Genomic DNA, 72,089 nt, shown 5'->3' on the forward strand with positions numbered 1-72,089 from the left:
CCTAAAACAGCAGAATACTCATTCTTCTCAAGTGCACATGGAACTTTCTCCAGAATAGACCACATACTGGGTCACAAATCAGGACTCAACCAATATCAAAATACTGAGATTATTCCCTGCACATTCTCAGATCACAATGCTTTGAAACTGGAGCTCAATCACAAGGAAAAGTTCCGAAGGAACTCAAACACCTGGAAGCTAAAGACCACCTTGCTTAAAAATGCTTGGATCAACCAGGAGATCAAAGAAGAACTGAAACAATTCCTGGAAACCAATGAGAATGAATATACTTTGGTCCAAAACCTATGGGATACAGCAAAGGCAATCCTAAGGGGGAAATACATAGCCATCCATGCCTCCTTCAAAAATATTGAAAAATCCAGAACACAGCAGCTCTCTCTACACCTTAAAGAACTGGAGAATCAACAACAAATCAAACCAACTCCACACATAAGAAGGGAAATAATCAAGATTAGAGCCGAGATTGATGAGGTAGAAACCAGAGATACAGTAGAACGTATCAATGAAACTAGAAGCTGGTTTTTTGAAAGAATCAATAGGATTGATAAACCATTGGTGACACTAATCCAAAAGAAAAGAGAGAAAGCTCAAATACATAAAATTATGAATTAAAGGGGAGAGATCACAATTAACACCAAGGAAGTAGAAACAATCATCAGAAGTTATTATCAACAGTTATATGCCAATAAGCTAAGCAACCTAGATGAAGTGGATGCATTCCTGGAAAACTATAAATTCCCAAAACTGAACCAGGAAGAAATTGACAACCTAAATAGACCAATATCTAGTAACGAGATTGAAGCGGTGATCAAAAACCTCCCAAAAAACAAGAGCCCAGGGCCTGATGGATTCCCTGGGGGAATTCTACCAAACTTTCAAAGAAGGAATAACACCTATTCTCCTGAAGCTGTTTCAAAAAATTGAAGCAGAAGGAAAACTTCCTGACTCTTTCTATGAAGCCAGCATTACCCTGATCCCCAAACCAGGCAAAGACCCTACCAAAAAGGGGAATTTCAGAACAATATCAATGAATATGGATGCTAAGATGCTAAGATTCTCAATAAGATCCTAGCAAACAGGATCCAATAGCATATTAAAAAGATTTCCACCATGACCAGGTGGGATTCATCCCTGGGCTACAAGGATGGTTCAACATTCACAAATCAATCAATGTGATAGAACAAATTAAAAAGAGAAGAGAGAAGAACCACATGGTCCTCTCAATTGATGCAGAAAAAGCATTTGACAAAATCCAGCATCCACTCCTGATTAAAATGCTTCAAAGTATAGGGATAGAGGAAAAATTCCTGAACTTCATCAAATCTATCTATGAAAGACCCACAGCAAATATCATCCTCAATGGGAAAAAGCTTGCATCCTTCTGGTTGAGATCAGGAACACGAGAGGATGCCCACTCTCACCACTCTTGTTCAACATAGTGTTAGAAGTCCTAGCAACAGCAATCAGACAACCAAGAGAAATAAAACGTATCCAAAATTGGTAATGAAGAGGTCAAACTCTCTCTCTTTGCAGATGACATGATTCTTTATATGGAAAACCCAAAAGACTCCACCCCCAAACTACTAGAACTCATACAACAATTCAGCAACGTGGCAGGATACAAAGTCAATGTACAGAAATCAGTGGCTTTCTTATACACTAATAATGACAATACAGGAAGGGAAATTAGAAAATTGATTCCATTTACTATAGCACCAAGAACCATAAGATACCTGGGAATAAACCTAACCAAAGAGGTAAAGGACCTGTACTCGAGGAACTACAAAACACTCATGAAAGAAATTGAAGAAGACACAAAAAGATGGAAGACCATTCCATGCTCTTGGATTGGAAGAATAAACATGGTTAAAATGTCTATACTGCCTAGAGCAATCTATACTTTTAATGCTATTCCGATCAAAACTCCACCGGTATTCTTCAAAGAGCTGGAGCAAATAATCCTAAAATTTGTATGGAATCAGAAGAGACCCCGAATCGCTAAGGAAATGTTGAAAAACAAAAATAAAACAGGGGGCATCACATTACCTGATTATAAGCTTTACTACAAAGCTGTGATCACCAAGACAGCATGGTACTGGCATAAAAACAGACACATAGACCAGTGGAACAGAGTAGAGAGCCCAGATATGGACCCTCAACTCTATGGTCAAATAATCTTCCACAAAACAGGAAAAAATATACAGTGGAAAAAAGACAGTCTCTTCAATAAATTGTGCTGGGAAAACTGGACAGCTATATGTAGAAGAATGAAACTCGACCATTCTCTTAGAGCGTATACAAAGATAAACTCAAAATGGATAAAAGACCTCAATGTGAGACAGAAATCCATCAGAAGCCTAGAGGAGAATATAGGCAGTAATCTCTTTGATATCAGCCACAGCAATTTCTTTCAAGATATGTCTTCAAAGGCAAAGGAAACAAAAGCCAAAATAAACTTCTGGGACTTCATCAAAATCGAAAGCTTCTGCACAGCAAAGGAAACAGTCAAGAAAACAAAGAGGCAACCCACAGAATGGGAGAAGATATTTGCAAATGACAGCACAGACAAAAGGTTGATATCCAGGATCTATAACGAACTCCTCAAACTCAACACACACAAAACAGACAATCATATCAAAAAATGGGCAGAAGATATGGACAGACACTTCTCCAATGAAGACATACAAATGGCTATCAGACACATGAAAAAATGTTCATCATCACTAGCCATCAGAGAGACTCAAATTAAAACTACATTGAGATATCACCTTACACCAGTTAGAATGGCCAAAATTAGCAAGACAGGAAACAACATGTGTTGGAGGGGATGTGGAGAAAGGGGAACCCTCTTCCACTGTTGGTGGGAATGCAAGTTGGTGCAGCCTCTTTGGAGAACAGTGTGGAGATTCCTCAAGAAATTAAAAATAGAACTTCCCTATGACTCTGCCATTGCACTACTGGGTATTTACCCCAAAGATACAGATGTCGTGAAAAGAAGGGCCATCTGAACCCCAATGTTTATAGCAGCAATGGCCACAGTCGCCAAACTATGGAAAGAACCAAGATGCCCTTCAACGGACGAATGGATAAGGAAGATGTGGTCCATATACACTATGGAGTATTATGCCTCCATCAGAAAGGACGAATACCCAACTTTTGTAGCAACATGGATGGGACTGGAAGAGATTATGCTGAGTGAAATAAGTCAAGCAGAGAGAGTCAATTATCATATGGTTTCACTTACTTATGGAGCATAACAAATAGCATGGAGGACATGGGGAGTTAGAGAGGAGAAGGGAGTTGGGGGAAATTGTAAGGGGAGGTGAACCATGAGAGACTATGGACTCTGAAAAACAATCTGAGGGTTTTGAAGGGGCAGGGGCGTGGGAGGTCGGGGTACCAGGTGGTGGGTATTATAGAGGGCACAGATTGCATGGAGCACTGGGTGTGGTACAAAAATAATGAATATTGTTATGCTGAAAACAAAAAATAAATTTAAAAAAGGAAAAGGAAAAGAAAAGAAACAATCTGATCTTCTACTTTTTATCAGATGCTATTTTCTTGTTCTGTTCATGAGTTCCCATAGATTGTATTTTTCCTACTATTCCCTGCCAGATTTTATGGATGCACCTGTCTTCCAGGTTCTCTGTTGTAACTCTCTCCATAGTATGATGCTTATTCTCTCGAGTATGGGGAAGAGGATTCATTAGAAATGATGAAGAAAATACTAGGACTTCTGGTTATTTATCAAAAACTGAAGAAGATACACTTTATTAATATTTGATAACTAGATTGGCAGAATATATATTTAATTTATGATTTTTATAAAGCTTAGTGGAGATGCAAGCTCAAAACATTTTGCTGATGTGGTCATGCAATCAAAAATGTTTGGAGACCACTGCTTTATACCACCACAGAAAATATTCAACATGTATTTCTTTCTTTCTTTCTTTTTTTTTAAGATATATATCTTATTCCTTTTAGTAATAAAGGGAAAACTGAAGGAAGAGGCAATGACAACAAATGTTTGACCTAAGATTCTTAATGGTAGAGATGTTGGGTTCAGAGACTATCCCACTCTTTAATGGCTAGGGAAATAGGGATATGGGGATCATTTTTAGGTGGCATTGTACCAGAATTATTATAAAAAATTAGGATCAAGTTTCTATGGTCAGTGATTCCTTATTTGATATCTTAGATATTCTAGGACAATCTGACATTGAGTCAAATAAACTCAGAGATTTTATGATTGTGAGAAAGAATTTAACTATGTTTTTCTATAAAATCTCTGATCATTTTATAATCAATTTAAAAAAAATGCTAGGTCTTTAAAATAATATGCTGGATATAAAATACTATGAAACCTTTTTGATAAGGTCCTGATTTGTATAGCTCTTTGATAAACACAAAGCAAAACTTTAATGTAAATAACATGCCTAAAGTCCAAAGATCCTTTTTTAGAAAAAACAGAAACTGCTGATCTTTAAAGTATTTGCTGTTTTATTACTTTTAAGACACAAAATAACTTATACTGGTTCTGATTGTGAGAATAGAAGTAGTTGGAAAAGTAGTAACAAAGTGTGTGTTATTTAATAATGCATATTATTTAAATAATTTTCTACTTGGTAAAAGATGAAACAATTAGCAAGTCATATTAGCATGATACCCTCTAGTTCCATCCAAGTCATCGCAAATGGCAAGGTTTCATTTCTTTTAATGGCTGCATAGTATTCCATTGTGTATATATACCACATCTTCTTGATCCATTCATCTGTTGATGGACATCTAGGTTCTTTCCATCGTTTGGCTATTGTGGACATTGCTGCTATAAATATTCGGGTGCACATGCCCCTTCAGATCACTATGTTTGTATCTTTAGGGTAAATACCCAGTAGTGCAATTGCTGGGTCATAGGGTAGTTCTATTTTCAACATTTTAAGGAACCTCCATGCTCTTTTCCAGAGTGGTTGCACCAGCCTGCATTCCCACTAAGAGTGTATGAGGGTTCCCCTTTCTCCACATCCTCGCCAGCATCTGTCATTTCCTGACTTGTTAATTTTAGCCATTCTGACTGGTGTGAGGTGATATCTCATTGTGGTTTTAATTTGTATTTCCCTGATGCCGAGGGATATGGAACACTTTTTCATGTTTCTGCTGGCCATCTGGATGTCTTCTTTGCAGAAATGTCTGTTCATGTCCTCTGCCCATTTCTTGATTGGATTATTTGTTCTTTGGGTGTTGAGTTTGGTAAGCTCTTTATAGATTTTGGACACTAGCCCTTTATCTGATATGTCGTTTGCAAATATCTTCTTCCATTCTGTCAGTTGTCTTTTGGTTTTGTTAACTGTTTCCTTTGCTGTGCAAAAGTATTTGATCTTGATAAAATCCCAATAGTTCATTTTTGCCCTTGCTTCCCTTGCCTTTGGCGATGTTCCTAGGAAGATGTTGCTGTGGCTGAGGTCGAAGAGGTTGCTGCCCATGTTCTCCTCAAGGATTTTGATGGATTCCTTTCTCACATTGAGGTCCTTCATCCATTTTGAATCTATTTTCATGTGTGGTGTAAGGAAATGGTCCAGTTTCATTTTACTGCATATGGCTGTCCAACTCTTCCAACACCATTTGTTGAAGAGGCTGTCTTTTTGCCATTGGACATTCTTTCCTGCTTTGTTGAAGATAGGTTGACCATAGAGTTGAGGGTCTATTTCTGAGCTCTCTATTCTGTTCCATGGATCTATGTGTTTGTTTTTGTGCCAGTACCATGCTGTCTTGATGATGGCCGCTTTGTAATAGAGCTTGAAGTCCAGAATTGTGATGCCACCAACTTTGGCTTTCTTTTTCAGTATTCCTTTGCTATTCGAGGTCTTTTCTGGTTCCATATAAATTTTAGGATTATTTGTTCCATTTCTTTGAAAAAGACGGATGGTACTTTGATAGGAATTGCATTAAATGTGTAGATTTCTTTAGGTAGCATAGACATTTTCACAATATTTATTCTTCCAAACCAGGAGCATGGAACATTTTTCCATTTCTTTGTTTATTCCTCAATTTCTTTCATGAGAACTTTATAGTTTTCTGAGTATAGATTCTTTGCCTCTTTGGTTAGGTTTATTCCTAGGTATCTTATGGTTTTGGGTGCAATTGTAAATGGGATTGACTCCTTAATTTCTTTTTCTTCTGTCTTGTTGTTCGTGTAGAGAAATGCAAATGATTTTTGTGCATTGATTTTATTTCCTGACACTTTACTGAATTCCTGTACAAGTTCTAGCAGTTTTGGAGTGGAGTCTTTTGGGTTTTCCACATATAGTATCATATCATCTGCGAAGAGTGATAGTATGACTTCTTCTTTGCTGATTTGGATGCCTTTAATTTCCTTTTGTTGTCTGATTGCTGAGGCTAGGACTTCTAGTACTATGTTGAATAGCAGTGGTGATAATGGACATCCCTGCCGTGTTCCTAACCTTAGCGGAAAAGCTTTCAGTTTTTCTCCATTGAGAATGATATTTGCGGTGGGTTTTTCATAGATGGCTTTGATGATATTGAGGTATGTGCCCTCTATCCCTACACTTTGAAGAGTTTTGATCAGGAAGGGATGCTGTACTTTGTCAAATGCTTTTTCAGCATCTATTGAGAGTATCATATGGTTCTTGTTCTTTCTTTTATTGATGTGTTGTATCACATTGATTGATTTGCAGATGTTGAACCAACCTTGCAGCCCTGGAATAAATCCCATTTGGTCGTGGTGAATAATCCTTTTAATGTACTGTTGAATCCTATTGGCTAGTATTTTGGTGAGTATTTTCGCATCTGTGTTCATCAAGGATATTGGTCTGTAGCTCTCTTTTTTGGTGGGATCCTTGTCTAGTTTTGGGATCAAGGTAATGCTGGCCTCATAAAATGAGTTTGGAACTTTTCCTCCCATTTCTATTTTTTGGAACAGTTTCAGGAGAATAGGAATTAGTTCTTCTTTAAATGTTTGGTAGAATTCCCCCGGGAAGCCATCTGGCCCTGCGCTTTTGTTTGTTTGGAGATTTTTGATGCCTGTTTCAATCTCCTTACTGGTTATGGGCCTGTTCAGGCTTTCTATTTCTTCCTGGTTCAGTTGTGGTAGTTTATATTCCTCTAGGAATGCATCCATTTCTTCCAGATTGTCAACTTTGTTGGTGTAGAGTTTCTCATAGTATGTTCTTATAATGGTCTGTATTTCTTTGGTGTTGGTTGTGATCTCTCCTCTTTCATTCATGATTTTATTTATTTGGGTCCTTTCTCTTTTCTTTTTGATAAGTCTGGCAAGGGGTTTATCAATCTTATTAATTCTTTCAAAAAACCAGCTCCTAGTTTCATTGATTTGTTCTATTTTTTTTTTTTGTTTCTATTTCATTGATTTCTGCTCTGATCTTTATGATTTCTCTTCTCCTGCTGGGTTTAGGGTTTCTTTTTTGTTCTTTCTCCAGCTCCTTTAAGTGTAGGGTTAGGTTGTGTACCTGAGACCTTTCTTTTTTCTTGAGAAAGGCTTGTACTGCTGTATATTTTCCTCTCAGGACTGCCTTTGTTGTGTCCCACAGATTTTGAACCGTTGTGTTTTCATTATCATTTGTTTCCATGAATTTTTTCTATTCTTGTTTAATTTCCTGGTTGACCCATTCATTCTTTACAAGGATGCTGTTTAGTCTCCATGTATTTGGGTTCTTTCCAAATTTCCTCCTGTGATTGATTTCTAGCTTCAGAGCCTTGTAGTTGAAAATATGCAGGGAATATACCCAATGTTTTGATACTGGTTGAGACCTGATTTAGGACCCAGGATGTGATCTATTCTGGAGAATGTTCCATGTGCACTAGAGAAGAATGTGTATTCTGTTGCTTTGGGATGAAATGTTCTGAATATATCTGTGATGTCCATCTGGTCCAGTGTGTCATTTAAGGCCTTTATTTCCTTATTGATATTTTGCTTGGATGATCTGTCCATTTCAGTGAGGGGAGTATTAAAGTCCCCTACTATTATTGTATTATTGTTGATGTGTTTCTTTGATTTTGTTATTAATTGGTTTATATAGTTGGCTGCTCCCATGTTGGGGGCATAGATATTTAAAATTGTTAGATCTTCTTGTTGGAAAGATCATTTGAGTATGATATAGTGTCATTCCTCATCTCTTATTATAGTCTTTGGCTTAAAATCTAATTGATCTGATATAAGGATTGCCACTCCTGCTTTCTTCTGATGTCCATTAGCATGGTAAATTCTTTTCCACTTCCTCACTTTAAATCTGGCGGTGTCTTTGGGTTTAAAATGAGTTTCTTGTAGGCAACATATAGATGGGTTTTGGTTTTTTTTTATCCATTCTGATACCCTGTGTCTTTTGACAGGGGCATTTAGCCCATTTACATTCAGGGTAACTATTGAAAGATATGAATTTAGTGCCATTGTATTGCCTGTAAGGTGACTGTTACTGTATATTGTCTCTGCTCCTTTTTGATCTACTACTTTTAGGCTCTCTCTTTGCTTAGAGTACCCCTTTCAATATTTCCTGTAGAGCTGGTTTGGAGTTTGCAAATTCTTTCAGTTTTTGTTTGTCCTGGAAGCTTTTACTCTATCCTTCTATTTTCAATGATACCCTAGCTGGATATAGTATTCTTGGCTGCATGTTTTTCTCGTTTAGTGCTCTGAATATATCATGCCAGTTCTTTCTGGCCTGCCAGGTCTCTGTGGATAAGTCTGCTGCCAATCTAATGTTTTTACCATTGTATGTTACAGACTTCTTTTCCCGGGCTGCTTTCAGGATCTTCTCTTTGTCACTAAGACTTGTAAATTTTACTATTAGGTGATGGGGTGTGGACCTATTCTTATTGATTTTGAGGGGGGTTCTCTGCACCTCCTGGATTTTGATGCTTGTTCCCTTTGCCATATTGGGGAAATTCTCCCCAATAATTCTCTCCAGTATACCTTCTGCTCCCCTCTCTCTTTCTTCTTCTTCTGGAATCCCAATTATTCTAATGTTTTTTTGTCTTATGGTGTCACGTATCTCTCAAACTCTCCCCTTGTGATCCAGTAGCTGTTTGTCCCTCTTTTGCTCAGCTTTTTATTCTCTGTCATTTGGTCTTCTATATTGCTAATTCTTTCTTCTGCCTCATTTATCCTAGCAGTGAGAGCCTCCATTTTTGATTGCACCTCATTAATAGCTTTTTTTTATTTCAACTTGGTTAGATTTTAGTTCTTTTATTTCTCCCAAAAGGCCTTTTATATCTCCCGAGAGGGTTTCTCTAATATCTTCCATGCCTTTTTTGAGCCTGGATAGAACCTTGAAAATCATCATTCTGAACTCTAGATCTGACATATTACCAATGTCTGTATTGATTAGGTCCCTAGCCTTCGGTACTCCCTCTTGTTCTTTTTTTTTGTGGTGAATGTTTCCGCCTTGTCATTTTGTCCAGATAAGAGTATATGAAAGAGCAAGTAAAATACTCAAAGGGTGGCAACAACCCCAGGAAAATATGCTTTAATCAAATCAGAAGAGATCCCAAATCATGAGGGGGGAGAAAGGGGATAAAAAGAGGTTCAGAAAGAAAGGAAAAACAAAAAAGCAAAGAACAGAAACAATTAAAAAAAGAAAACGAATAAAGAAAAAGTATAAAAAAGAAAATATATATATATATTAGATAAACTAGTTAAAAAATGTTAAAAAAGAAAAGCGTGAAAGTTAAAAAAAATTTAAGCAGAAGAAGAGGGAAAAAAATTGAAAAAGAAAAAAAGATTAAATTAATTGCAAGACTAAAGAATCATGGGGAGAAAGCCATGAGTTCCGTGCTTTGTTTTCTCCTCCTCTGGAATCCTGCTGCTCTCCTTGGTATTGAAACTGCACTCCTTGGTATGTGGACTTGGTCCTGACTTCATTTCTTGTTGATCTTCTTGGGGAGGGGCCTGTTGTATTGATTCTCAAGTGTCTTTGCCCCGGGTGGAATTGCACTGCTCTTACCAGGGGCCTGGCTGAGAATCCGCTTGGGTTTGCTTTAGGGAGCTTTTGTTCCCTGAGGGCTTTCTGTACAGTTCCGGAGGACGGGAATGAAATCTGCAGCCTCCTGGTCTCTGGCCTGGAGGAGCGGAGAGCCTGGGGCCCCACTCCTCAGTGCACCCTCAGAGAACAGCGCCCAATTACTCCCGTTTCCGTGGCCTCCAGCAGCGCTCCAAGCTCACCGAGCCTGCGACCTGTTTAAGGTAACCCTGTGCTGGGAGCTCACTCCTCAGCTCTGTCTCTGTAGCCGGCTTCCCTGTTCTAATACCTGTAAGCTCTGTGACACTCAGACACCCCCGTTCCTTCTGTGACCCTGCGGGACCTGAGGCCACGCTGACCCCGCATGGGCTTCACCCCAGTTATACTCTGGAGCGATGTCCCTCAGTGGAACAGACTTTTAAAAGTCCTGATTTTTGTGCTTTATTACTCCGCCGCTTGCTGGGAGCCAGCCCCTCCCCCTCCCCGCCCCCTCTTCCTGTTGCTTTGGATTTACTTCTCTGCCAGTCCTACCTTTCAAAAAGTGGTCGATTTTCTGTTCTAGAATTGCTGTTTTTCTTCTCTTCGATCTGCCGTTGGATTTGTAGGTGTTTGCAATCTTTAGATAAGCTATCTAGCTGATCTCCTGCTAGCCGAAGTTGTCTCAGCCTGCTACTTGTCCGCCATCTTGACTCCTCCCCAATATTTTATTTTTTAAAGATTTTATTTATTTATAGAGAGCAAGAGAGCACAAGTTGGGGGAATGGCAGGCAGAGGGAAAAGCAGGCTCCAGCTGAGCAGGGAGCCTGACATGGGACTTAATCCCAGGACCCTGGGAACATGACCTGAGCCTAAGGCAGATGCTTAACCCACTGAGCCACCCAGGTGCCCCTTAAAAATTTAATATTAAAAAATTGAAATCTCATAAGTATTATCTCATAATACTTATATTCTCATAAGTATTATTTGAAAAGTTACTTGTTAAAAGTTATAATTTTGTATGCTCCGTGCATCACATCAGATAGCTCAGATATCTTTCTACAGATTGTGGGTAGCTTTATCATGTGACTAAATTAGTATGTATCAAATTTCTCCACCATAAAGTTATTCTTTTCTTTTATAGTTAATCATCTCTAATGCAAAATACTTTGAGACTAGATAAATCTTGTTTCTCCTTAAACTTTTGTCACTAATTTTAGTATCTATTGGTGGAGTGCACCTGCAATAATGGCTGTGGTGTTTGATTAAAGTTGATTCTCTATTTCTCTCTTCTAATTCACTAGGTAGAATTTTATTTTTAAGCTATTCCTCCTCTATTTATGTATTTATTCAATTACTACTCAGTTACATGTATCACTACATACTCATGAATATTTAACTCATTCTATAAATCCAATACCATTATTGTTTACTTTTTTCCTCAATTTGATTCAGCTTCAGTCATTAGGACCATTTGGTCATTAGGTTATAAGTCTTGTTGGCTCTTCTGTTCTTTCAAACATTTGAGCATTTTCTTATTTTTCCTATAACAACATATAATTTAGGCTAACCGTATATTTTCCCTAACCCTGCCCTGGAATCAAGCACTTCCAGTGTCTCCGGAGAAATCTTTTTTGTGTCATTTGTGCCAGAAATGCATAATCCCATATTAATTATAAAAAATAGATAAATCTGTATTGAGGGAAATTTTATAAAATAATGAGTATTGCTCAAATGTCAAGGCCATAAAAGACAAGGAAAGACTGAGGAACTCGTTCAGACTAGAAGAGCAAGGTGTTATAACACAATGCATGTGGGATCCTAGATAGGATTATGGAACAGGAAAGACATTAGTGGAAAATTTGCTGAAATTAGAATAAGGTCTGTGGTTTAAGTGATAATCTTATAACAATGTTTATTTCCTGTTTTTGATAATTTTTCTAGAGTATATAAGATGTTAACATTATGGAAAGCATTGTAATAGATATAAGGAAATTTGTCATATTTTTATAACTTTTCTGTAAGGCTAAAATAAGTTTAGAATAAAAAATTAAAATATTAAATTAAAAAATATCTTGAAGTAGTCTGGAAACTCTCCCAAATGTAATCTAAGTCTCAGAAAGAAAAATTCAATTGTATATTATGTCAAAATATGTGTGTTTATAGATAGAATATGTTTGGAATGACACAAAGGAAGCTATCAATGTTTGTAGTCTCTGTAGGGATTTTGAGAGACAAAATGAAATAATTTCTATTATATATTATTTTTCTTTTTTCTTTTTTAATGTGCAGGTCTTCTCTACCAAAAAAAAAAAAAATTAAAAAAATCTAAAGGGCATTGTATTGCCAAAGTAAGTGTAATGATTTACAGGGTTAATATAAAAAATGAGTAGGTTATTATCAAACTTATAATTAAGTAAATAATGATATTTTAATCTTATTGATGAGGTTAATACATTTTAATATCAAAAGATCACAAAATTTATTTTTGTCTCTTTAATTTTTTAAGTAGTTGTCTTCAGAGGTTATAGTTCTTAGACTCTACTCAAGTAGGCTATAATTTAAAAAATGCTTGATCCCCACTGCTGTACAGGTCTTCTCTGTCTGAATAATTGATTCTTTTCCACATCTGTTCTCTTGCCTAGAATGGCTTTCTGACTTTTCCCTTAACTGGCTATCTCCTCTTTAAAACTCAAACCAGATTTAATCTTCTCCAGAAAACTTTTCTTGACCCCTAATCACCAAATTTGGGCTGACACAATCCTACATCCTTTCATTACATTGTGTCATAAACTCCATTTCATTAAAATTATTTGTTACTCTCCTTCTTAGATTACATGCAGTTTAAGGGAAGAGACTAAGTATTTCATCACTGTACTATTTATACTTTAGAGAGTGACAAACCTTTATCTAAAATAAGATATTTTTAAAAAGAATACAATTAAAATAAGTCTAAACTATGAATAAAGAAATCTCGTGCTTCCTGCAATGAACAGATCCACACAAGATTATATCATCTGTATGAAAACAGAGTGAACTCACAAAGTCTAAATTTTGAGGAAAAAACCCCATTTAATTTAAAGGAAATAATAGATAATAGCTTGAAGTAATCTTAGAGATCAACCATTAGAGTAACTGTTTTCATTCTATGCTTTTAAAAAAAATTGAGTTATAATTGACTTATGTCATTAGTTTCAGGGCTATGATATAATGATTCAATATATGTGTATATTATGAAATATTTGCCACAGTAAGTCTATTTAACAGCCATTACCATACATAGTTATAACTTTTCTTTTTCTCATGAGAACATTTAAGATCTTTTTTCTTAGCAACTTTCACACACACAATGCTGTATTACTAAGTATAGCAACCAGACTGTACATTATATTCTCAGAGCTTATTTATTTTACAACTGGGAGTTTGTACCTTTGAGCCCCTTTACCATTTCACTTACCTCCAACCCCCCACCTCTGGCAAACATCAATCTATTCCTTATCCATGGGTTTTGATTTTTTGTGTTTTTGTGTATAAGTGAGATCATATAGTATTTTTTTTTCTGTCTTATTTCACTTGGTTTAATACTCTCACGGTCCATCCATGTTGCTACAATGGCAGGACTTCCTTCTTTTTTATTGCTGTATAATATTGCAGTGTGTATGCATGTTTGACATTTTCTTTCTCCATTTATGTATTGATAAATACTTAAGTTGTTTCCATGTCTTGATACTTGATACTGCAGTGAACATTGAAGATACATATCTTTTAAAATTAGTGTTCTTGTTTTCTTCAGAGAAGTACCCAGATGTGGAATTGTGTGATCATATGGTAGTGCTGTTTTTAATTTTTTGAGGAAACTCTGTACTGTTTTCCATAGTGGCTGCAACAATTTAGATTCTCACCAACATTGCATGAGGGTTCTTTTTTCTCTACATCCTCATACTTGTTGTTTGTCGCTTGATACTAGCCACTCTAAGTATGAGATGATACTGTGAGAGCCCATTTTTTATTTACATGAGGAAAATATAGAGGAACTTGCTGTTTCAAAAAATAGATTCTTTTGATTTCAAAAAATAGATTTCAGTAGTAAAGGGGGACTTTATTCTAACAATTCGCTTGGTGTTACGGGTGGGGTCACAGTGTGAAAATTAGAAGACACTAGAGTGGATGTATGAATCCTACAAAGGTGTTGTTTTCTCCAGACCACCACAGGTCTGAATGTGGGTTGGGTGTCACCGGGGTCCTCTATCTTAAACCTGACACTTTCATAAAAGCACAACCTTTACAAACATTCACCATGTCCATAGACAAGAGAAATAAAACCTCACAGAAATCCCAGGAACCTTACATAGAACTGTCTACACACAGACACTATAGCCCTGGGATCACAGTAGAAGGAATTCCTGGGTATCCCTCCTACAGCTTTGCCATTAACATGACTCCTTAGCTCTCCCCATTTTGCTTTTTGTGTCTGTTTCTACTCCCTATTACCAGTAAGTTCCTTCTACTCTGTGTATATTCAAAACAAAACAAAACAGAACAAAAACTATGTGTTGTAGCTTCTAACCAAACTTTATGAATTATCATAGCTCTGGTCTTTAGAATCCCTTAGGGTCTCTTTCATGGCTTTTCTTACAAATATAAATATATAAATATTAATATATTAGCTTTGTTTTTCAGTACCTCATTCTCTTTTCATTTTCCAGTTTAGTTTCTGGAGACAGTCTGTGCTTATTCATTAAGTGTGTGTGTATGTTTCTGTGTGTGTGACTGGGCCACAGTTCTGTCTACTATGTGAAATAATGTTTAGATGGCTTAGGAGTCCACATATGGGCTCAGTTATGACTCAGGAGACTTGGAAGATGGGATGGGCTTCTTTTTCTCAAAATATAACCTCCTAGAAAGTAAACATAAATACTCTAAAAAAAAATCAAAATCAGAGAATATAATGGGCAAAATTAAGATTGTAGTTCCTCAGATATTAGTGGTCTATCAAACAAAATCAAAATATGGCTTGGAAATAAGACCAAAATAGACTTAAGTCGTCAATTTACATGAAGTTTACACACATACATAGTAAACTGCAAATTCTGGGGATCCAGAACTGCTTTGGATGTGTTAGTTTGATGCTTTATACACTATGGACATTCCATTAATATTAAAAAAGTGTGATAACAGCAAGACATATTTGACAAGATGCATTTTTTCCCCCTTTTCCTGTTGGTGTTCTCAAGCTTTGCTTAGAATAATGTTAGAATGAATGTTCCACATTAATTTCTAGAACTCTAAATTTAGTGTCTATGGAAACATCTTGATATTTAAACATCTGAGCTTCATTTCAAATATTTTGGATAGTTCATTAATTTTTTCTTTGTAATAAAGTGACTTGTTATTTTTAAAAGTTACTATTATTTAAAAAATCATATCTAGAGAATAGAAGAGAACCAAGATATTAGTGCTATTTTCTCTTAATAATATTAAGTTTTTTTTTTCCTATAATTACTTAAAGAATATGCTAAATAATTTATTTTCCAAGGTTTGGGACAGATTTTTTTTTTTTTTTTTAATGACAGATGTCACTGGTTCTTCTGTGAAGTCTCTGTCTCCCATTCTCATTTGTCATAGGAAGCATAGATAGTGTCTAGGTTGGGTTTACATTGATAACAGAGTTCACTTAGGGTATTTCAGAAAAAACATAAAAAACAAACATATATCTAGAGTTTATACCTGTGACTTAAAGAAATATTATTCTTTATATAAAGGTGATTAAAAGCCACAGGACCTTGATGTTGGATGTTGGGGAAAAAAGAGAGATATCTCAAAGAGTGCATTTGAAGGAAGTTGTTGTTAAATAATGATGCCGTTTTCTGACTGTATCTACCATATTCAATCCACTTGATAAAATGACTCTAGCTTCAGAAATCATTTATATGTCCTTGGTCCCCAGTCTCCATTTCCAATTCACTTTCCTAAACTCTAGACCCATATACTCACATGTTTACTGGATATTTCTATTTGGGTATACTATGGAAAGCTGAATCTAAAATGTACCAAAGTGTACTTCTTGTTTAGCTCTCCCATTTCCAAACCATATTTACCTGAGTTCCTATTGTGTTGAATGACACCGGCATCCACTTAGCTAATCAAGGCAGAAATACATAAAACTCTTTCTTTCCACCTCATATTGGATACCTTCCCAAGAACACTAAATCTGGTTTTTCTACCTATAAAGTATTTCTGTCCATTTTGCGTTTAGTCTCCCTGTTCAAGCCACCAATTTTTTTCACTTAAAATACTTCATTGTATATCTAGCTTTATTCTTTAGCTCTTTCTCTCCTTGGGAGCTCAAGTGATTTTACTAAAATGTGAAACTGGTCATTTCTCTTTCCTGATTGCTTCTTTAGCAGAATCTGTTTCTTTTCTGATCTTCACAATACATTCTAGACTGCCTGAATTTATTTTGGTTTGCTGACTACATATTCTTATTCTTTGCTTTAGTCCAACAAACTTGTGGCATGGTTGCCTGAGAAGTGCTTTCTTTGCCTGGCTAATTCTTGCCAATTGCTTTGGCTCTCTGTTTCAAAGTTGAATCCTTCAGGTAGATTTCCTCAGCTTTATAAGGTTAAGTCCCTCACTGATGAGCTTCTAGAGCACTCTGTATTTCCTCCATTCTAACACTCTGACTTAAAATACCTTATTCAATAAATATCTGCCTGGTAGGTTATAAACCTTGTAAGAATGGAAACCATGTCTAACCTCTTATTTGTCATATCTCCAACATCTATATAATTTACCTAGTAAGTATCAATGAATATTTGTTAGATAAAAGGTGACTGAAAGTTCTCTGATTTAACCTATTTAATAAGAGTATATTGGTCCTATTCCATGCTTAATTGATTATCAATTAACAACAAGGCTTCCCATAATTGATATGCAGAGAACACATTTTTTTCCACAGTCTAGATGATTCTTTTCATATGAAGGGTAATCCGCTTACACAATAACCGTGGCCTATATCCCTATCTTCACATGCTTCTTTCTGGAAGGAATGGGTGACTTTGTGACCTAAATTTTGGAAGAATAAATTCAATATGCTTGCCTAGTTATTTCTTTTTATCTTTCTCTTTGGATCCACACCTGTTCAGAGAAACTGTGCTTCTCTATGTGTTAAGATTTACAGATATAGTCTCCCATATGAGAAGGTCTCTGGTGTCTTAACCCTTCCTGTGCCTGGGTTTAGTGTTTGTTAAAGTCTGGGTTCATAGTTAGGAAACTTCCTTGCTACAGCTATAACCCCATTCTCTTTTATCAAATTGTTTGGCATTAAAGGAGATATTTGTAATAAGTCTTTTGTCCTAGTCTGCTCCAGCTGCTACAACATAATAACATAGACTGGATAACTTAAACAACATGCATTTATTTCTCATGGTTCTTTAGGCTGGGAAGTCCAAAATCAAAGTACCAGCAGAGTTGTTGGTGACTGGTGAGAGCTTCTTCCTCATTTGTAGATGCCACCTTCTTGTTGTATCTTCTCATGACAGTGGGAGAAAGGAAGGGAAAGAGGACTGACTCTGGTTTCTGGTCTCTTTCTCTTCCTAAAGGGCACTTATCCCACCATGGGGGCCCCACCCTCATAACATCATAACCTCATCTAAGTCTAATTATCTCTCAAAAGATCTACCTCCAAATATCATCTCACTGGGATTAGACCTTCAATATATGAATTTTGGGGAGACACAAACATTCAGATCAGAGCATCCTCCATTAGCTTTTCTATCTTGTTTTTAACTGGCTCAGGGAAAAAGGGAAATAGAGTACTACTTAGCCTCACCGAATCTCAACATAGTCACTGTACCATTTCTGCCTTCTAGGCTATTTTTTCCATTCTTTCATAGTCAAAAAATACTTATTTAAAAAAAATACTTATTAAGTGTCCACTATATGCCAGGTCATCCCTAGGAAGGTTAATTCTTCCACCTGGGATTTAAAAATAAAAACAGTCATTGGAAAGTTCATGGTTTTATTCTCACTAGACTGTAAACTTCATGGTTGAAGTTGTATTGGGTAGTGTTTGGAGTTCATATTATCCTAAGTGGATTTCAAAGTGTATACAGTTTGCTTTGAAAAGTATTTTGCATGTATAATTCATTTTGGGAGACTAGTTTATATGTTCATCCCCTTTTTACCACCTTTTAATTCTTCTAGGTAAGAAGAGTAAACTGTTCTTTAAGCTTCTAAGTGATTCTAGCATTGCACCCCTGCCTTCAATTAATTTAATTTGTAATTAAAGGATATCTATAACTACATTTCAGCGAAAACAGTTTCCATAGTAACATCATAGATTTTCTAAATTCAGGCTATGATGTAATCAACTAAAATGACTATCATACCAAAATTCTTATTTATTTCATCTGCAGCATTCCTTATTTAAATCTATTGTGATGCATACATATTTTCCACATCTGAATTTAACTTAGAGGTATAGGACATTTTCCAATTGCTTCTATTTTAGAAATTCTTGTTTGATTTCACAGCATTATGGAATTCACATTTCTGCTAGAGTTAAGATATCGACAGAATAGGCTGGATTATGTAGAGTATATCTATATGATGTTGACCTAGTTTTTATAAAATTATGGAAATTTTCTATCCATGCTGACAGCTTGTGGAATATCACTGTAGTCAAAATATTATGGAAGAGTGAATCTCACGCACTAAATTGATTGTTACTGTTAGATCTATTAACATTATATTACGAAGTAGTTGAGGATCTTGTCTTTAGTTTCCTAAAGTACCAAATTTAATAAGATTGTCTTTGCATTTATATAAATTTTTTACTTAATTGCTTTTCTATTAAGTAATCATGAATAGTAGTTGTGAATGCCTATTCTGTATATGTGTATACAATTGGTATTACTCTCCAAAGGGCTATAATGGTAGAAAACTTCAAGATCTTTATTTTTGGGTTCATATCAGATATTTATTTGATAAAATCTAGCCTTCTAAGCCTGTAAATTCTGGATAGAGAATTTAGTAAATAGATTTTCTTTACTCACACAAAATCTTTCTTTTTTGCTTATATTTCCCTTTGTTCCCTACTTATGCCATAGTCAGAAACAAAAATGTGCAGGATAGAAAAATCAAGATCATCTATTTGTGGACATAAGTTATATTTCAGAGGATAAAAGAAAAAGGGACAAAGGAAAAAAGTCATTACATATGTTAATACTGCCCAAGCTGTCCCATGTACTGCTTAGGAACCCCAGGGGAGTTCAGTATAGTCTTCAGAGGGAATCCCTCACAATAATTTACCAAGATAGATCCAGTTGCTTTTTTCTCTTTATATTCAAAGAAAAACATCTTTTAATTTTATGGCACATTTTATTACATACATATTATTATATATGCAAAATGTCTCCACTACTAATCTCTAGGTTCTATAATGATAGTAAGTTTCAAGAACACATTTGTCACATTGGCAACAGTTTGAGAGACATCAAATAAACATGAAAATATGCTGGGTTTGGGAAATTTGGAGATTATTGGTGATATGTGCTAGAATAAATTCAGGGAGTGTTTGGGTATATTCATCATCATTTACTCAGGTAATATATTCCATTCCGTGTATTCTATGCAGAAAGTTTTTCATATAGAATGAAGGGTTTACAGGGCTTGTTGGAGGAACTGAAGGATTGAAGCTCAGGGAAGCAGCCATAGAGGATAAGGGTAGCTATTGCCCAAAGGTCAGAGAAGTTGGCATAAAATATTTGAGCATAGAACTCTAAAGGAAGACTTTCTCAAAAGTTTGCCAGAAGCTCCAATAGACACATGAAAAATGCTCAATATCACTCATCATCAGAGATAACACAAATCTACACTACAAATGAGGTATCATCTCATGACTATCAGAATAGCTAAAATCAACAACATAAGAAACAACAGGTGTTGGTGAGAATATGGGAGAAAGGGGAAATCTTTTACACTGTTGGTGGGAATGCAAACTGGTGCAGTCATTCTGGAAAACAGTAAGAAGTTTCCTCTAATAGTTAGAAATAGAACTGCCCTGTGATCCAGCAACTACCCTCACAGGTATTTATCTAAAGTGTACAAAAATACTAATTCAAAAGGATACATGCACCTCGATGTTTATAGCAGCATTATAAACAATAGCCAAATTATGGAAATAGCCCAAGTGTCCATCAATTAGTAAATGGATAAAGAAGATGTGTCTCATCTATAATGGCATATTACTCAGCCATAAAAACGAATGAGCTGTTGCCATTTACAGTAGTGTAGCTAAAGCTAGATGCTAAGTGAAATAAGTCAGAAAAAGAAATGTTAAATGATTTCACTTATATATGAAATTTAAGAAACAAACAAACAAAAAGAACAAATAAACAAAGACAAACCAAGAAACAAAATCTTTGCTGTAGGGAGCAAGGTGATAGTTATCAGAGAGGAGGTGGGTAGAAGGATGGCTAAAATAGTTGGTGGGGATTAAAGACTTGTGGTAAGCACCAGGTGATATATGGAAATGTTGGATCACTATTCTGTATACCTGAAATGAATATAACACTGTATGCTAACTCATTGGAATTAAAATAAAAACTTTTTTAAAAAGTTTGGCAGAAGTTATCACAGGTCTCAGCAATCCATAGCAAGTCCCCAGAAACTCTATTAGTTGTGGGGGAAAGCAGATGGGTCCTAGGAGCTTCCCCCAAACTATGGGCTCTTTTCTCTACTTCACTCCTATGTTACCTGCTTTGCTTCAGCTTGATTGTCACCTGGGTTTCTTGTGCTGATAAGCTTTAACCTAGAACCATGTAGAGAGAGGAGTTCTTGGGAGTGAATTTCCCAGGCCTAGAAAGGAGGGGTAGTGCTCCTGGGCTGACAACAAGCAGTCCAGGGCAGGAGTATAAACTCCATCCAAATTAGACTGGTTGCCATGGCTTAAGAAAAAAAAGTGGGCCACAAGGCAAAGCACAGAACTTTTTTTTTTCCCCCAGAAAATTAAGAAAGTGCGAAGGAGATAGAGTATATAAAAGACAATCAAAGGATTTACAGAATTTTTGTGATTTAGAATTAGCGATGGTGGGGAGTCTCTGTGGCAATGTTCCTAAGGTAATTAACTAAGAAGACTAGGCTGAGTAGGAAAAGAAAATGAGGCCAGCAGTGGCCTCATAAAAGGCAGTAAAAATGAAGGAAATGGAGGAAGAAAAGTCTTAAAAATCTGAAGAACAGATTTAGTGTGACTAAAGGAATGAAAAAAACTAGAAATAAAAACCAACAAGAATTGTAACAAAGAGTGGATTACTGGGATTATTTTTAGTGTTGTAAAACTTCAGATGGCAGAGAAAAAAGTTTGTTATAGCTGTAGAATGGGCAAAGGGGTCTGGAACTGAGAACACGAAAACAAAAACAAAAACAAAAACAAACAACAACTAAAGAATATGGGTAGCAAGAAGGGCTACTGTCTCCAGTTGCACACTACACTACATCCTCCGTGTGGATGGCGCTCCCTGTAGGTGGGCATCGCATACCAGTGTGGTCACCCTTGGTGGTCCTGGACTGGGTGTTATGTCTGTGAACCTTGTTCACTAACACCCTTGTGGCAGGGATTGCCTTTTAGTTCTTAAAGTTACATAAGTGGGAAGGTCAGGATTAAGTGGGAAAGGATGATTGGAGGCTCTCCGGATGGAGTAGAAAAAGAAATGAATTTTATTGGAAACAGGTTTCGCAGGGTATAGGAATGATCCCTTCAGTCATGAGGAACATTTTGTTTCACAGAAAGGGATAGATGCTTCACAAATGGGGAGAGAGACAGAAACAAAAACTTAAAGGCCAGAGAGTTCTCTGTTTGTATAGAAAATACATTTTGTACTTTCCAGAGCTGTTCAGAATACAAACCTTACCATGATATACCTCATGATACTATGATAAAAATTATGACTCATGGCATTATGACAAAAATAGAAATCCTGAGCATGGGAGTTATTGACCCCTGGAGAATATATTTCAGTGAAGGAAAGCAATTTTGGACCTATAAGAATGGGTCAGAGCAAAAAGTTATCTACTTTTAATGGATGGGCAGAACATACAAATGAGAGCCAGAAATTCTCTGCTGCTTTTATAAGAAGTAAAGCTAGTTGGATTAAAAAAAAAGAGGAAAGAAACGGATTAGGTTTTCGTTGTTACTAGAGATAATTATTAGTCCTATCTAAGCATTTTAGCTTTGTGACTCTGAAAATGGAAGACAGCAAAATGGATAGATTGTACCAAGTGTTTTCTTAATTTGTTCCATGAAATTATTCTGATATATTCACAGTGTTTACTTCAGAGAAACAATTGTTTCTGTAAATAGTTGTTTTGTGTTTATATTGTGCAGTATTATTCATTAAAATTATAGTGTATAATAAAATGAACATCATTATATTGCTTTATATGGAGCCTTTGCTCCAAGGACCCCAAAAAGATTTATGAAAATATTGCAATAATCCCTATAACATCCTTCTGTAAGAGGTACATTTCATTAAAAATTTCTGTTGGTAGTAACTCTCAGAAACAATGAACCAGTCACCCACATAGAAGAAATCTAAGTGGAGGGAAGAAGGTGGGTGGCAGCCAACATTATAGGATTTTTTAAATTTCCTGTATCAGCTTGTATCAGCTATAATTGGCTGTTGTAATAAGTAAACTCTTTTAACACAGTGACTGAATACAATAGAAATTTATTTTAGCTTTTCTAAAGTCCAGCTGATCGTGAGAAGTGAGGAATGATGTAGGAATAAAGAGGACAATCATATGCCTACAAAAATGATAGGAACCTGTACCATTTCAATACATGGCTTCCAAAATTGACTTAGATGTTGTCATATAAACTGTGGATGGTAGAATTTAGAGACAGAAAATTATACAAGAGATTTTTATTGGCTATCCACTTTCCATAGGGCAGAACACAAGCACATGACTACATCTAACCACAAGAGACCAGGAAATATCACTGTGTATATCAGGAAGGAAGAGAAATGGGTTCGATTAACAATATGAGTTTATGCTATAATCACTGATCAGCAGTTCACAAAACATGCATGCTTTCTGATGAGAAACTATAAAATATGCCCTGAGTTTTTTATCAACTATTTAGCATCTTGACATAGGCAACAGTACAGCAAAATTTTTTAGGAAATAGATTTCCACAGTAGTACTTCCATAGTGGCTCAGTAATGTAACTCTCAAGCAAAAATTTCTGGTATGATGTAATTATTTGGGCTATGCATACATGAGTGGGTGTTGCAACTTTAAATGTATTCACAATAAAGAAAAAAGAGAAGCAAGAAAGCATTCCCTCCCAGTCATCACATTCACATCCACCCTAACCACTCACAAATCCTGAATGTAGAAATAATGCTGGTTCACATAAACTGAAGGAGAGCAACTCAGATTATTTCACAACCCAAGATAAAAGTGGGCTTGGATTTAATTCTGGAAAAATAATAAAAGAGGCAAAGACTGTTTTGACTATAAAGAACATACTTCTCAGAAATGATCCCTATGTCCTGAGGTTAATTATTTCTAAGGATAAAAACAATGCCTAGAAGAATATCTATATTAAAATAACATAATAATTCTCAGTTTTGGTCACTGGTGAACTGAGTGGTTGTGGACTCTCCTTTGAGAGTCAACATATAGAAAGCACGAGAGAATAGATAGAGAATGCAAACTGATTTTTAAATTATCCTTCAATGTGTGTATTCTCAAGGAAGACACCCAACTTAAAAATATTAATCTTTAGGTAGTTTAAATGCTTGACCTTCAATGCCAGATTCCATACTCATTTCTTATGCTATAAAGCATAATATTCCTTCAGGACTAATCCCAAATAGTTAAGTTGTAGATTTTCAGTTTATATACTTTTATAGGTGTCGCTCTCGCCAGCAAGAACGACCAGAAGACCTCAGCGAAGCAAGCTTTATTTCTGCGTAGCTGTTGGGATCTCTCTCTCCCCCCCGCCCATGCATGTCTATATATACCAAGGTTGCACAACCAATCACTCGCAGCCACATAGATACAAAATCCTAAGTTCCGCCTACTGGCTTGCATCCAGCCGCCATCTTAATGGCATGTTTACTTTCGGGCACCGAAAAAGTCGTGTGGTGCCCGGGGCCCCCGCGGGCCCAGCCGGAGCAGTTCCACACCGTCGCCACCCGGCGGTGGCTTGAGGCAGCCCGGCCGAGGCAACGAGCGGGCACGGCGGAGCCCAGAAGCATCACCGCGCATGCGCTACAAGCTGCTCGAGCACTGACATCCTTTTTTCTTTTATATTAGGCATGCAAGGCAGAAGATCGTGCCTGTCTTAGGTTGTCAGCTGCCATGAACATGCTTACCCGTCATTGGATAATTCCCCCTGGTTGGAGAACTCCTGGCTTAGGTTGCTATGTGCATGCAGCCAATCTTACCCGTCATTGACTACCGATCTAGTGCTGCCAGCCAGATTTGGGGAAATGTACCAGCTTCCAGTGCCATGCAAGCTTGTACTAGCGCCAACTGTTGCCTACATTGTTGTTTACGTAATGATGCAAAATGGCGGAACATAAGGATTTACAACAGATACCCAATCCCGTAATGGAGCTATGTCAATCTCATCTGCTTAACTCTTTTGACAGATTAGCAGCAATAGAAAGGTCATTATAGGCCACGGAGGTTATGCAAAGTCCAGAAAGTGATTGGATGCATCCGGTCGTCAATAGTTTCTGGAGAATGTCCACTTGTTACAGATGTGGTGAGAGCTACAGCCGCTGCAGTTGCTACAGCTGCGGAGGCTGCTACAGCCGCAATAATGGCTGCAGTGATCCCAAAGTCTCTTTTATGTCTTGAGAGCAATACAGGCGAATTGTTAGGATTTACAGAAACGGGCATGGGAATAAAAGTAGGTATACAGGAGGGAGGATGGTGGACTCATTCGTCAGTGGCATGGGGAACGGCCAGGCTTTCACTATTGCCCATTGGTGCATCTGTTGAAGGGATGCTGGTGTCGCCAGGATCGCTATCAGGCCGAGCATCAGGACGGGGCAGGCCATGTTGATCGATTCTTCTAATCAGTCGCTCCGGGACCCAGATAGGCACTTGGGCATCCTGTGGAAAAAGACAAACACAACCTCGGTGCCATCTTAGGACCGGGTCAGGGCCTCTCCATTGGCCCGTGAGTATTTGTCTGGGCCCCTTCCACTTTGTCTGGGCTAGAGTGCGTTTGGTAACCGCCGCATGCCTGTCCGCTGCAGATGTACCATTATGGTCCAAGGACAAAAAATTTAAAATATAAAGGGTGAGAGATGTAAGATCACAGGGTGACTTGTAGTCATCCGCTATTCCCCCTTTTCTTATTTTTTGTAAGCATCGTTTGAAGGTGCCATTGGCACGTTCAATTATTCCTTGACCTTGTCCCCAAATATGCACCTTGCTACTTGGAGCAGACGATCTACAAAGTCAGCATAGGGTTCATTAGGCCCCTGCAACACCTTGGAAAGTTGTCCCTGAAAATCGCCAGAACCCTGTATGGTCTTCCAAACCCTAGTGGCTGCAGCTGCTATCTGTACATACACCCCTGGGGGGTACCCAATCTGATTGTTTTGTCCCACAAATTGACCTCCTCCCATGAGCATGTCAATATTCCAGTGGGGATTCCCTGACATGGCGTTATGCTGGGCAGTTTCTGAGCTACACTCTTGCCAAGCAGTTTTCCATATCATGTATTGTCCACCAGACAGAGTTGCTTTTGCCATGTTAGTCCAATCGTCTGGGGTAAGGTTCATGCTACCAACTGCTTCCAAAAGTGAAAGTGTATAAGCAGCCTGTGGCCCATAAGTAGTGACTGCTTCCTTAAACTGTTTAATAAGTTTGAAGTCTAGTGGTTGATGAAACCTCTGTTGATTTTGATCTTCTAACACTTGGTATGCAAGAGGGGAGGGTTTAGTAAAGTCCGTAATGCCCCTCCATCCTGCATTTCTACATTCTGGACAACTGCATGCCCCTCGGGAACATGAAGTGTTATATGGTTAGAGTCTAGCGGAGTGCCTTTAGCCTTAAGCACCCCCATCAGTAATCCTCCCATCTTAGTAAACTTTGATCCCATTATTTCTTGTCCTATGCCTAGGAACCCTTTTTCTTCTTGTCCTATACTTAGGAACTTTCTCACTTCTTGTCCTATACTTAGGAACTTTCTTATCTGAAATTTGGGCACACTTACCAGATCGTTGTGTTCACTGAGAACTCCTCGGTGTAGGTTTCGAGTTTCCCGGGTTTCGGCACCACTTGTCGCTCTCGCCAGCAAGAACGACCAGGAGACCTCAGCAAAGCAAGCTTTATTTCTGCGTAGCTGTTGGGATCTCCCTCTCCCCCGCCCGTGCATGTCTATATATACCAAGGTTGCACAACCAATCACTCGCAGCCACATAGATACAAAATCCCAAGTTCCACCTACTGGCTCGCATCCAGCCGCCATCTTAATGGCGTGTTTACTTTCAGGCACCGAAAAAGTCATGCAGCGCCTGGGGCCCCCGCGGGCCCAGCCGGAGCAGCTCCGCACCGTAGCCACCCGGTGGCGGCCACGGCTTGAGGCAGCGGCGGCCAAGGCAACGAGCGGGCACGGCGGAGCCCAGAAGCATCACCACGCATGCTCTACAAGCCGCTCGGGCACCGACATATAGGTTTTTCTTTTTCCTGAGTAAATAGCAAATTAATAATTAGTGCATGTATATGTTTACACAAATATGTAATAGCAAACAATTGAATAGGCTAGATTAAGAAAATCTCTGTACCTTGATGACAACTCTTTTCATTTTGTTAGTAAAACATGATGGATTGGACTTTGTTACTGAGCAATTCAAGAACAGTGAAAGAATTCAAGGACGTTAACTCATTCACAAGTGGTAGTGATATCAATAAATCCACAAAAGTATTAAGTTGGTACAGAAATACTCTACTAAAAGTAACTCTAATAAAAATATTTATAATCATTTCCCCAATTTATCAGCTCAGATTTTTAGATGGTAATGTTTTATAATCTTTTTGGAGAGTGAGAGTATCTGTCTTGGGGGTGACTGGGAATTCTTGTGCCTGACAATTGGCTTCCATAGTAAAGGGTGTTGTCCCTCACCTAATTCAAACTACATATTTATATTGGCTTTATCTTGCTCAAATTTATTTTTCTAATTTAATATAGGATAATATGTTAAAATTGAAAAACAATTCAAAATGAAAATAGCGTAAATAAAATATTGGCTTTTATTTTTGATATGTTGATATTTTCTAGTTTGAAATTTTGTAAATTGTCTCTCTTATAGGAATATTATTTTACATAATATTCCCATAAGAGGAATATATATTCCATACACACACACACACACACACACACACACACATTTGGATTTCCCAGTGATATACACATTAGGTGAAGAAACTTCTTCAATTATCCTTTGAAATTCTAAGAGCACAAGATCTCCTTTAGGAAATTCTATGGCAGTTGGTTCTATATATTGGGAAAAAAAGGAAGCCAGTCATTGTGACAAGTTGGTGCTATTATTTTTCCATTTCTTTCTTTCCTGTGCTTGGGAATTTACAGTCTAACACTTCTAAGAACTCCTCAAGTACTCCACTGAAATGTGAAACTTCCTTTAATTTCAAAAACAAATTCTCAAATTAAGTCAATGCAATTTAGTTCAGTCAATATTTATTGGTTGCTTGTGTGGATATTTAAAGGTCTATTTATTTATTTATATGGGAGAGTGAGAGAGAGAGTACATCCAAGTGCGGGGAGGGAGGTAGGGCAGTTGAGAGGGAGAAAGAAACTTAAGCAGTCTCACCCCACTCAGTGGGGAGCCCCATAGGGCTCTATTTAATGACCCTGAGATTATGACCTGAACAGAAAACCAACAGTCAGCTGCTTAACCAACTATACCACCCAGGTGCCCAAATAAAACTTTTGCTGATCTTAAAGAATTTACAGTCTCACCAGAACTACTATTTTTATTTTTTATTATCTTTGTTCCTTTAATACATATCCTTTATAGTTGTTAATGGTTTGATCTTCAAATTCTGCAAACATACCTGTTGGAAAAACTTGCAAATGCCTTATTCTTTGTATTGTTGTAATGGGAGGGTTTTATAAAAAAATAAAAAATTAAAAAACCTACTGCTTCTGGTGGGAAACAACATACCTCCCAGACAGATACTATCATTAATCTTTCCCTGTGTTTTTAAAAGATCTTTACATGGTGTTTACTTCCTGTGTGATATTATCAATTTTTGCAGTACCTTCAATGGCTAAGGTTAAACACTCTTTATTTTCTGTTTTGCTGTGGTTTGGCTATTTAACTCTTTCATGCTTTCTATGTATGTATTACAAAGAATCTAAAATATTAAGAAATCTTGAAAATGTGTAGAAGGCCTAGAGTTATGTGTCAATAAACAGATTTTAACTTACCCTACATTTTTCCACTCTGTAATTTTCCCAGGTTCCCTTTTGGGATCCTCTCCATCAAGCATACATTCATACAGATGTATGCCCTAAAATCCCAACTGTGTGACAAACAAAAAAATACACAGGAAGTAAGAAGAGAAGTAAGGAACACAGAGCGAGTGGTCCCTATGCTAGGGAGGAAATAAAATTCAATCAGATAAAGTAATCTGAATGATAAAGAGCACAGATGTGAATAAACTTAAAAAGTACAATACTGCTTTTATAATTTTGAGAAACACGGACCTCTGATTGTCCATGATGGGAGTAAGGGAGTAAGAGTTAATCTGCTACAAACAATTAAAAAAAAAAAAACAGACAAAAATACAAGAAACAAATATTTCAGGAAATGGAGGACAGGAAACACGGAACTGAGAAAAGGGAAAGAAAGTGAACTCTACAACTGTCCATATATTATGAGTTGTAGGAATTTCCAGACTGTGGAGCAGGAAGGAAGAACCCAAATGTGGTCTGGTAATTTCATAAATTGAGAAGACAGTTTGGTATTCAGGGAGACCGAGTTGGCTAGAATTCCTGGGACAGAGAACTTAAGATTATGAAGCTACACAGAAAAAGAATCTAAAGGAATTTAACCACTTGCCAAAAAAAAAATCAACATTTGTAAAGGGATAAAACAAAAAATCAGTCTTCAAGAATGCAAAATTCATAGTGTCTAATATCCAGTAAAATTGCTAGATATACAAATAAGCAGAAAATGAGAAGCATAGTCAGGAGAAAAATTAATTATAGAAGACATGAAAATGTACTGCAGCAGAGAGCATGGTTGAATAACCTCTCCAGTTACTGTCATTCTAAATTCACTCTTGTTTGGTGCTGAGGACATACTGCCTTTAAGTTGCTTACAGCCAAAGCCTTAGGATGGTGAGGGCATTGATGTGGGTCTATTACAGAACGACTAGGGACTCCTTTAATGGGTGACTTTGGCTGAAAGTCTTGTTGAGTGGGTTTTACTGAACATTATTTAGAAATATGTTTCAGTCCATGATTTATCTTTTATCTTTCCTTCTGTACATGTCAGATCAGATCTATGTCATGGTCTAAAGATGCTCCGTACCTTCCATTGCTCCTCTCACCATGAAATCTCTTGCATTCCTAAACCTCATCACACCATTGATTCTTGGTACACCCAAACTAGCACAACTGGTGCCAGGAAATGTCCAGATAAACAGGTGGTAATACTGGATTCGGACCTGGCTCATTCACTAAAGGGCAGGCAAAGTGGAAACCACCCTGAATGGTAGGTCTGGCATGGATAGTCACTGGCACATGGCCGTGGCGTCACTGATACAGATCTCACCATCACTGAACTAAAAAATGTGGCAGTGGAACAAAATGCCCTTGCAGTTTCGGTGAGCCATTTGAAAGATACGGGAAAAAAAATTACTGCAAAGATTATGGGGTTGACTGTTTACTGATGCATCGCATTTGTGATACATAGAAGGATGGTGAGAAACTGAGGATTGTCAATAAGTAGTTAAATACTAAATATGAGAGAAGGAGGTCTCATTTGTAGCTTTGGAAAAAAAAAAAAATCCTTCTCTCCTGCACTGGAAAGGCAGATATAACTGAGCTGTAGTCTAATAATCTAATAGAATTAGGGAGTTCCAGAGTCGTTTGGATTCTCATCCAAGGATGATCTGTTCTGCTGATGTCAGAGCCCTGATTAGGGAAGCTTGGTACACTGAAACATGGAATTTGGACAAATGGTTGGATACCTTTGAGGATATATTGACTGTATACCTCTCCCTTCCCTCAAACCCTCAGAACTTTTAGAAGTTACCCTCTGTGTTTCTACAGAAGTTAATACTCCTCCACAGATAGACAATGCTGAAGAGATTTCTCTCCTAAAAGGCAGCAGATACTCCCATAAGAGGCTGCCCCTAGCTTCTCTCCTGGTTGCCATGCTGGTTGGAATTTAATCAAGAGAGCTAGAATGAAAGATTAAATAAGTAAAAATAATTAATCGGGGATACCTTCTCAGTATGTGAGATTTATCATCCTGGTAAGGACCCTAGAGGAAGGGACACATTCGTTGACAAGGTTGCCCTTAAGAAAGCGATCTCTCAGTGCCGTCCAGGGAAAGCCCACCAGGAACACATACATATGACCAGACAAGCTAGATTTATTCCTGGGTGCAAGGAAGGGAGAATTTCATTGGGCAATGTGAGACATTTCAGAAGTTTTTTGAAGGGATTATCATGGGATCAAGACAAATGTGAAATGACTTGGGGGGATGGCTTAAGGAAGTGGCTTTGCCCTCATTTGGATGTTATCAGTAGTTGGGGATAATTCTATGATTGGGCATTTTTAAAAAAGATTTATTTGAGGGGCGCCTGGGTAGCTCAGTGGGTTAAAGCCTTTGCCTTCTGCTCAGGTCATGATCCCAGAGTCTTAGGATCGAGCCTCTGCTCAGCAGGGAGCCTGCTTCCCCCTCTTTGCCTGCCTCTCTGCCTGCTTGTGGTCTCTCTCTCTGTGTCAAATAGATAAATAGAATTCTTAAAAAAAAGAAAAGAGGGCGCCTGGGTGGCTCAGTGGGTTAAGCCGCTGCCTTCGGCTCAGGTCATGATCTCAGGGTCCTGGGATCGAGTCCCGCATCGGGCTCTCTGCTCAGCGGGGAGCCTGCTTCCTTCTCTCTCTCTCTCTACCTGCCTCTCAGTGTACTTGTAATTTCTCTCTGTCAAATAAATAAATAAAATCTTAAAAAAGAAAAGAAAAGGAAAGCGATGGTGATGGTCAACACTGAGTGAAGTAGAAATGACTGAATTGTCTTGGCATACTTAGAGGGAGGAATAAAGATGCTGAGTGGGTGAGTATGCTGGATTGAATATGTGAGAAAGTGGACCCATTAAGGGTTGGTCCCATAAGAAGGCTCAGAGGACAATACCATTCATTAAGGCCATTAAGAACACACTAATGAGAGGCACCAGTATCACTAAGTTCATTGGTGTCCTTTGCAGGAAGGGCTGAAGATAGGAGAGGTAGTCACAGACCTCAGTTTAATACACACAAGAATGTCGGGGTCGTGAAGTAATGGAGGCCAGGAGATGGCACTTAATCATCAGAAACGAGGAGGCTGCAATTACTTTAATTACCAGCAAGATCAAAGGGGCAGCCAAGAGGACTTGTCCCTGAGGAAATTATAGAGATGTTTGATAGAGTATGGTGTCTTTTGGGCAAAATAGTGTGGCAATCAACAAGCATGCCAGTAACAGCTATAACCAAAAAGTTGCAAAAATGGAGGTGCTGAGGACGGTCAGCCCAATAAAAAGTTGTTACCTGTTGCTCAGTTTCTGAATGTGAGCAAATTTTCAGATCCAGAACCCACTCATTGGAAAGGAGGCTGGGTCCATAGGAGAAAATACTCTGTAATATCACAGCACACATATGCCGTAGTCCTCTCACTTTCCTTCCGCAAAGAGACCTATGACAATTTACTTGGGGGACCACACACTAAAGGACAGGGATGTATTAGTTCCCTTTTGCAGCTATAATATAATGTAATAAATTTAGCAGCTTAAAATAGGACCCATTTATTTTTTCACAATTCTGTAGGTAAGAAGCACAGGGTGGCTAAGTTGATTCTGTTTAGGGTCTTGTAAGGCCAAAATCAAGGGGTTTGTAGTATTATATTCCTTTCTGGAGGCTTTTTTCATGGGGGGAAAAATGATGCCATATCACTAAGGCTGTGAGCAAAATTCTGTTCTTTATTATTACAATGCAGAGGTCTCCATTTTCTTAATGCCTGTCAGGAGCCTCTTTTAGCTCCTTAAGGCCACATTTATTCCTTGTCACACTGCCTCCTCTATCCTCAAACTGGCAATAGTACATTGAATCCTTCTCAAAATCAAAATCTCTTTTACTTCTTCTAATGGATCTCTAAATTTAGGTGGCGAATGTTCTCTGCTTTTAAGGGCTCATGTAATTAGATTGGGCCCACTGAGATAAACCAGGCAAATCTCTGTGCTTAATCTATAGCCTAATTACATCTACAAAGTACCCTTTGCCATGTCATGAAATATATTTACGGCTTGTAGGGCTTAGGGCATGGGTAACTTCGGGGTCCATTCTGCTTACCACAGGGGAAGACTCTGATCATTGTTTTGTCATGGCTAATAGAGACCAGGTAGAAAAAAAGGAGACTTTTTTTTAAAATTCAGCCATATTTAGTTTTACAATTGCCCCAAAGGAAGCACATTGTAGCTTCTTAGTAAGTGGTTATTGAATAAACTGAGATTTATCTATAAACTCTTCTTTTTTTTTTTTTTAATGGAGTGGAGTAAAATTGCCTCATGGTAGGCTTCTTGAGTTCACAGATTCACCTTATCAATGTGTAACTGGAACCGATATGCTTGGTAGCTGGAGCAACTGGCGCATTGGCTGTGGACAAAGAGCTATTATAATTGGGAACTCCAAGTGGGAACATCTGAAGTAGTGACAAAAAAATAATAAAACATCTTAAAGGAATGGCAAAGATTAGGGAGACCATTAAAAACCTACAAGCAGAAGGTTTCTATTTTATCTCTATTTAATTTTTCAGTCTTGCCCCTGTGTGAACTGGATGATCCTGGCAAATCACTATAGATTAAACCAATCTCAGTGAAGTAGTAGTCCCTGTAATATCAGTTCTTCTATATGTGATTTTTTTGCTAGAAGACATTAATAAGGTCTTGAATACATGGTAAGGAGCCATTGAATTGGCAAATTCATTGTTTTTCATTTCAAGTCAAAAAGTGGATCTAAATAGTCTGCATTTATGTAGGATCAACAACAATATTCACATACAGTTTTGCCTCTGGGCTATTTTAACACTCCCTTCTATTGTATTATAATATGCAGAAATCTGAAGTGTTTGGACATCCTACCTGTCTTCATACTGATCCATGAAATTTATTGCATCATGGTGATAGGGTAGGATGAGTAAGATGTGTCTAGTGAAATGGAGACCTTCAAAAGACCCAGGTGTACTAGAGGTTGGGAAAGAAGTCCTCTGTAGTTTCAGACACCTGCTTCAGAGAAAATTTTATTGTCACAGTGCAATCATATCCCCTCCAGAATGAAAGACAAATTGCTTTGTCTTGTCTCTACACCAAAAAGTGAAGCACAGTATTTGGTATACCTCTTTGTGTTCTATAAGCACCTCAATTATTCTACAGACATTAAAAGTACAATAAGTGAATATTATAAATCATCTTATAATAATAAATTTGAAAACCTAGATGAAATGAGCAAATTTCATATAAGGCACAAATGATCAAACCTGATGAAGAAATTGAAATCTTAAATAGTCCTGTATCATTTAAGAGAAATTTATAATTATATTCCCACACAAAAGTCCCCACACCTAGATGGCTTTACTAGCAGTTGCAATATCTAAAAGACATTGTGAAGAATTCTACTTCCACACAGAAGGATATACTTTTCTAAGAACTTTACTAGGTAAACATTACTTTGGCTTGAAAATTGCAAAATCTTAAAAAAAAAAAGAAAAAATATTGCACATTGTGTTAGATTTCTAAGGCTGCCATAAAAAAGTACTGCAAACTTGTTGAGTTAAAACAACTGAAATTTATTCTTTTACAATATGGAAACTAGAAGTCTGTAATCAGGGCTGTGCTATATATTCAGTTGTTAAAACAACTGAAATTTATTCTTTTACAAAATGGAAACTAGACGTCTGTAATCAGGGCTGTGCTATTTCCTAAGTCTCTAGGGAAGGATACTTCTTTGACTCTCAGCTCCTGGTAGCTCTGGACATTACTTGGCTTTCAGTTGAAATGTTCAGTCTCTACCTTTTACTGTTGCATGGCATTCTTCCCATGTGTCTGTATGAGGAGTTCCTCCTTCTTAAAGAACAGCAGGTTTGTTGGATTTGGGCTTTCCTTAATGACCTTAACTTGATTAGTTGTGGTACTGGCCTTGGGGAAATACAAAGATTTCAAAGTTTTGAAAAGGAAAGAATGAGCCATAAAGAAAAATTAATAATTTAGGGTTCATGAAAATTAAAAACTTCATAAAAGGCAATTCATAGATGGGGAGGAAATATTTGCAACAAACAAGACTGCAAAATAATTGCATCCACAACATGTAAATAACTCATAGTTTAATAATAAGAAAATCTAATAATAATAAACAATGTAGTTTAATAGTCACTTTAAAATAAAGGATCTATAAATGGCCAGAAAGTCCATGAAGAGATGGTGAATATCATTAATAATCAAGGAGATGTAATTTAAAAATAATAAGTTACTATAGTATTTCCATTGGAATAGCTAAAATTAATAAGACAATATCAAAATCTTAAAAAAAGATCTTAAAAATCTTAAAGAAAAATTACAATATAGAAGATGCATGCCAGTGGGACTCCTATACATTGCTTTTGGGTTACCAAAATGTTAGAACTACTTTAAAAATAGTAGACATTCACACACAAAAAATGAAAACATAAGTCCACTTAAACACCTATACACTAATTAATGATATTAGCAGTCTTAATCATAATAACTCCAAAGAGGAAAGGACCCAAATGAATATCAGCAGGTTGGTGGACAAATAGTGTTAGATCCATATAATAGAACACTATTTTATACTATTATATACTAGTATGTATTATATTATAACTATAATATTTAGGTATAAAAAAAATGACTGGTGTACTCAGCACCATGGATGAAGCTCAAAACCATTATGCTGAGTCATAGAGCCAATAGTACACATTTTATGATTTTATTTTGTAAAACAGGTAAACATAGATGATTGTGACAGCAGATTAATGACTGTCTATGGCCTAGGTGGAGACAGGGACCTGATTGCCTAAAGTACTAGGAAAACTTTTGAAGCAATAAAACTCTTTTATCTCATTACTATTTTGGTGGTAATTTCAGTGTATACATTGGTCAAAATTCACATGTACACTTTAAGTGGGTTCAGTTCATTGTATTTAAACTGCACCTAAATGAAGTTGTTTTTATAAAAGTTTTACCAATCTAAAATAAGAATTCAACTAACAACATTAGACTAAAGTGGTCAGAGTTATCTTATCTGCTTTATCCCAATAATGGATAAGAGCATTTTCCCATTATGTTTGAGTATAGAGCCTGATAATAATAGATATTACTTACTCCTATGGAATATGAAAAAATGTGCTTTTATTAAAACAAATTTATATAGTTTTATTTTTTTTCTTCCAAGTTGTACTACTAGTTTCAGGTGCAGAATTTAGCAATTCAACACTTATATATAACATCTAGGGCTCATCACAAGTGCCCTCCTTAATCCCCATCACCTATTTAAGTTATGGCCTCACTCCCCCACCTCTGGTAACCTTCAGTTTGTTCTCTAGAGTTAAAAGTCTGTTTCTTGGTTTCTTGGTTCCTCTTTTTTATTTCCCCTATGTTTGTTTGTTTTGTTTCTTAGATTCCACATATGAATGAAATCATATGGTGTTTGTCTTTTTCTGACTGATTTATTTTGCTTAGCCTAATACATACTAGCTCCATCCATGTCATTGCAAATGACAAGATCTCATTCTTTTTTATGGCTAACTAATACTCCATTGTATGTTTACATCCTGTATCTTCTTTATCTGTTTATTAGTCAATGGACATTTGGACTCTTTCCATAATTTGGCTATTGTTGATAATGCTTCCATAAATACTGATTTGCACATATCCCTTTGAAATAGTATTTTTGTATCATTTGGGTGAATATCTAGTAGTGCAATTGCTTGATCATAGGTTAGTTCTATTTCTCACTTTTTGTGGAACCTCCATACTGCTTTCCAGGATGACTGTACCAGTTTGCATTCCCACCAAGAGTGTAAGAGAGTTCCCTTTTCTCCACATCCTTGTCAACACCTGTTGTTTCTTGTGTTGTTTCTTTTATGCTATTCTGAAGATGTGAAGTGATATCTCATTGTAGTTTTGGTTTTTATTTCCCTGCTGATGAGTGTTGTTGAGCATCTTTCATGTATCTGTTAGCCATCTGTATATCTTCTTTGGAAAAATGTTTACTTATGTTTTCTGCAACTTAACTGTGTGTGTTGAAGAGTTCTTTATATATTTTGGATATTAACCCTTTATGAGATATGTCATTTCCCAATATCTTTTCCCATTTCATCAGTGTCTTTGGGTTTTATTGCTTGTTTCCTTTGTTGTGCAAAAGATTTTTATTTTGGTGAAGTTCCAATAATTTATTTTTGCTTTTGTTTCCCTTATCTCAGGAGACATATCTAGTAAGAAGTTGTTACAGCTAATATCAAAAAGGTTATTGCTTGTATTCTCTTCTAAGATTTTGATGGTTTATGGTCTCACATTTAATTCTTCCATCCATTTTCAATTTGTTTTTGTATATAGTGTAAGAAAGTGGTCTAGTTCCATTCTTTTGCATGTTGCTGTCCAGTTTTCCAAACACCATTTGTTGAAGAGACTATCTTTTTTCCATTGGATATTCTTTCCTTCTTTATCAAAGATTAATTGAGCATTTATAGTCTTAAAATATATACACATACATATTCCTTTTTGTTGTTGTTATTATTATGTTATGTTAGTCACCATACAGTATGTCATTAGTTTTTGATGTAATGTTTCAAGATGGATTGTTTATGTAAAAAACCCAGTGTTCCATGCAATACATGCCCTCCTTAATACCCATCACTGGGCGAACTGATCCCCCACTCCCCTACGGCCCCACCACCAAACCCTCAGTTTATTTCTCAGAGTCCACAATCTCTCGTGGTTCATCTCCCTCTCTGATTTTCCCCTCTTTATTTTTCCTTTCCTTCTTCCAAGGTCCTCCATGCTAATGTTCCACAAGTAAGTGAAACCATAAGATAATTGATTTTTTCTACTTGACTTATTTCATTCAGCATAATCACCTCCAATCCCATCCATGTTGATTCAAAAGTTGGGTATTCATCATTTCTTTTTTTTTTTAATTTTTAATTTATTTTTAATTTACTATTTTTTTGCTATTTTTAAATTAACATATAATATACTATTAGCCCCAGGGGTACAGGTCTGTGAATCGTCAGGCTTACACACTTCACAGCACTCACCGTAGTACATACCTTCCCCAATGTCCATAATCCAACCACCCTCTCCCTATCCCCTCCTCCCAGCAACCCTCATTTGTTTTGTGAGATTAAGAGTCTCTTATAGTTTGTCTCCTTCCTGATCCCATCTGGTTCCATTTTTTTCCTTCCCCACACCGCAAGCCCCCACTTTGCCTCTCAAATTCCTCATATCAGGGAGATAATATGATAATTGTCTTTCTCTGATTGGTGTAGTTCACTCAGCATAATACCCTCTAGTTCCATCCATGTCATTGCAGATGGCAAGATTTCATTTCTTTTGATGGCTTCATAGTATTCCATTGTGTATGTGTGTGTGTGTGTATATATATATATACACACACACAAAGTAGGAAATCAAATAGGCAATAAAATTATACACAGAGACAAATGAAAATGAAAATATCATTGGACATTCTTTCCTACTTTGTTGAAGCTTAGTTGACCATAGACTGGAGAGTCTATTTCTGGGCTCTCTATTCTGTTCCAATGATCTATGTGTCTGTTTTTGTGCTAGTACTATACTGTCTTGATGATGAGAGCTTTGTAATAGAGTTTGAAGTATAGAATTGTGATGCCACCAACATTGGCTTGCTTTTTCAACATTCATCTGGCTATTCAGGGTCTTTTCTGGTTCCACATAAATTTTAGGGTTATTTGTTCCATTTCCTTAAAAAAAATGATGCTATTTTGATAGGGATTTCATTAAACATGTAGATTGGTTTAGGTAGCATAGACATTTTCACAATATTTTTTCTTCTAATCCATGAGGTTGGTATATTTTTCCATTTCTTTGTGTCTTCCTCCCCATTTCTTTCATGAGTACTTTATAGTTTTCTTTGCCTCTTTGGTTAGGTTTACTACTAGGTATCTTATGGTTTAGGGTGCAATTGTAAATGGGATCAACTCCTTGATTTCTCTTTCTTTTGTCTTGTTGTTGGTATATAGGAATGCAACTGATATCTGTGAATTGATTTTATATCCTGACACTTTACTGTATTCCTGTACAAGTTTTAGCAGATTTGGAGTGGAATCTCTTGGGTTTTCCACATATAGTATCATATCATCTCCAAAGAGTGATAGTTTAACTTCCTATATGCCAATTTGGATGCCTTCAATTTCTTTTTGTTGTCTGATTGGTGAGGCTGGGAATTATAGTGCTATGTTGAATAACAGTGGTGATCATGGACATCCCTGCTGTGTTCCTGACCTTAGTGGAAAGGTTCTCAGCTTTTCTCAGCTTTTTTCAATTGAGAATGATATTCGCTGTGGGTTTTTCATAGATGGCTTTGATGATATTGATTTGTGGATGTTGAACCAACCTTGCGGTCCTGGAATAAATCCCACTTGGTCATGGTGAATAATCCTTTTAATGTACTGTTGGATCCTACTGGCTAGTATTTTGGTGAGAATTTTCTCATCTGTGTTCATCAAGGATATTGGTCTGTAATTCTCTTTTTTGATGGGGTCTTTGTCTGGTTTTGGGATGAAGGTAATGCTGGCCTTATAAAATGAGTTTGGAATTTTTCCTTCCATTTCAATTTTTGGAACAGTTTCAGGAAAATAGAAATTAATTCTTTAAATGTTTGGTAGAATTCCCCTGGGAAGCCATCTGGCCCCGGGCTCTTGTTTTTTGGGAGATTTTTGATGACTGCTTCAATCTCCTTACTGGTTATGGGTCTGTTCAGGTTTTCTATTTCTTCCTGGTTCAGTTTTGGTAGTTTATATGTCTCTAGGAATGCATCCATTTCTTCCAGATTGCCAAATTTCCTGGCATATAGTTGCTCATAATATGTTCTTATACTTGTTCGTATTTCTTTGGTGTTGGTTGTGATCTCTCCTCTTTCATTCATGAGTTTATTAATTTGGGTCCTTTCTCTTTTCTTTTTGATAAGTCTGGCCAGGTGTTTATCAATCTTATTAATTTTTTTCAAAGAACCAGCACCTAGTTGTGTTGATTTGTTTGACTGTTTTTTTGGTTTCTATTTCATTGATTTCTGCTCTGATCTTTATTATTTCTCTTCTCCTGCTGGGTTTAGAGTTTCTTTGCTGTTCTTTCTCCAGCTCCTTTAGGTTTAGGGTTAATTTGTGTATTTGAGACCTTTCTTATTTCTTGAGAAAGGATTGTATCACTATATATTTTCCTCTCAGGACTGTATTTGCCCTGTCCCAAAAATTTTGAACAGTTGAATTTTCATTATTATTTGTTTTCATGAATTTTTTGAATTCTTCTTTAATTTCCTGGTTGACCCATTCATTCTTTAGTAGGATGCTCTTTAAGCTCCATGTACTTGAGTTCTTTCCAAACTTCCTCTTGTGACTGAGTTCTAGCTTCATAGCACTGTGGTCTAAAAATATGCAGGAAATGATCCCAATCTTTTGGTACTGGCCAAGACCTGATTTGTGACCCAGGATGTGATCTATTCTGGAGAATGTTCCATGTGCACTAGAGAAGAATGTGTATTCTGTTGCTTTGGGATGGAATGTTCTGAATGTATCTGTAATGTCCATCTGGTCCAGTGTGTCATTTAAGGCCTTTATTTTCTTGTTGATCTTTTGCTTGGATGATCTGTCCATTTCAGTGAGGGGGGGGTGTTATTATTGTATTGTTGTCAATGTGTTTCTTTGATTTTGTTATTAATTTGTTTATGTAGTTGGCTGCTCCCACGTTAGGGGCATAGGCATTTAAAATTGTTAGATCTTCTTGTTGGAAAGACCTTTTGAATATGATATAGTGTCCTTCTGCATTTCTTATTATAGTCTTTGGCTTAAAATCTAATTGATCTAATAAGGATTGCCACCCCAGCTTTCTTTTGATATCCATTGGCATGGTAAATTGTTTTCCACCCCCCTCACTTTAAGTCTTGAGGGGTCTTTGGGCCTAAAATAAATTTTTTTTAGACAGCATATTGATGAGTCTTTTTTTCTTTTTTTTTTTTTTTTTATCCATGCTGATATCCTGTGTCTTTTGATTGGGGCATTTAGCCCATTTACATTCAGAGTATCTATTGAAAGATATGAATTTAGTGCCATTATATTCTCTGTAAGGTGACTGTAACTGTGAATTGTCTCTATTCCTTTCTGGTCTACTACTTTTAGGCTTTCTCTTTGCTTCAAGGACCCTTTCAATATTTCCTGTAAAGCTGGTTTGGTATTTACAAATTCTTTTAGTTTTTGTTTGTCCTGGAAGCTTTTTATCTCTCCTTCTATTTTCAATGATAGCCCAGCTGGATATAGTATTCTTGGCTGCATGTTTTTCTCATTTAGTGCTCTGAATATATCATGCCAGTTCCTTCTGGCCTGCCAGGTCTCTGTGGATAAGTATGCTGTCAATCTAATATTTTTACCATTGTATGTTACAAACTTCTTGTCCCGGGCTGCTTTCAGGATTTTTCTCTTTGTCACTAAGATTTCTAAATTATACTATTAGGTGATGGGGTGTGGACCTATTCTTACTGATTTTGAGGGGGGGTTCTCTGTACCTCCTGGATTTTCATGCTTGTTCCCTTTGCCATATTAGGGAAATTGTCTACAATAATTTGCTCCAATATACCTTCTGCACTACCCCCAGCCCACATTCTTCTTCTGGAATCCCAATTATTGTTTCATCTTATGAATTATTGTTTCATCTTATGGTATCACTTATCTCCCAAATTCTCCCCTAGTGGTCCAGTAATTGTCTCTCTTTTGCTCAGCTTCTTTATTCTCCACCATTTGGTCTTATATATCACTAATTCTCTCTTCTGCTTCATTTATTATAGCAGTAAGAGCCTCCATTTTTTATTGCACCTCATTAATAGCTTTTTAAAATTTTAGCTTGGTTAGATTTTAGTTCTTTTATTTAGTTAGATTTAGTTCTTTTATGTCTCCAGAAAGGGCTTTTATTTCTCCAGGGAGTTTTCTCTAATATATTCCATGCTTTTTTTGAGCCCTGCTAGCACTTTGAGAACCATCATTCTGAACTCTAGATCTGACATAGTACCAATGTCAGTATTGATTAGGTCCCTAGCCTTCAGTACTGCCTCTTGTTCTTTTTTTTTCTTTTTTGTGGTGAATGTTTCTGCCTTGTCATTTTATCCAGATAAGAATATATGATTGAGAGAATAAAATACTAAAAGGTTAACAAAGCCCCCAGAAAAATGTGTGCAAGCCAAATCAGAAGAGACCCCAAATTGGGGGGAGAAAAAAGGGGGCAAAAGAAGTTTAAAATATTAAACACAAAAATTTGTATACACACACACACACACACACACACATACATATACACACATTAGACTGGTGAATAGAACAGAGCCATCCATTTGATTTTGAACGTATTTTGGTCTCTTAGAAGAAACTACCTCCCAAAATTTTAAAGAAAGAAACACACACACACACACACACACACACACACAAATAAGGGCAAACACGATGAAGGGATGGAATATGACTGTAAAGATGAAAAATTTAAAAAATTCTAAAAAAAGAATTGATAAGATAAGTTGGTTGGAAAAAGAAAGTGGAGAAAATTTGCTCAGGTTGGAAACTAGAGCAATGCCCTGTGCTAGATTTAGGGTGTACTTTAATCTATTAGAAGAAATTGTATCCCAAAATTTTTTAGGAGAAAAAACCCTATATGTTTACAAAAATAAAGTTAGATACAATGAAAGATAAAATATGACTATAATAATGAAGGTTTAAAAAGTTTTTTTTTTCCAGAAAGATATTGCTAAACTAGTTAAAAAATGTTGAAAGAGGGAAAAGGAAAAGTTAAAAAAAGTAGAAAAAGAAAAAATAAAATTAAAAAAATTTAATTAACTTTGCAAGACTAAAGAATCATGGGGAGAAAGCCATGAATTCCATGTTTTGCTTTTCCCTCCTCTGGAATTTCACTGTTCTCCAGGATCAATGATCTTGGTCTTGGTTGGATGTTCTTGCTGATCTTCTGGGGGAGGGGCCTATTGCAGTGATTCTCAAATGTCTTTGGCCAAGGCAGAATTGTGCCACCTTTGCCAGGGGCTGGGCTAAGTAATCTACTGGGGTTTGCTCTTGGGTGCTTTTTTTCCCTGTCTGTAGAGCTCTGGAGGACAGGAATGAAAACAGCTCTCCTAATATCCAGGCCCTGAGGAGCCAAGAGCTGGAAGCCCCACTCCTCAATGTGCCCTCAGAGAAAAGCACTCAATCACTCCCATCTCCCTGGTCTCTGCTCTGACCTCACCCAGCCTGTGTCCAAGTGTTTCTGTCTCTGGTACACAACCCTGGTTGGAGTCTCCAAACCCAGCAGATTCCTGCTTCTCTCCTCTTCTGGCAGATGAAGGTGGATCTCCCTGTATCTGCCACTTGTGGGGTCCCTGTTCAAAAAGGTCTTATTGTGCCATGGATTACAGTTTAAGGTAACCCTGAGCTGAGAGCTCACTCCTTGGTTCCATCTCTGTAGCCTGCTTCCCTGCTCTGATACCTGTAAGCTCTGCTACACTCAGACACCCCTGATATTTCTGTGACCCCGTGGGACCTGAGACCACACTGTCCCTGAGAGGGCTCCACCCTGCTTAGCCTCTGGAGTGATGTCCCTCTGTGGAGCAGACTTTTAAAAGTTTGAATTTTGTGCTCAGTTGCTCTACTGCTTGCCAGGAGCTGGCCCCTCCCCACACAGTGGCTGATTTTCTGTTTCTAGAATTGTTGCTCTTCTCTTCAATCTCCTGTTGTATTTGTAGGTGTTCAGAATGTTTTGATAACTATCTAGCTGAACTGTGACCTGAAATCATTGCAGTTTGCTACTCCTTCACCATCTTGACTCATTGTAGTCATCATTTCTGATGGCTAAGTAATATTCCATTCTATGTATAGACCACATCTTCTTTATCCATTAATCTGTTGAAGGACATCTCAGCTCTTTCCACAGTTTTGCTCTTGTGGACATTGGTACAATGAACATTGGAGTACATATGGCCCTTCTTTTTACTACATCTGTATCTTTGGGGTAAATACCCAGTAGTGCCATTTCTGAGTCATAGTAGCTCTATTTTTAATTTTTTGAGGAACCTCCACACTGTTTTCTGAAATGGTTGCACCAACTTGCATTTCCACCAACAGTGGAAGAGGGTTCCCCTTTTACCATATCCTCTCCAATATTTGTTGTTTCTCGCCTTGTTAATTTTTGCCATTCTGACTGGTATAAGGTGATATCTCAATGTGGTTTTCATCAGAATTTTCCAGATAGCTAATGATGATGAACATTTCTTCATGTGTCTGTTAGTCATTCATATGTCTTCAGTGGAGACATGTCTGTTAAGTCCACCCCATACATGAGAAGTGAAATAATTAAGATTAGAACAGAGATCAATGAATTAGAAACCAGAGATACAGTAGAACACATCAACAAAACTAGAAGCTGGTTCTTTGAGAAGATTTAATAAGATAGATAAAAAACTGGCCAGACTAATCCAATATAAAAGAGGGAGGACCCAAACTGATAAATTTATGAATGAAAGGGGGATAGATTATGACTAACACCAAGGAAATAGAAATAATCATCAGATTATCATCATTATTATCAACAGCTAAATGCCAATAAGTTAAGCAACCCAGTAGAAATGGATGAATTCCTGGAAACCTATAAACTTCCAAGACTGAAACAGGAAGAAATTGACAACCTGAATAGACCAAACTAGTAATGAGATTGAAGCACTGATCAAAAATCTCCAAAAAGACAAGAGTCCAGGATCTGATGGATTCCCTGGGGAACTCTACCAAACATTCAAAGAAGAAATAATACTTATTCTCCTGAAGCTGTTTCAAAAAATAGAAACAGAAGGAAAACTTCCAGACTCTTTCAGTGAGGTCAGGATTATCTTGATCCCCAAACCTGGCAAAGACCCCATCAAGAAGGAGAGTTTCAGACCAATATCCCCAATGAATATGGATATCAAGATTCTCAACAAGATCCTTGATAATAGGATCCAACAGACATTAAAAAGATTATCCATGATGACCAAGTGAGATTTATCTCTGGGATGCAAGGATGTTTCAACATTTGCAAATCAATAAATGTGATAGAACAAATTAATAAGAAAAGAGAGAAGAACCACATGGTCTTCTCAATTGATGCAGAAAAAGCATTTGACAAAATATATCATTCTTTCCTGATTAAAACTGTCCAGAGTATAAGGATAGAGGGAACATTCCATAACTTCATAAAATCCATCTATGCAAAACCCACAGCAAATATCTTTCTCAATGGGGAAAGGCTGAGAACCTTCTCATTGAGATCAGGAACACAGCAAAGATGCCCACTCTTGCCAGTATTGTTCAACATAGTACTAGAAGTTCCAGCAACAGCAATCAGACAACAAAAAGAAATAAATGTTATTCAAATTGGCAAGAAGAAGTCAAACTCTCTCTCTTTGCAGATGGCATTATATATTATATGGAAAACCCAAAAGACTCCACCTTCAAATTACTAGAACTCATACAGTAATTCAGTAATGTGCCAGGATACAAAATCAATGCACAAAAATAAGTTGCTTTCCTACAGTAGCACCAAAACCCATAAGATATCCTAAAATAAATGTAACCAAAAAGATTAGGGATCTATACTTGAGGAACTACAGAACATTCATGGAAGAAATTGAAGAAGACACAAAAAGATGGGAAAACATTCCATGCTCATGGATTGGAAGAATAAACATTGTTAAACTGTCTATGCTGCCCAGAACAATCTATACTTTCAATGCCATACTGATCAAAATACCATTGGTGTTTTTCAAAGTGCTGGAAAAGATAATTCTAAACTTGTATGGAACCAGAAAAGACCCCAGATTGGCAAGAAAAACAAAACTGGGGGCATCTTCAAACTTTATTGCTTGACTTCAAACTTTATTACAAAGCTATGATAACCAAGACAGCATGGTATAGGCACAAAAACAGTCACATAGATCAATGGAACAGAGTAAAGAGCCCAGAGATGGATCCTCAACTTTATGGTCAACTAATCTTCGACAAAACAGGAAAGAATATCCAGTGGAAAAAAACTAGTATCTTCAATACATGGTGCTGGGGAAATTGAACAGCTACATGCAGAAGAATGAAACTGGACCATTCTTTTACACCATACACAAAGATGAATTCAAAATGGATGAAAGATGTCAATGTGAGGCAAGAATCCATCAAAATCCTAGAGGAATACACAGGAAGCAGCCTCTTTGATGTAGGCCATAGCAACTTCTTTCAAAACACGTCTCTAAAGGCAAGGGAAACAAAAGGAAAAATGAGCTTTTGGGACTTCATCAAGGTAAAAAGCTCCTGCACAGCAAAGGAAACAGTCAACAAAACAATGGCAACTCACGGAATGTGAGAAGGTATTTGCAAATGACACTACAGACAAAGGGCTGATATCCAAGATCTATAAAGAACTTCTCAGTTCTCAGATAATCAAGTCAAAAAATGGGCAGAAGACATGAACAGACACACTTATCTTTTAAAATGTGTTAGCAGGCTATGTTTGTCTACGTTCTTCAGATTAGAAGTTTAGTTTCAATGACCTGAGTGAATATGTGTAGAGACGGTTGTCTTCCATGAAATGAGGAGTGATGAAGAGGACAGCAGGGGATTTTGTATGGGAGGTTGTGCGTGCAGTTGTTATGAACTGGGAATTCCTATAAGGCCAATGAGCATGACTCTGCTTATACTTGCTGGCAATACAGAACCTTTGAACATAGGTTTTAGATCCTGCATATTGGTCTGCATGCTCCAAGACCCATCAGTGAGTTGATCTAAATGATCCTACTTCTTTGATGTTCTCTCTTTAGACTTCAGCTTCCCAAGAATCAGCCCCTCTCTCTTCCCATTACCCCCTCTACTTCCATATTCAGGATGCGTAGTCACTCTGCACAGATCTCTTATTAGTCAAGGGAACAGCACTTCTCTATTTCTACTAATTACTCTTTCGCAGTTTGCATTACTTTCTTTTTTTTTTTTTTTAAGATTTTTATTTATTTATTTGACAGAGAGAGATCTGTAGGCAGAGAGGCAGACGACAGAGAGATAGAGAGATAGAGAGGAGGAAGCAGGCTCCCCGCTGAGCAGAGAGCCCGATGCGGGACTCGATCCCAGGACCCTGAGATCATGACCTGAGCCGAAGGCAGAGGCTTTAACCCACTGAGCCACCCAGGCACCCCTGCATTACTTTCTTAATGTCTAAAAGGTAACTCATAGGAAGAGAATTTCCCATGGTCATGCACAGGATTTCCAGAGATCCACATCTGGGTCTTTTTTATAAACCCAGTATTTTTCTGGCATCTCCTCTTATATGCCTAGTATGTTTGGCTTGTCTCCCTATAGTAAGCAAATGGAGAATACAGAATGAAAAAATGTCTAAGAACCACTTCAAACCTCGTCCTCTCTCCCCTCTGCTTCTCCTTTCCATGTATTTCCACTTTTGCACCACATTTTTATACCTCGTTGTTTTAGATTCCAGAGTAGCTGTCACATTTTCACCATGTGTAATGTGTTACCTTTACTGGCAAAGACAGGGGATGCCCTGTGTGTAATTTGAATGAGAGGTTTGTGTTGCATAGCTGTTATATGAAGAAAATTATAGTAAACACTTGGGCTTTTGTATCACATATTATTGGTCAAGAGTTAAGAGAATCCCTTAACCTGAATTCCCCAGAAAGCAGAATCAAAGCAAAAGGCTAATGCACTGTTATTTTATATGGAGGAAAATTCCAGAAAGGAGGAGTGAAGAATAAAAGGAGTCATTCTGGGAAAGTGGAAGAATCAAAGAGGGTCTGTGGTATTAAGCTGACTGCAGTACCATAACCTGGAGATGCCTACAAATTGCATCTCTAGACGACCATACCTGGGGAGACAAGGAAGAAAGCAGAAATGGTTTATCTGCTGGCCCTTGTAAGCTTTTGGTAAAGTTGACCTTGCAACATATTAGTTTCCCCATACTTCCAAGGTTGTATGTGCAGGGTATGGGAACTGAGCAGAGTCCTGTGGTATCACCAGCAAGGCAGTCCTGGAGTTGGAAATCAGAGATACATGAAAGGGGCAAAAAATGGCACATCTCCAGTTGCATTTGTGTGAATTTTGTCAGAACACAGGGAGAGCTGGAACAAGGAAGCCAAGAGGATGTGAAGAGAAGGATAATTTGTATCTGATAGGAAAAAGTCTTTATTTCCTTCTGCAAATATATATGGTGTAACTATATCCTCATGGACATGAGATCTTGTAGGCTCAGTCTCAGCAATGCATACAACTTCTTTTTTATTGAAATTATCTCTTTATTGGATGTGGCTGATGGGATTTCTGCTACCAAAGGCTGGTGCATGAGGGACATTCTAAGGTAGATGGAGAGCCTTGGGTCCATACCTGCAGAGGGAAAAACATAAGAGGATGCATGAAGAACAATTCTTCTGTCTTTTGACTGCTCCCTTGAGAGTACTCTTTCTGGAGAATTTCTACCCAGTTACAAGGAGAACTCACAAATGTGAGGGCTGTATATTGCACACTTCAGAGTGGCCAAGAACAGCTGGTCAGATAGCTGCCAACACTGTAACTCACAGAAAGAGAATGCTTGGAGTCAGCACCCCAGTGAGGAAATGCAGAAACATCTAAGGAGGTTAAAACACGCTGAAGTTAGTGCTTAGCAACAAGTCCTGGTTCATGAGTCAATACTAATTTCAAATTTCTTTAAAAACCTTCAGATGTAGACTTTATTTACTTAAAGTATATTGCTATGTGATTATTCCATTTTCAGAAAGGAAAACTGAGTAACAGTAAACAAGTTAGTCTTCTATTCACTTTAGTTTTATCTCAGAAGGGATGCCTGGGTGGCTCAGTGCGTTAAAGCCTCTGCTTTTGGCTCAAGTCATGATCCCAGGGTCCTGGGATCGAGCCCCGCATCGGACTTTCTGCTCAGTGGGGAGCCAGCTTTCTCCTCTCTCTGTGCCTGCCTCTCTGCCTGCTTCTCTGCCTGCTTGTGATCTCTCTCTATCTGTCAAATAAATAAATAAAATCTTAAAAAAAAAAAGTTTTATCTCAGGATTAGAATCCAGTCCAATTGTATCTTTTCAGGGAAGACAGAACTCTATTATGAAAACTGAGTGTTTTTTCCCCAAAAATGCACCTTGCACTTGTCATTTTATGCATATTGGTGCACATATAGAAGTGTATAAAACTTCAGACCCTTGAAATCTCTTTCTCTAATAAAAGCAAAAACAAAAGGATACTCCTACATGCTCTTTATGAAACTGTGAATAAGAATTAATTTCAAGCAAACCTATTTCCCAAATAGAATTTCATGCTTACTTTCTAAAAAAATTAGGTAGGTTATACATAGCACTGTTTTTTTCTCATTTTCAGGAAATGACTGAATTTTTAATGCTACTTTTTTTCTCTTTATGGACAAATAAATGTAGTTCACAGGAAAACCACAAAATATAAGAAATTCAGGAGGGATTGGATATATGATAAAAGGTTAGTAGAGCTGGGAATTTCCCAATCTGAAGAGAAGAAGGCCAAGAGGAGACATGATAGCTTCTGAAAATATGTTAAGGGGTATTATCAGGAGGACAGGGACCCATTCTCATTAGTCAATGAGAGTAGAACAGAAAGTAATGAGCTTAAACTGCAGCTGGGAAATGTAAGTTAAACATAAGAAAACTTTTTAACCATGAGAACAATTAACTGACGGCTCAAATTGTCAAGGGAAATAATGAATTCACCTTTACTAATAATATTCACAGTAGTGCTTGACACTCATCTATCAGGGATAAGTTAGGAATAATAAAAATCAATTCTACCAACATTCTGGGAATAGATTAGATGATCCAAGAGGGAATACTTCTCAAAATCCCCACCATGTACAAAAATAGACTTATTGGAAAAAGGTAGTTTTTAAAATGCGCGAGAAGAACAAAATATTCTACAAATAGTTATTAGTTTTCTATCACATATGAAACTCAGTTAGCTTCTATGGAGGAATCAGATAAATCTCAAATGGGGCTCAAGTCCTTAAGTTGCTTATTTGCTAACAAATTGGTGTTCTCGATTTTTTAAAAATTATACATCCTTATTAGGAACATTTGTTTTGAGCATTCAATCCTACTAAAAATATACTAATTTATGGATGTTAAATATATACAAAACAAATGTTATGTAAATTGAAAGGGTGAGATAAAGATAAAATTTTATTTTAAAATTATTTTTCAAATTATAGTACCTTCATCTATCATTCGCTTATTATTCACATCTATAATAACCAATTAGACCAGTGTCCATTTCAACCATGCCAATTGTTACTCTTTATGTCAAATCATATTCTTGCTAATTTTAAGGTTCTTGGCTGACTTCCTGTCACATCTGGTTAGATTGTCATTATTTTTACCTTCTACAGTGGTATTCTATTATTATTTATTTATTTTAAATAAAGCATTCATATTAGGCATAGGAGAATCACTAGCTCTGCTACACTAGATAATTTTCTATACTATTATTGTTAGTGTTACTTTCCATATGTGATTCTTCTATAGAAACAGTTTTAGGGCTCTGGTCCCTTTTATGAGGTTTGTTTCACTGGAACTAGATAAAATAATCCATAAAGCTACTTAAATTGACTTGTGTTGTCAAGGCCTCATGTTTTGCAGGTGACTGCTGACCTTAGAACCTATAAAATGAGTGATGATACATTAATCTATATATTAATCTATATATTGATTAATCTATATATTGAATATATTGATCTATATATTGAATATTGGGGACGTTTAATTATGTTTATGGGTAAAATAGTTAGAAACAGACTGCTGCTTCCAGAATTATAGTAGGCTAGATTATTCTAGAAGCCTTTTTTTGCAAATGAAATTAGATTTTAAATAAACATACTTTTTAAATATAATCGTGAACTTATGGGACAATTTTATGATCTCCAAGAGTTCTCCCCATTAATAAATTTAAATCCAGAAAAAAGATATTTAGAGCATATAGACAATAGGAAGGTATTTCCAGGAATAACAGATAATTTTAGGAATTATCCTTAAGATGACTCCAGAAGATGTATAAAAGAAGAAAGAAAAATCATTCTAGAAGATCTAAAATGCAGGGAATAATGGTAAAGATATTGGTAAGGATGGCAACAAATATAGACCTATATTGTATAAATGATTATGTCTAAATTTGAGGATCAGATCAAATGGGAACCAAGATAACTAAGATACTAGGTAGTAATATAAAGTAATTTTGGATAAAGACAATCAGAGTTAAAGTGTTGAAGTTGAAATGTTGTAAGATCTTTATATTGTTTGGCAGAAGGAATAATAAAGGGATTTTTTTAATGTTAAGAACGGAAGGTGAATTTTCAAAGATAACCATGAAAAATATATGACTTCTATATAGACCCAAACATTGTCATGAAATAATAATTCTAAAAAATCTGTGCAATTGATGCAAAAGAAAGGAGAAATGAGAAAAAGGCAGCAAGAAAAAAAATGGGATAGGTAGAAAACACGAAATAAGAAACAAAAATACAAATATATCAGCAATCATAATAAACCTAAGTGAATAAATTATTAAATCATTAAAATACTGATATTTCTAGATTGCATAAAATACCAACATCCAGCAAAAACTATTTGCCAGGCACTCACTTCAAACAAAGGTAAGCATATATTTTGGTGTAATAAATGGGAAAACTATACCAGACAAATAAGCCTTAAAAAAGATAGATATGAATAATACTTTCTGATATTTAAATCAAAAGCAGTATAAAGGATAAAGAGAATCACTAGACAATGATAAAATTCCAACTCACTGGGAACTTACAAAAATCCTCAACCTGTATACACTTGATGAAATAATCTTGACTATAAAAGGCAACATTTGACAGAACTATAAGGAGAAATGAACAAATCTATTAGAATAGGAGATTTAAACAGGTCTCATGTTATGTGATATCACTTAATCTGAATAACTCAATGAACAACTGTCTTAGTGAACTTCTAAGGAACTTTGCTCTCAACAATTATAGAATACCCATTCTTCTTCAAATGCCATGAAAGAATAGGGATTTCAAAGGACATATTCTATGGACACAAGATAATGAGATTAGGAGATAAAAGATTTTTCAAACATTTAGGAAAAAACCTTATAAATAGCATGTGAGTCAAAGAAGAAATCTTAATAGAAATTTGGAAACACTTAGAATTGTGTAACAAAAATACTGTGGTCAGTTTGTCTCTTCAAGTTCTCTGAGAAGCCATACAGAATTAGATGTACAAGAGATAGACTGGGGAAATGCCTTTGCAGGATAACATGGAAAGGAGCAGGAGCAGGCTAGAGGAACCTTTAAACTGTAATGCAGGGCAGATATCTGTAAAAAGAACAAAATAAGAAGTATTGAGGAAGAAAAACTTCAGCCAATGGCATAGTTTTGAGAAAGCATCCATCATGGGGCACCTGGGTGGCTCAGTGGGTTAAAGCCTCTGCCTTCAGCTCAGGTCATGATCCCAGGTCCTGGGATCAAGCCCCACATCGGGCTCTCTGCTCTGCTTCCTCCTCTCTCTCTCTCTCTCTGCCTGCCTCTCTGCCTACTTGTGACCTCTGTGAAATAAATAAATAAAATTAAAAAAAAAAAAAGAAAGCATCCATCAAGTTGATGGGAGTTCCCCTATCAAGGCTGTCCATTAAGAGGAGACCCACACCCAGCAAACATAGCCTTTCTCCAGCAGTCTGGCTATACTGAGTCACTGGCTAGAAGCAGCATGCCTTGGTGAATGCTACAGTGGATCAGAGGAAGTTGTAGCAGCTGGAGTTTTCCATGTCCAGTGTCCCAAAGTACATCCCAAAGGAGATATGAGCAGCACACCTCCATAGCCACAACAATACAAAACATACACTGCCACACTTCTGGAATAGAATTAACAAACTTTTAGAGGGAAATGTAGGGTAGTAAGTACTCCTGTTAGAGTAAAACTTAATAAAATTTGTGTTCACCATACAAAGTCAGATAAAATGCCAATAGAATAAAACCAAAGAAAATAGGAACAAGGAAATGCTAATGATAACAGTATATATTAATGTGACATAAGTAAAAAAAAAAATGGGATACACGTGTTAAAGATTATTTGTTGAAAATTTTAGTAAAATATACAAACCATTGGCAAAATGGATCAAGAAGAGAGGTATAAAATATTAAGCACAAAAAGGAACATGATTGGAGTGCCTGGGTGGCTCAATGGGCAAGGCATCTGACTCTTGATTTGGACTCTGGCCATGATTTGGGGGTCCTGAGATTAAGCCCCAAGTCAGGTTCCCTGCTCAGTGGGGAGACGACCTAAGAATTCTCTCTTCCTCCCCTTTGCTCCTCCCTACCCCCCACTCACTCTCATTCTCTCTCTCTCTGTCTCAAATAAATAAATAAATAAATAAATAAATATCTTTTTTTTTAAAGGAACATAACTATAGTTGCAGTGACTAGTTAAAATGATAGAAGAATAAGAAGAACAATGTAATACTATATATATGAAAACTTAATTAAAATTAGTTGAAACCAAAAACACAAAGTCCAAATAATTTTTAGATGAGTTCTGCCAAACATTTAAGTATATGATTATTCCAAATAAATAAAAATTCTTCTAGAAAATATGAAATGGCAAACACTGTCTTGTTTTATATAACCATATATAAAATTACAGATATGTTATATGTAACATATAATACATATTGTATAATATTTATGTATAAGTACATATATAAATAGTATAAACTCTAGCACCCAAAGAATAGTAGAGAAAAATATAGAGATATCTCACTCATGAATATAGATGTTAAAATCCCATCATTAGTATACATCCAAATATAGAAATCTCATAAGCATAAGTAAAAACCCAATTCAGAAATTGCACACAACATGATATAATTTTAGAAAGTTCAGAACACACGCAAGTAACCAATATATTGCTCAGAAATGCATGCATTCGTTCATGAAAACACTTAGAATTGTGGGTTCCTGTGTGAAAAGGAGAGGAATACAATCTCTGAAGGCCAATGGCAAAGATATGAGCAATTAGTAATACTGTCTTCAGCTGGAAGGTGATTATTTGAAATTATCTTTTGTAGCATCAACTACTTTTAGAGTTGGAAAAGATCTTTGAAATAAGTAAGGCCGGCTTCTCATTTTACTCATGAACAAAGCAAGTTCGAAATTTCTAAATGCTTCACATATAGTCACAGAAATCTCTTGACTCTCTTACTAACGTTCTTTCCATCATAAAATACTGATTGAAGTTGAATGATTCTCCTGTCTGAATTTTTCTTGGTCCATCTGAACTGTAAGTATGACATCCTTATGCCAACCATTAAAGTACAGTACCCAACTCAATACCAAAGGAAAAAAATTCCAGTTGGGAAACTGGGCAGAGGACCTGAATAGATATTTTTCTTTTTCTTTCTTTCTTTCGTTCTTTCTTTCTTTCTTCTTTTTTTTTTTTTAAAGATTTTATTTATTTATTTGACAGACAGAGATCACAAGTAGGCAGAGAGGCAGGCAGAGATAGAGATGGGGAAGAGGGTCCCTGCCAAGCAGAGATCCCAATGTGGGGCTCGATCCCAGGACCCTGAGATCATGACCTGAGCTGAAGGCAGACATTCAACACACTGAGCCACCCAGGTGCCCCTGAATAGATATTTTTCCAAAGTAAACATATAGATGGCCAACAGATGCATGAAAAGATGCTCAACATCACTAAATCATCACAGAAATGTACATCAAAACCACAATGAGATGTCACCTTACACCTGTCAGAATGGCTAAAATCAAAAAGACAAGAAATGATAAATCTTTCCCCACAAATGAAGATGTGGGGGAAAAGGACCCCTCATGTACTGTAGGTGGGAATGTATATCGGTGCAACCACTGTAGAAAACAATATAAGTTCTCCAAAAGTTAAAAACTGAACTACCATATGATCCAGTAAATCCACTTCTGAGTATTTACCCAAAGAAAATGAAAACACTAAATCAAAAAGGTATGCACCCGGATGTTTACTGCAGTTATTTACAATACCCAAGATATGTAAGTTACCTAAATATCCCATCAGTAGATGAATGAGTGAAAAAAGTATGGAATATTACTCAGCTGCAAAAGAGAATGAGATCTTGGGCGCCTGGGTGGCTCAGTGGGTTAAAGCCTCTGCCTTCAGCTCAGGTCATGATCTTGGGGTCCTGGGATCGAGTCCCGCATCGGGCTCTCTGCTCAGCAGGGAGCCTGCTTCCCCCCCTCTCTCTGCCTGCCTCTCTGCCTACTTGTGATCTCTGTCAAATAAATAAATAAAATCTTAAAAAAAAAAAATAGAATGAGATTGTGTCATTTTCAGAACATGGATGGGCCTAAAAGGTACTACAGTAAATGAAATAAATCAAACAGAGAAAGACAAATACCATACAATTTCACTTCTATTTGGAATCTAAAAAACAAAACAAGTGAACTAACAAACCAAGAAATAGACACATAAACATGGAGAACAAATTGGTGATTCCGAGAGTAAAGGGTGTTGGGGGATGGGTGCAATAGGTGATGGGGATTAAAAGGTATAAACTTCCAGTTATAAGTCACAGAAATGAAAAGTACAGCATAAGGTACATAGTTAATAATACTGTAATAATGTTGTATGGTGACAGATAGGGACTACGCTTACAGTGAGCATAGTAGAATGTACAGAATTGTTGGATAGTTATGTTGTTCACCTGAAACTAACATAATATTGTATGTCCATTATACTAAAAAAAGTTACTCGGCATTATTTGTTTCAATCATTTCTAACATGGTATAGAATTAATTTTTTAAATAGTAAAAAAATGAATAGCTATTACTTATTAAAAGCTCTCTGTGTGTTTATCACCATGATAAGTTCTTTCCACATGTTATCAGCTAATTTGATGTATAGTTTTATTATAATTAGAGCCAAAGTTTATCTTAGGGACTATTTCCCTAATTGCATCATTATCCATTACAATATATTGATCTAATTTGCAGAGAAACTTGGTGGGGGGTGTCAGGAAGGTTTTCCCAGAGAAAGAGAAGTAAGAGAAGTCAGCGGGATGAGAACTGGATTTAAAGCTGGGCAGAGGAACAGGTAGGGCCGGGGAGGGGGAGGAGAAAGAGAATGATTGATTGATTCTAGGAGAAATTTATACCCTGCAAGTGAAAGGACAATAGATTCCTGTGTCCTAAGCATCATATAGAAAGAGCAGAAAATCTATTGACCCTGAACATAAAACATGGGCTAGGTTGGTGGAACATCTTTTTAGAAATCTTTGAGATCCGGTGGTATCAGATGTGCTACTTAGCTCCCCCACTCCCACCCCAGACCCTTAGCACTGCCTACAACTCCAAAGCTGCAACCTTACTTGCAGGGACCCCTAGAAGGGCTATAATTTTCTTCCATCAGTCTCTAGAATAACCTCTCTGAGGCAGAAATTAAAATGAGTTATAATCCTTAGCTATTTGCCTTTGTGGATTGAGTTTAATACCCATGAAAGAGTGATTAGCATATAATATGCAATTGAAGCCATGGGAGACACTGAACAGGTGACATGAGAAGCAGCGGTGCCAGTGGCAGAAGCCTGAGGGACACCAGCTTTAAAAAGAACAGAGGAAGCAGGGCTTACCGCTGAAGCTGGAAGAACATGCATGGAGCTAAGGGGAAAACCTGAAGTGTGTAAAGTTATAAAAACCAGGGAGGGATGGAGGATGTTTGCTTTGGAACAGGTGATAGGATGAGATAGGGTGGTGCTTGGGAGCAGATGTGGGAAGGAGGACATATTTCCTTTGGAGCAAGTGAGTGGAGATGTTGAATTCCAATGGGAAAGGATGGGAGGAATTGATGGAGTGAAATCTCAGAAAATAGAAGAAGAAAAAGTACAGACATTACAGACGAGAGGAAGTCTATTTATAAATTTGGAGGCAGAAACGAGCGATGAGAGAGGTTTGTTTTCTTTCTTTCTTTTTTTTTTTTTTCCGATTCTATTTTCTCTGTGAAGGAGGAGGTAAGGTCATCCCCCGCAGTGAGTTGGGAGGGGAAGGTTGAAGGCTTGACAACAGTGATTCTAACCTGTGGTCTCAACCTCACCTGCACAATGCAATCACCTGGGGAGTTGTCAAAACTCCCAACCTGTACCTCATGGGCAAATCAAATCAGAACATGAGAGGGCAGAACCCAGAATCAGTACTTTGAATAACTTCTCAGCTGATTTTTATCTGTTACCAAGGCTGAGGATGCTGCCCTAAACCTTGGCTGTGCATTAGAATCATTCAGGAGAGGAATGCCTGGGTGGCTCAGTGGGTTATGCTTCTCCCTTTGGTTCAGGTCATGATCTCAGGGTCCTGACATTGAGCCCTGCATTTGGCTTTCCACTCAGTGGGGATCCTGCTTCCCTCTCTCTCTCTCTCTGCCTACTTGTGATCTCTGTCAAACAAATAAAATCTTAAAAAAAAAAAAAAAAGACTCATTCGGGAGAGCTGCTGCCTGGATGCTGTCACCGGGTCTGGTTTTATTGGTCTGGGATAAGGCCCACTTACCAGGATTTTTAAAGAGCACTGCAGTATTCTAATGTGTACACCAGGGTTGTGAATCCCTGATGTACATGGTGGTCAGCCAGCATTGAGGACCAAACAGAGGTTTGCAACAGCAGCAGCCTGCAGAATGGAGTGATGCACTGAGCACTCAGTCATCCTGTTACAGAATTGGAAAGGATGGATAGTTGCATTCATCTGAGCCCAGGGTTTTGTTGTTACTCTCTCAGAAGGAAAAGGGAGAGAGAGACTAACAATAGAAGGATTTAAGTGGTGGATTAAGAGGTGTAAGCTTAATAGGAAAGGAGGTTAAGATACGAGGGTGTCCATAAGGGAAAAATAAAGGGATCCTGAGTCAGGAGCTTCCTGTGAGGTTGAAGAAGAAATGTAGAGCAGGCAGCTGCATGAACAAACTGGTGAGGTTTCTGGAGGATAATCTCAGATGGATTTAATTTTTAACTTGTTCTTGTTTGTTGACATCACTGACATCGGCTAATACTGACGTTAGTAGCTATGCCAAAACGAATGAACAGGTAAGTATTAGAGATGATCCTTATATAAAATACTGTGCCATTTTAGGATAATATAGAGTAGCCATAGAGTCTTCACATTTCTGGGTGTATTTTGGAAGTGTGGACTCCTCTTTGCCTTTGACAGTTATAACAGATGCCTGATTCTGATGCTGTTTTTAAAGGTTGGGTTCCTTTAAGACCTGGCTGTTTGCAGCAGCGAATGAAGCAGGAGGACAGGAGAGTAAATGAAATAAGCTGGACATAGAGAAAATAAAATTGTACAATCTCCCTTATATTGAAATCTAAAGAAGTTGAGTATATTAGAGGTAGAGGGTGGAACAGAGGTTACTGGGGGAAGGAGGTGAGGGAAATGGGGCGATGTTGGTCAAGGGGGTACAAAGTTGCAGTATTGCAGGAGAATAAGTCCTTAGGAGATCTAATGTGTAGCATGAGGCTAGAGTTCATAATGCTGCATTGAATAATGGAAATTCACTAAGAGGGCAGATTTCAGGAGCTCTTATACACAAACATGGTAACTATGTGAGAGGAAGTTATATTAATTGGCTTATAGTGATCCTTTCACTATGTTTATATCAAAACATCACGAGGCCTTACATGTATACAATTATTATTTCAGAAATAAAATTGAAAATGAAACAACAAAAAAGAGGTTGGCCTCCTTTATGCGAACCTCACAGAAATCTCCAAGGCTTAAGATCGCTGGAGAGCTCTCTGTATGGCTTTATACAAGACATTTAGTTGGACCACACCAACTAATTGTATTTCCTAAAACTGACCTTCCTCTTGGGGGTGCTTCACCCCAATTAGCTGCTTACCCCAAATCTGGCTCTTGGGGATAGATACACTGTTGTCTTGTTTATACTTCAGCTCAAATGGTGACACTTTTTTTTTTTCAAGGGGTAATAAGGTAGATAAAAATCTTCAAGTGATAAAGGAGAAGAAAATACAAAAGTAAAAAAGAAAGAAGAAAAACAAAAGGCAGCTTGATGCTTCCAAAGACCATGTTTCTGATTCTACAGTTTAATTCTAAAAATTTGAAGGCATTTGTTGGTCTTGGTTGCCTCCTTGCTTCTTCTAGGGCTTACATGGTGTGCAACTTTATCGCCTCTCACTTGAAGAAGGTGGTAGGGAACTTGTACCCTTTTTTTTTTTTTTTTGAAGCTAGTCTTAAGCATTTGATGTAATTCTTCTATCATTCTGGTGCTCCCCTGTTCTGCATGGGTTTGCACTTGTAGTGTTAAGAGCAGGAATACAGTGAGACTACTCCATTTTGGAGTAGATCCTTGTAATGCCCAGTCACCAGGAAGTACCTTCTGTCCATTGTAGAGCAGATGAATATATGTGTTACATAGCTTGAATTTATGTAACTAATAACAGCTAATATTTACGGAGTCTGGTTGTATATCCGACACAACTCCAAATGTATCATGTAATCTTTACAACAGCCCTTTATTTTCCAGATGAGCATGTTAAGATAGGTTTCTTAAGATCATATAGGTAGTACATGGTTGAATTCTATTTTTGATCTACAAATTACGTTCTGATAAGATGGCTAACTCTCCCAGGCTAAATTGCTTCTCTCTTCAAACCCACTACAGGAAGTGCCAAGGTGGTATGTAAAGATGGGGATTCCTTAATCAACAGGGAAACTATCAAGAAATCCCTAAAGAATTTCCCCTTTCCTTCATCACTGAAAAGCAGACAAAGCAAAAGCTCTTGGCTAAGTGCAAGATATCAGGGAGAGGGGATCAACTTTGGGTTTAATGTAATTTCTGTCTTATATCTATACATTCCTGCATTACCATATATCAGAGCCAGGTCTCCAGTCAAAGAAATAACAGTTCCTATTCTTCACTCTCTTCTAACCTAGCTTTCCCAGCAGGAAAACAATCTGCAGCAAGAGCTTGGTTGGTGGTAGTTTGTTTTGGAAGTGATTTCCTGGGGCAGTAACATTCTTGTACTTCCAACTTGTGCTTGCCTTAATACCTATTGGGTAAACATTACCTTGAAAGACTTCTGACCTGCGCAGCATGACTTGAGTTGGTAATTGGCTAATCTGGGGTTGTCTTTTCTTTTTTTAAGGTTCTTAAGAAGTTAACAAAGGGTTTGTTAATGGAACATTATCTCCCTTTCTTTTTCAGGCTGCTCACTTCTGAGCAGCTGGGAGTTCCCAAAAGTGTCCCACACTGCTGTGGAGTCACTGAAGCCCCAGAGCACAAAACCAGTGAGATCTGGAGGAGCAGAGAAAAAGCACTGCCAGGATTCATTCAGCCAGCCAGGATTCATTCTGTTTTTGGTTACTGCAGGAGAGGCTAACGTACAAGATAAACCAAGGAAGGAGCATGCCAGAAGTCCAGGATACCGTCTTTCCAAATCTTACTTAAATAGAGCCCTGCAATCTAGATGCTGTTACAAATGCTTCAATATAACTGTTCTGTCATGGAACATCAGAGCAGAAAAGAACTTTGGGGATTTTTCCTTCACCACTGTCCGATGATCACCTCAAGTGGGGCTGTCCACTTGAGGTGATCCTGAGGTAGTCAAGTCCACTTGACTACCACTTGGTAGTCCATATTTGACTAGGAGCAACGTACCTAAATAGTCCATTGTTGAACCAAATCCACATTTTTTTTTTCTCCTCTGCCATTTGAATTATAGCATTGACAACACCCCTGTGAGGGCTTTGGTATTATTTGAGGGAAAGCATTGGTGCAACAAAGGTAAGAGAGATGAGATTTGGGACCACATATTCATAGAATTTCTTTGTACTTTCTGGATATGCTTGCTACAATCCATCATATAATGGATCACAGTCTCATTACCCAAACTTATAGCTCAGTGGCTGGGGTAATATTCAGCTTTGGTGGCATATTCTTTATATCCCATGGTCAGGGTATTCTTTCTCTGTTAAGGCTTAGTAGTGAGTCAGGAACTGCTTTTCAATTGGAAAATAGTTTTCTATGTTAAGACTCTTCTGCTGGAATTTGCCAGACATTACCCTCAGCGTTAGAACCCACCACAGACACTTCCAGATCCATTGAATCCATTGTGTCCTATGGCCCATTGGTCAGGGAAGCTTGGACTGGAGTTAGAAACTACTGTAATGCCATCTCTTGTCCTGAAATCCACTCAAAACTGGCCATGATAAATGGGCTTGAGAAGTAGTCCCAAGTGCAGCGTACTGTCTCTAAGATCTTAGTAGGCCTACTACTTGTTATAGTAGTTTATCTTAGTAGTGAGGGTACAAGGTCCGTCATCTTGTCTTTTATCTCCCAGGGTTGGCTTAGAGTTTGGGGATGTCTTGGCTTGCTTCAGACCTTTTGACCCCTAGAATTTTATTGATGTAGCAGGTTCATCAGCACAAATTCTTTGGTTTCACATTAAAAAAAAGTCCTAATATTTCTTTTTTTTATCTGAGGTTATGACTCCTTCCTCAAATCTTGGCTAAGGCTGTGCCCACATCTCTAAATTATTTATTATCAACCAAGCTTCAACATGCCATCCTAGCAGCAGTTCTAGGTTTCTTTACTAGAATGTTAAATCCTGAAATATGAATGCTTTGTGTCAATAGATTTTCTTTCATGAAGCTTTACAGTCTAACTACTTGGTATAAAATGTCCTCATCTTAGGCCTTGGAATGCCATTGATTTTCCTATCCAGTCTTTGATGTTAGAATATAAAAGTTATTTAACTCATGCATTCAGTCTCTGTTGTAATTCTGTCCTTACAATTAAATCCAAAGCTTAAATTTTACTAAAGTCTGCCCTATAGATTGCAGGAGACAAACTCCTCTCTAAATGTTTTCTTGGGATCCTTATGACTTATATAGCTTCCCGACTAAACTCTGGTGCTAATTGAGGTAGAGCAGCGTGCTGGGACTTAATTAGGACCTCAGCAGCTACTACAGTGATGGAGTATTTATCTCAGTGCACTTGTTGAATGATCCAATTCCAAAATCCCATATTGAGGCTTTACTTTCTAAGGCTACTTGTTTTTTAGTCTGTGATCCACCAACAAATGGTAGTTTGAGACAGGGGTTGGTTTTTATTTTTATTTTTATTTATTTATTTATTTATTTTTTTAAGATTTATTTATTTGACAGAGAGAAATCACAAGTAGACAGAGAGGCAGCCAGAGAGAGAGAGAGAGGGAAGCAAGCTCCCCGCCGAGCAGAGAGCTCGATGCGGGACCCGATCCCAGGACCCTGAGATCATGACCTGAGCCGAAGGCAGCGGCCTAATCCACTGAGCCACCCAGGCGCCCCAGGGGTTGGTTTTTAAATAGTATATTTTGGGAAGTGATCCAAGGCCTAAAAGTGGTAGATTGATTGGGAAGCATGAAACAGGATCGAGGGAGAGCCAATAAAGATCCCATTGTAAGTTGGTCACCAGTTAGGGGAAATGATTTCATCTTCCCAGGAACTTTGGAGGAGCTCTATAGGATCACTCCGGAATGTCCACTTGAAGGAAAAAGAGGGGAGTTTTGTACATTAGATCTTGTCCTCCAGTGATGAACGTTATCTTCATTGGGCTTTAACATCCTTGTGGTCGCAGGCTGCACATGTGGGAGTACCTGCCAGGTCTCCTGAAACATCCTTAGTGTGTGGTGAAATTACAACTGAGGGAAACAGTGTTACAGTGAGGACTACAATGAGAGCTGGGCTGAGAGGCTCTAAGTTGGACATAAGAGGTGACCAGCGATGCTCCCTTCTTTTTTCTAACACTTTCCTCCGGTCTTATCTTACATTTTGGATCTGCTCCAGGAGTCTCCTTAATCTGCTTCTGTCATGGAGCCATAAAACATTAGAGCAGAAAGGAACATCAGGAAACTTAATGAGGGCCCCATTACACAGATGAGGATACTGGGGTACAACAAGGCTCAAAAATTCTGGCAAGTCTCAGAGCAAAGCAGGGCTGCAAAGAGTCCTGTAACCAAGGACTCTTGATTAGCTGCATTTGGTGCCTTGAAACTTTCAAACTCTTGGAGTCTAGGAGATTATATCATTGCTAATATGGGCATGATCTTTACTCTCATCCATGTTCTTTGTTCTCTGAGAATAACTTTGGTAATTCTACTTATATTTATCCAGTACTTCACATTCTGCCAAGCAATTTCATGTACATCAGCCCATTTAATCCTCATAGGGACCCTGTGAGAGCTGTGTTATTGTCACTTCATAGATTAAGAAATAGAAGTTTAGAGATTCAGTCACTTGTCTGCCTATGGTCTCAGAAAATAGAATTCTGTCTTCTGAAATAGGTGGAATTCTGTCTTCTGAATTCATTTACTACAAGCCATGGGGAAATGCTTTATAAATGTTGGAGGAGTACACACATACAAAATCATGTCATTGTGGTGCAATCCTTAGTCCTTTGTGGAAATGTGCAAAGTCTAAACATCTCTCTCTCTCTTTCTCTCTCTCTCACACACACACACACACAAATAAGAAGAAAAAGAATTATTAACTTAAAATATATGAGCTCTTGGTGGCATGTGCAAAATAATTATTGTTTGCTATACTCATTTATTCATTCATTTAAAAATTACTGGTCACTTACTTTAGGCCAGGCATTGTTACAGCACTACAAATTGCAGTCAGAACAGATAAAGCCTTGTTTTCATGCACCATATTAATTACATTAAAATCCACATAATTTATTTTGCCCATGGCTGGAACTCAAACTGACCTCATTTGATACTTACACTGAAGCAAACCATGAAAGAAGAAAGTACCTAGTGCCTAGAACAGTTAGGTGAGCTGAAATACACATTCTTTACATTGTAGGTTATTTTCAAAATCGCTCCTCTGAGAGACAGGAGACCAACAGGAGGAAAGAAGGTGAAACAAAGAGCTGCTTCCAGCTGAGAGTTTCCTTACTCACTGATAACATTTTCACTTAAATCAAATTACCATCCCCTCCTCTCGTTTCTCTTAGACCAAGTTCCCTGTTCTTCTCAGCCACCAATAAAAGCACTGTCCTCATTTCTAACTTTCAACACTTGCCTCCTGCTTTTGCCAGCATGTAGTTACCTATGGGAAGGCATTTTATGGACTGAAAATGCCTGGCTTAAGAAACTTCTTTCCCCCCAAATATGCATAGCAAAACTGATGGTAACATATGGCCCTATATTTTTTCCCTTCTTGCCAGTTCACTAAAATAAATTTACTTTCAATTTACATATTCTTGTCTACATTTCAGAGCTTTAAAATATATTTGTAAGGTCTGTCCTGTCTATCTTTTTCTAAGATTATGCAACAGCTCTGCATGCTGTTTAGGAAATAACAGGAACTTTTATGATTTTTAGAATCTTTCATTTCCTAAGAAATTTAGAAAAGTTTATGAGATCAGAAAAAGAAAGGCCAGAATATCCTTAGAAATGTAAAATTATGTAAAATGTATAATAATTGTTTCTATAACTAGATGGTAATATACCTTTCAAATTTAAAAAACAAGTCTACTGTCTATAAAATTCCATTAGATAGGCTTTGTTGTCTCTATACAATTCTGTTTGAACACTTTAAACAAAGGTCATATTGTTAAAATTTGTAGAAATATGAACAGACTTATGGTGGGGATTTCAAAATAAGGAGAAACTCATCATGGACCTTTGAATTTGCTAAAATGGAAATAATATTATTTTCATGCTAAGACAAGACTACTTTGTTGTTCTGTGAGAGAAACTGGTAGGCTTTAAGAGAATGTCTCAAAACACTGGCTTTCCCCTTCTGGGTTCCAGCATCAACCATTCTTGAGATTTTTGTCAATGGAGTGTTTAATGTAAAAAGACATATTCTGTAGGCAGAGAATTATGGGCCTGTAACAAGAGTGTTCCAAAAGTATGATCTGGAGATATTTGGTCTGCTTTGCTTGCTTGCTTGCTTGCTCTCTAGATTCCATTGTGGAGAACGGAGTTGTGACTAGGTCTTTATAAATCTATGATGAGATGGGTCACCAATATCCTTTTCTGATCGTATGGCTAACTGAACACTACTCAACCATTACTCATGGGCCATGGGTCGTGAATATGGAGAATTTAAACTCATTGCCTTTGAACTGAAAAGCATATAGCAGGTAATGTTAGGGATGCTTGTGAAATAAAAAGTAAACGGAAACATTTTAAGATTGCTTTAAATAATGGTTCTCAAATGGGAGAAACTGCCTTCCAGACTGGGGATATTAAGCTATACCTGAAGACTTATTTTGGTTGTCACAACTAAGTGAAAGGTACTTGCTTCTGATGGGCAGAGACTAAGGGTTTTGTTAAACACCTTTGTATTGCTTTTCTGTTTGTTTGTTTCTAACACAGTCTCAAACAGCAATGTGAAACTATAAAGACAGCTTATTGTTACCAATACGTACAAAGGCACTCCTTGTTTTTTACCATTCCAGAGTTTATCTCATTCCTCCTTTCTTTGCTGAGCCTCACACATTTCTCATATCCCCAAATTTCTCCCCATTCCAGATGCCCTTTTACCCCATTCCTGGCCCCATCCCCAAACATCACTCCATACTTCACTTTCAACAAAGGAAGTGGTGTCAAATACGTTGTAGTTTAAGGAAGAAAAGACAAATGGTTTCATTCTTCAGACAGCAGACCGGCCTCATAGAATGTGCCCACACAGGAGGGCTTTTCAACATATTTTGCCTACAATAACCAGGTGAATTCCGACTCCTTTTCATTCATAGTATTTTGTTTTACAAGGAAGGCATCCTCTTTTAGAGGAAATGCCTACTGCTGTCTCCAAATTTGCTATAAACAATCTATGTTGGCCATGGAAAGTTTAGACAAAAGTCATTAATAATAAAAGTTATGCATGACCATTTTATTTAGAAAGCAAAAGAATATGACAAAGCAATCACATGGCATTCTTTTCTGCACAATGGAGTAGGTAACTTATAATGTTATCAAAAAAAAGAGAAGTAGATTAGGATTCAGTCTCTGAATTTTCAGAAAGGTAGGTATTTCCATGACTAATAGTTGGTAAGGACTATTAGTCATGGTCAATAAAGATAGAATTAGTACAGAGTAGAAGAAAAATTACAAAGCTGGATAATGATTTAAAAATTTTTAAAAATCCTACATTTAAATTATATTTAGAGACATGGAAAGACAATATTAAAGACAGTGAGGGAGTTGTATTGCTGCATGTGTGCTCAGTCATGAAGGTTTAAAAACAGTATAATTAAGCTTGCGATCTCAAAGACAGTAGCGTGTCTGATTGTGGGGAAGTCTCATTGTGAAAGATGGAGCAGATGTTCATGCTTGTGAGACACGGAGACAGAGATGTCTGATTTGGAGAGATCAGTACTTTATAATTGTGTAGTTTGACATCACTAATCTGATAAAAAGAAAACTCTCACATGGTACAGCCTTCTCTGCACCTCTTGAAAAAATAACATGAATTTAGAATGTTATTCTATGTAATGTGATTCTATCCTTTAGGTAGGCAGACAGTAAATGACAATCATATGAAACCATTCCTTTCTAGGCATTCTCACTAGACTACAACATCCTAAAATTGCAGAGAGAAAGAAAAGTATAAGGAGGGCTAAGGATCCATTTTGCTCTGCAAATTGTTTTGGAATGATGGTATCCCCTTCTGATCGCAATGGTAAATCACACACTTTTTTCTCATTCAAAATTAGAATGCGTCACCTATGTTAGCCCCTTTGGATTACTTCCATCTCTACTCCTCACTTTCCAAGTACTTTCCCTCAAAAGGAAAAGACAACACGTGCATGGTAGCCAGTGGTGTCTTTTTATTTTTAATTTTACTCTACAATCTCTCTAAGCCACTTTTTGTAATCGCTTATTTCAAACAAATGAGCCCAGCCAATTTGCCTGGGGGGACAAGAAATGCTTCATGTCCTGAGGACTTTGTCTTCCTTGGAGAGTTGAAATTTGGCATCACACAGCCCCATCATAGCCAAGAAATTAAAGGATTTTCTATTCCAATAGCTGGCTGAATTCAGTGATGTTAGCCTATTAGGAATGTATGTGTACAGTCAATAGCACCTACGACTGATAGGAAATGAGATGTGTCAGAGAATTCTCTCGAAAATTGCTGCAGCTGCTGGGTTTCTGCTAGAGAGTAAATAACAAATATATTGACATGCATTTTCCTTAGAAGAGCAGCTGCTCTGATCAATGCTGTTAGAGGGGCTGCCTGGCCAATTCAGGAGTTGCCTGTGACAGTCTGAGTTGATGCTACGTACACTGATGTCCTTGTTAGTCTGATTTGTCAGAGGAGAGCCCAATTCTTCCAAGTCAAACCCTCTAGATACTCTTCTAAACTGACACTAAAATTATTTGTCATTCGGGGAGTGATAATGTGTACCTCTTCTGAATTGTCTCATCACTGTAATTTCCTGAGTTGAACCATGAGGGAGGCACATGACTTCCCTGCCCTCACTCTCCCTTTCTGTTTCTCCAAACAGGGAGTGAAAACATTTTGCATAAACAAATTCCCAATCATAACTAATCATATAAAAGCTGACAAAAGTATGTTATCTTACACTATGAAAATACTAATCAAAGCAGCTTGTCAATTGTTAAAGTTAATGATTTAGATATGCAACACTCTGCCTAAATTTTAGTAGGTAATTGCATAATTATACACAGGTTAACACAATCAAAAATAGCAATTGCCTCCTCAGTCTTTTGACTGTATCGGGATACTGCAATCCCATTCTGGAAATAACTGCTTATCTCATGGTGTTGGAGTGCATGGGGATGCCATAACTATTTTGCTAAGGAAGGATTTTCATACATCTGGGCTCAACTCCCCAGAGAGTCAAGATAAAGAGGAGATTTGCCTGTTAGTGCTCAATAAAACAATGCTGTTAAAAGCACTGAATTTGCCAGCTTCTGTCTCTTTTATAGGATGAGCAGATTTGCTATTATATGGTGATCCATTTTAATTTGTTGTGTCCCTTTTCCCCAGATCAAATTTCAGAATTTGATTATAAATATTTGTTAATTTTATTAGCTAAAGCATCTCAGGACAAATTCCCTCCAAACAAATTTCTGGAAAGCAAAGCTTTTCTTTATTGATTGTTTTTGTGCTATTGAAATAGTTTTTCAATCAGGAAAAAGAATATTTTGTGGTATAGAGCATTGAAGTACTGAGATGTTTTCTAGAACTTTCAAAGCTATGTAGCATTATTTTAACTTTGGAATCTCTTCTTCAAAGCCAAAGTCTGGGGAGGAAGGAAAAATGGAAAGAGACCCTTGTACATTCCTATGAGATCGTACACATTCTTACATTCTTTCCCCTTTTCTCTTCTTGGTCTTCCTTCACTCTTCCCTTTGTTCCTTTTTACTGAGTCCTTACATTGTCAAGAGTCAAAAGTCATGAGTCACAAGACATATCAGGGATGTAAAATAAAAGCAATACAGTACGAAAGTTTAGGAAGTCCTCAATAGAGTTAAAAAGACAAGGAGTCAGATAGGTGCCCTCTGTGAACTAAGGCATTGGACTAGCAGTATAAATTGAAGATCATGAAAGTGGAGATGGGAATCCTTCATTTTATAATGAGAAGAAGGGAAAATTGGAAAGCTTACAGAAAAGAAGGTCTTTATTTGAATCATCAGTTATTCAAAGCAGAAAGTGTATGTGTATGGGGTGGGCATTGAGGGGGCATTCAAGTGGAAGGACATTTAAGTGTAAAGACAGGGAATTCTGAAAGCTTTATAGAATTATGTTGGAAGAACTTTGATATATCCTGAATTTCTGTATGGAAGTATTAAAAGAGATCTTCAGGAAAATCTCTTATGGGGTCTTAATGCTTTTAGGACTTCGATGTAATGACTTCTCCTCCCATCTTACATAAGTATATAGAATTAATAGGCAATAAGTATCTTCTTAAATTGGGGTATGTCAAAATCTTCTTGTCCTTTCCTCCAGAAAGTCAGTGTAGCATCTGTACAATCTGTATATTTCCCACTGGTAAGTTTTTGCTTGTGCTTCTTTCTCTTTCTATGTTTCTACAAAAGAACTGTGATACCCTTGTTCTGTAGTGTTCTAAATGGGTTAAAGACTTTTGATTGGATATTATTATGGGCCAATAATTTCTGCTCATGATGGCATTCAATCAAAATAATGAAATTTATCAGGCATTCTCTCCTAACCTTAGAAAACAGAATGAATCTGAGGCAAAATTTATATGCTAATGCTTTATTGTAGAGTATAATTCAGGGGCAGCAAGAATAAAGGGAAATAAGAAATGAGGCAGGGACAAAGAAGAAGCAAATATAATACGATGTGTTGTTAAAGTGGCCATAGCTTCAAAAAGAAAACACAGGCAATAACTAAGTCTTTTTTTTTTTCTTTCTTTCTTTCTTTTTTTTTTTTTTAACAGTCTGCAGTTGGGGATGGATGAAGAGGAATTTATCTTCTGGATCCTTCCATTTTTTCTTCAAAGTGTATCCCATAGTATTAATTCTCTCACTTTTCCAGGTTGTGTGTGTGGCCAGCATGTGCCATATGTGGCCATGCTTTACCCATAGTTCCAGAAGGAGAGGACTGTGGAACATAGTCAAGCCTAATGCATATGGAACAGAGTTTGCTGAGAGGCAAGGCCTGCCTAGGTTGTGGAGTCTTAGACATGATTCTTTTAGCCAGAAGTACTATGCTGAATGACATCACAAGCAGGAAGTATTGCTCACCTTGAATGATGTACTTACTAATCATATGTGTTGCAAAAGTTTTTAGGACAAATTTAGTCCTTGGGGAGTAGTTGTAGATTAAGTTAGGCTGGATGGATTGCAATCCATCTGACCAGACCTACTTGCCATAGGCCACTGGGAAGATCTGAACTATGGTTTGCTGTCTGTGATGTGACCATGTTGTATGGCTGGAGGTCACTTCCAATTTGATAACAAACATTAAGAACATTTATCAGAATGACTTTTTCTTGTTAACAGAGGCGCTTCCCACCACCTCATCATAACATGGCCTTTAAAAAAAAAATTCCTGTATACAAATTTAAAAGTCTTAAAACCTCATTCCAAGTTTCAAAAACAAGAATAATTTTGTCAATGTCATAACAAAAATTGGGTGTTTTCCATGCAGGCTGATTAGTTCCTTCTAGGAACAATTCCTATAATGTAGGTAGCCAATCCTAAGTATACAGGATTGGCTGAGAATTATGGGACTCAGGCTGAATGAGTTATTCTTTTCCTAATATGAGTACTTGAAATAAATGAAAAAAAAATCACACTTCCCTACTAGAATTAGTTACTTTAAATAAGTACATATGTGTATATGTACATATACATGTATAAATGCATACATACACATGAAATACACATTTTGATGTCACCTTTCACTAATATTTTAACTTTGATTTGGTTGACAAGAATATAATTTCTACTTTTCAGATTACATTTCAGAGTTCTTTTCTTAGATTAGAGGGACAAAACTGAAATAAATACCCATACCTGTACTATACAAGTGTGCTTTTCATCTATTTTTAATTTGTTTCAGTCAAACTTGAAATGTTGATCCATTGTCCTTCTTTGCATCACATTGAACATATCCTTTACTCTGCTCTCAGATGCTAATATTTCTCTGACATGCAGAGTCTGGCTTCTGTAGCTTTTGCTTTAGGCATAACCTCATTATTCTTTTTAGCTCCTTATTAGAAAAAAGCCACTGACCTCTTACCTGGGTCTCCCTATCCAGTTAGTACTTGTGAAAGGCCAACTCGTCTCAAGGCTTCTGTATTCCTGCTGTGTTTCTAAATCACCTTATATCTTATCTTTCCCATTTCCATCTCAGAATAGAACTATATGGACAAAGTACCCTCTTCCTGCTCTTTCTTCCCTTATCAAAGAGCTCATGATAACTTACCTTCATTTAAAAGATGGCTGCCTTCACAATGCTACTGCCGATGAGAAAATTCCTAATATTTATCTTTTTAAAAATCACTTCTTTCACTTCCTTCTTTCCTTGTTAATGACTAGTAATTAGTGTTGCTTAGAAAATCTACCTCTACTACTGTATTTTCTATGTGCTTTTAAGAAGTCTGGCTTCACTCATCCCACTCCTAGTTTTAAATCTAAGTTCTTTATTCCTTATATTTAGACCTATTTTGGACAGAACATGTCAGAACTGTTTTTAAATGAAGGGGTTGGTCACAGCCACAAGTACTGAAGTCTTTCTGTTAATGGAAGTCTTTCCCAGGACCCACACCTTCAGGTGCTTTAAAGCTGACGGAAACAAAACATCATTCTAGAACCTAAATTTAAAGTATTTCCATACCAATTCAAACCAAACAGACAATTTTCACAGATGACACCAAATTTCGCAGTTTTTTCTTGCAAGACTGATTTATATAAGACTTTTATTTTACTTTGATCAATGACCTGAATGACAATCCTTCTACCATTTTGACACCCATGCTTTTGACCAAATTTGAGGATAGAGTCAGAAGGCTGTGTACCACGGGAAGTGAAAATATTAATGTATACAGTTGATAGTTTTACAGTGTGTGCCCAATCAAAAGCCAGACCACATAACACAAAGACATTACACGAAGACATGAGATAGTAACAGTGTCAGGAAAAGGGGAAAAAAAAAAAGCCTCTTTGACCAATAAGAAGGTAACAGATTTATTATAAGTAACTTCAGGTTAATTATTTTTGGATGCTATAATATTTCTCAAATTAACGTAATCTCTACTTCTGTCGTTGGATAACGGTAAAGGCAAACATTAAAACTGGAGGGGGTAAAACCTAGTGTTTGCATTGGAGGAACAGCATTGCATGCACCAGGGATTTCTCATGTGCTAATTTTTTGGAGTACATTTCCTTTTGACCATGATTTCTTCCTAATTCTTCCTGATTCTGGAAGAATTGCTGGGATTGGTGCAGAGGAAGCCAGAGTACCTAGTCTGTGCACAAATGAAATTTTAAAAGTTATATATTTAAATTGTAAAAGCCTTAAGTTTTGAATTAATACCCATCTTTTATGTAAAGACCCAGAGTATTGAAAGAAACATTGGTTAAGTACTGGAGAGAGAACTGTTTTCATTGATGGCATTGTATAATGCTGTGTTTTTTGTCGTATCAGTGTTGGTTACCAAGTGATTGCTCCAGATGTAGAAGACTGAAGATGGTCATGTCCTTGTTAAGCATGAATGAAATTGGAAATGGGGGAGGGAACCCAAACTATGCATAGATGAAATAGACTTGAATTGCTATTCTAGATTCTGAAAGCTAGCATACCACTGTTTAATCAGAGGTTTCTGGACATTACATAACAAAATCTGAGGGACACTTGCTTTCCACATGTAAAACCTACCAGAATTATTTCTTAACCACTAAGCCATGGTCAATTCTGGAAAAACCAGAGGAATTGAGAAATTATCCCACATCTCTTCTTCCCCTTTATCACCTAAAACATTCAAACCTGTCATCT

The 72,089-nt window shown here is 37.2% G+C and overlaps 1 protein-coding gene across 1 annotated transcript; it reads right to left on the minus strand.

The window, feature by feature from the left end:
- Positions 1–24,008: 24,008 nt before the first annotated feature.
- LOC309863958 (uncharacterized protein) lies at positions 24,009–26,419 on the minus strand. Its single transcript, XM_082729212.1, has 2 exons — positions 26,224–26,419; positions 24,009–25,112 (listed from the first exon to the last, which is right to left on the minus strand). Exons 1-2 carry the CDS (start codon positions 26,383–26,385, stop codon positions 24,936–24,938), a joined length of 339 nt encoding a protein of 112 aa, XP_082585338.1. The 5' UTR covers positions 26,386–26,419; the 3' UTR covers positions 24,009–24,935.
- Between the last annotated feature and the right edge of the window lie 45,670 nt (positions 26,420–72,089).

This window comes from Mustela nivalis (genome assembly GCF_964662115.1).
Source record: "Mustela nivalis genome assembly, chromosome: 4".
Classification (NCBI taxonomy): domain Eukaryota; kingdom Metazoa; phylum Chordata; class Mammalia; order Carnivora; family Mustelidae; genus Mustela; species Mustela nivalis.

Excerpts from the sequence above, each read along its gene's own strand:
- LOC309863958 (XM_082729212.1), bottom strand. The coding sequence starts at position 26,385 with ATGCACGGGCGGGGGAGAGGGAGATCCCAACAGCTACGCAGAAATAAA. Across the intron at positions 25,113-26,223 it reads TCAGTGAACACAACGATCTG|GATGCCCAAGTGCCTATCTG; the intron begins GTAAGTGTGCCC and ends CTTTTTCCACAG.